The 69,861-nt window shown below is 36.6% G+C and overlaps 7 protein-coding genes, 2 long non-coding RNA genes and 1 pseudogene across 12 annotated transcripts in view; 6 read left to right on the forward strand and 4 right to left on the reverse strand.

Moving 5' to 3' along the window:
- The first annotated feature begins 1,467 nt into the window (after nucleotides 1–1,467).
- LOC106403100 lies at nucleotides 1,468–4,629 on the forward strand (annotated as a pseudogene).
- A 3,877-nt stretch (nucleotides 4,630–8,506) lies between these two features.
- On the forward strand, nucleotides 8,507–9,395 carry LOC106353917. The gene has a single exon (XM_013793744.3). It carries the CDS (start codon nucleotides 8,507–8,509, stop codon nucleotides 9,215–9,217), a length of 711 nt encoding a protein of 236 aa, XP_013649198.2. The 3' UTR covers nucleotides 9,218–9,395.
- Nucleotides 9,351–12,815, reverse strand: LOC106403194. 2 transcript variants are annotated; one of them, XM_048760797.1, is made up of 5 exons: nucleotides 12,039–12,815; nucleotides 11,886–11,947; nucleotides 10,360–11,787; nucleotides 10,158–10,281; nucleotides 9,351–10,067 (listed from the first exon to the last, which is right to left on the reverse strand). In XM_048760797.1, the coding sequence occupies exons 1-5, from the start codon at nucleotides 12,205–12,207 to the stop codon at nucleotides 9,439–9,441; spliced, it is 2,412 nt and encodes an 803-aa protein (XP_048616754.1). In that variant the 5' UTR covers nucleotides 12,208–12,815; the 3' UTR covers nucleotides 9,351–9,438. The 2 variants fall into 2 exon arrangements, with proteins under 2 accessions (XP_048616754.1, XP_048616755.1); XM_048760798.1 differs by having other exon boundaries at nucleotides 10,158–10,278; nucleotides 12,039–12,806.
- A 12,696-nt stretch (nucleotides 12,816–25,511) lies between these two features.
- On the forward strand, nucleotides 25,512–26,648 carry LOC106405167 (transcription elongation factor TFIIS-like). Its single transcript, XM_022703964.2, has one exon. The coding sequence runs from the start codon at nucleotides 25,738–25,740 to the stop codon at nucleotides 26,509–26,511; it is 774 nt and encodes a 257-aa protein (XP_022559685.2). The 5' UTR covers nucleotides 25,512–25,737; the 3' UTR covers nucleotides 26,512–26,648.
- Nucleotides 26,649–27,685: 1,037 nt separating this feature from the next.
- On the reverse strand, nucleotides 27,686–43,833 carry LOC106405690 (protein SWEETIE). 3 transcript variants are annotated; one of them, XM_013846221.3, is made up of 48 exons: nucleotides 43,580–43,833; nucleotides 43,106–43,313; nucleotides 42,708–42,814; nucleotides 42,035–42,271; nucleotides 41,839–41,928; nucleotides 41,671–41,758; nucleotides 41,257–41,321; nucleotides 40,847–40,951; nucleotides 40,527–40,616; nucleotides 40,317–40,397; nucleotides 40,135–40,203; nucleotides 39,504–39,629; nucleotides 39,051–39,154; nucleotides 38,521–38,653; nucleotides 38,339–38,445; nucleotides 37,956–38,057; nucleotides 37,644–37,811; nucleotides 37,424–37,510; nucleotides 37,190–37,283; nucleotides 37,000–37,068; nucleotides 36,784–36,906; nucleotides 36,328–36,396; nucleotides 36,067–36,171; nucleotides 35,760–35,848; nucleotides 35,387–35,543; nucleotides 34,874–35,023; nucleotides 34,630–34,679; nucleotides 34,436–34,535; nucleotides 34,293–34,349; nucleotides 34,130–34,197; nucleotides 33,929–34,022; nucleotides 33,564–33,748; nucleotides 33,074–33,218; nucleotides 32,912–32,980; nucleotides 32,633–32,689; nucleotides 32,461–32,547; nucleotides 32,252–32,380; nucleotides 31,981–32,184; nucleotides 31,444–31,878; nucleotides 31,119–31,184; nucleotides 30,629–30,726; nucleotides 30,410–30,509; nucleotides 30,139–30,301; nucleotides 29,654–29,958; nucleotides 29,447–29,581; nucleotides 29,174–29,338; nucleotides 28,942–29,067; nucleotides 27,686–28,748 (listed from the first exon to the last, which is right to left on the reverse strand). In XM_013846221.3, the coding sequence occupies exons 1-48, from the start codon at nucleotides 43,742–43,744 to the stop codon at nucleotides 27,981–27,983; spliced, it is 6,594 nt and encodes a 2,197-aa protein (XP_013701675.2). In that variant the 5' UTR covers nucleotides 43,745–43,833; the 3' UTR covers nucleotides 27,686–27,980. The 3 variants fall into 3 exon arrangements, with proteins under 3 accessions (XP_013701675.2, XP_013701674.2, XP_022559689.2); XM_013846220.3 differs by having other exon boundaries at nucleotides 31,444–31,881; XM_022703968.2 differs by lacking the exons at nucleotides 41,839–41,928; nucleotides 42,035–42,271; nucleotides 42,708–42,814; nucleotides 43,106–43,313; nucleotides 43,580–43,833 and having other exon boundaries at nucleotides 31,444–31,881; nucleotides 40,847–40,966.
- A 135-nt stretch (nucleotides 43,834–43,968) lies between these two features.
- On the forward strand, nucleotides 43,969–45,850 carry LOC106353923 (protein FLX-like 2). Its single transcript, XM_048761811.1, has 4 exons — nucleotides 43,969–44,692; nucleotides 44,783–44,913; nucleotides 45,007–45,098; nucleotides 45,327–45,850. The coding sequence occupies exons 1-4, from the start codon at nucleotides 44,142–44,144 to the stop codon at nucleotides 45,597–45,599; spliced, it is 1,047 nt and encodes a 348-aa protein (XP_048617768.1). The 5' UTR covers nucleotides 43,969–44,141; the 3' UTR covers nucleotides 45,600–45,850.
- Nucleotides 45,851–46,109: 259 nt separating this feature from the next.
- LOC106406089 (F-box/LRR-repeat protein At1g67190) lies at nucleotides 46,110–49,205 on the forward strand. Its single transcript, XM_048761810.1, has 3 exons — nucleotides 46,110–46,348; nucleotides 47,522–47,649; nucleotides 47,802–49,205. Exon 3 carries the CDS (start codon nucleotides 47,826–47,828, stop codon nucleotides 49,083–49,085), a length of 1,260 nt encoding a protein of 419 aa, XP_048617767.1. The 5' UTR covers nucleotides 46,110–46,348; nucleotides 47,522–47,649; nucleotides 47,802–47,825; the 3' UTR covers nucleotides 49,086–49,205.
- A 1,708-nt stretch (nucleotides 49,206–50,913) lies between these two features.
- On the forward strand, nucleotides 50,914–51,807 carry LOC125589034. The gene is made up of 2 exons (XR_007325226.1): nucleotides 50,914–51,256; nucleotides 51,416–51,807. It is a non-coding gene; the product is annotated as an uncharacterized LOC125589034 (long non-coding RNA).
- A 4,618-nt stretch (nucleotides 51,808–56,425) lies between these two features.
- LOC106402473 lies at nucleotides 56,426–57,665 on the reverse strand. Its single transcript, XR_001280697.3, has 2 exons — nucleotides 57,251–57,665; nucleotides 56,426–56,866 (listed from the first exon to the last, which is right to left on the reverse strand). It is a non-coding gene; the product is annotated as an uncharacterized LOC106402473 (long non-coding RNA).
- Nucleotides 57,666–67,002: 9,337 nt separating this feature from the next.
- The window catches only part of LOC106405611 (protein CROWDED NUCLEI 1), a 4,977-nt gene continuing 2,118 nt past the window's right edge, over nucleotides 67,003–69,861 (reverse strand). Inside the window, exons 6-8 of the mRNA XM_013846132.3 lie at nucleotides 67,839–69,805; nucleotides 67,606–67,756; nucleotides 67,003–67,521 (exon numbers count right to left, since the gene is read on the reverse strand). Of these exons, the coding sequence (XP_013701586.2) occupies nucleotides 67,321–67,521; nucleotides 67,606–67,756; nucleotides 67,839–69,805 (2,319 nt within the window). The 3' untranslated portion in view covers nucleotides 67,003–67,320. The remainder of the gene's footprint in view (nucleotides 67,522–67,605; nucleotides 67,757–67,838; nucleotides 69,806–69,861) is intronic.

The raw sequence follows: 69,861 nt of genomic DNA on the forward strand, positions 1-69,861 counted from the left end.
CCAGCCTCCAGGGCAGAACATGATTTGTCCGTCAATTCACATCTTGAAGTACTCCTTGAACATTAGGATCTGATATGATGAATATCAGTTTTTTATTGTGTTAAAGTTTTGGTTTTTAAATGAAATGAAAACACAATGAGATATAAAAAAAACTTGAAACTTTGATTGTTTGTTCTTCTTTTTCTTCTCACCTAGATCGCATAAGTTCATTTAAACTAAAGTGTTAAATCTAAACCGGAACAAAAACGAATTGAACCGACTCTAGTATGATCCTAGCCGAAATCAACCGACCCGAATCTGAAACAAAAGCAGTTGAAAACGATGATATAGAGATATAAAACATTTATAGAAATTGTAAGTAAATAAACAAATTCATGGAGTTATTTAATCTCTTTGTTTAACTCAATAAATAATTTATTTATGAATTCATGGAGTCAAGATTCGGTTCGAAAATTTCGGTTCGGGTATAAACTGGGAGGATTGTAGGTCAAAGCCCTAATCTCTCCCTAGACCCATGACATGGTCTAAAACATCCCTTCCAATAAGAATTGAACTAGGGGAATAATAAAACTAACTCCAAGCAATAAACCACTGCCCCGCCCCAACGCACCACTGGTGGAAAACACAGTTGGTTCTTTGTTTTTAGTTGATTCTTCACCTTAGATTCTCAAAGCTTCAGCTAGAAAGCCTATAACTACTAAAAAAGTTTCATTTAAAAAGGGTTATAGCCAGATGGATTTTATGTGGACTGTTTTGAAAGGTCGTGTGTACAACATATTACCTTATATGAATTTTCATCCCAGAGGTGTTGATATGTTGAAGAAAACTGTTATACTGCAAGTCTACAAAATACGATTCTCCCGCTAACAACTCATTTATATAACCTTTATAAACTGTAATTTATTGTTTTATAGCAGCAAAATATATATTTCTCACCTTACGTATGAGAAAAAGACATGACAGCGAATTAAAAATTCTTTGTTCTTTTTTGATAATTTGTATTTTTATTACATTACTTTAGTACTTTTTTTCTTTCACGTCCAAAGTAGATTTGCCGCCAACATATCACGAGACAGTTGTATTTTCAACTGAACAGAGTTGCTGAAAATGTCTGCTGATGTCAAATTATGAAAGCCACAAAACTGTCAAAATTTCAAAACAATACCCAAAATAGAAAATTTGATATGTCGATCTGGATGGATTAGTAAAAAAAGAAAGATAAAATTTAGATCACTAAGCATATCGACAACTCATAATTTCATCCTGAACTTCTATTTGATCTCATACTATTATTACCTGGAGAAGAAAAAAGCTGTAAATTCTTACAACAGCGAAACATAATATCCATGTACATTCCGGTCTTATAATGTTTCTAATCTGAATTTAGGAGAATCAGATTTATGATACATTTTAAAATAAAGTTTCTTTGTTAGCTTTTCTAACGAATAGCAGGCAATATAGTTATTATTCTCAGTAATCTTATCATTTGCATCTCCATCTTTAGTTTCTATCTAGAAAAAATGCCAGCACATATACGACTTTCTAAAATTCAAATCCTAAAATTGCAATCTTCTAGTAGTATATATATAGTGGTGTCAAACTGTTGATAAAAAAAACACACACAAACGAGAAACACAAACACAACACAAGAGACAAACACAAAGCAATGAGTTATCCTCAGCAAACAAGAGGAAACAGAGCACCCTCCTCTGTTTCCACACTTCTCCTAAGTATTCTCTGCCTCATCTCCAAGCCATCGAACGCCCAATCTTCTTCTCCAGAGTTTGCATGTGACATCACCAGAAACCCTTCCCTAGCCGGTTACGGATTCTGCAACACGGGTTTGAAGGCCGAAGCCCGAGTCACTGATCTTGTCGGAAGATTAACTTTGGAGGAGAAAATCGGGTTTCTTGTGAGCAAAGCTACCGGCGTGAGCCGTCTTGGGATTCCAGATTATAACTGGTGGTCGGAGGCACTTCACGGTGTCTCTGATGTCGGAGGTGGTTCTAATTTCACCGGTCCAGTCCCTGGTGCCACTAGCTTCCCTCAAGTCATACTCACCGCTGCTTCCTTCAACTTATCTCTCTTCCAAGCCATTGGCAAGGTGAAAAAACTATCCCACACATAATGGAAGATTTTGTTTCTTTGGGTACAGTAATAAGACAAAAGTCTTTTTCATGCTTCTAATAATACTTTCTATTTATGGCATGGTTTAAGGTTGTGTCAACGGAGGCGAGGGCAATGTACAACGTTGGAGCAGCTGGATTAACGTTTTGGTCTCCGAATGTAAACATATTCCGTGACCCGAGATGGGGAAGAGGTCAAGAGACCCCTGGCGAGGACCCGACGCTCACGAGCAAATACGCGGTGGCTTATGTTAAAGGTCTTCAAGGTACTGATGGTGGAGATCCTAACCGTCTAAAAGTTGCCGCTTGCTGTAAACACTACACCGCCTATGATGTTGATAACTGGAAAGGCGTCCATCGTTACACTTTCAACTCCGTGGTAAGAAAAAAGAGAACATTTGTATCCTGAATATTTGTTATTGGCTATACATTTATATCTTCTTAATTTGTGTTGGATTAGGTGAACCAACAAGATATGGATGATACGTTTCAACCACCGTTTAGGAGCTGTGTGGTTGATGGAAATGTGGCTAGTGTCATGTGTTCTTACAACCAAGTTAACGGCAAACCAACATGCGCTGATCCTGACCTACTTTCTGGTGTGATTCGCGGTCAATGACTTTTTACCTGGTTTAAAACTGCGTAGGGTTTTTGACAACCGGATGAAACATTTGTCTTGCCCCTAAATGTTAAAGAGATATTATACATAAGTGTCTATTACCCTAAATTGTTGAACTTTTTTAGTTAGATTAATCTATTTTTTTGGGGTTTATGTTATTAGGTACATTGTTTCAGATTGTGATTCAGTAGAAGTGATGTACGCAAGCCAGCACTATACCAAGACTCCAGAAGAAGCTGTGGCCAAATCTATGTTGGCAGGTTTGGATTTGAATTGTGATCATTTCACTGGTCAACACGCAATGGCTGCGGTCAAGGCCGGTTTGGTAAACGAATCAGATGTTGACACTGCAATTTCAAACAACTTCGCAACTCTGATGCGTTTAGGATTCTTCAATGGTGACCCCAAGAAGCAGCCCTACGGTAATCTTGGTCCTCAGGACGTTTGCACAGGTGAGAACCAAGAACTCGCTAGAGAAGCCGCAAGACAAGGCATTGTGCTGCTCAAGAACTCTAATGGTTCGCTTCCCTTCTTACCTTCTGCGATTAAAACGCTAGCAGTTATCGGACCAAACGCGAATGTCACTGATACAATGATCGGAAACTACCACGGTAAAAATTAAATTTAACTCAATTGATAATTTGTGTCGAAGATTCAGACTTAAGGCTTAAATCTGTAAAAACGGTATCGTTTTATATCTTCTTCAGGTGTACCATGCAAGTACACAACACCACTTCAAGGACTGGTGGAAACGGTGTCAGCGACGTACCAGCGGGGCTGTCCTAACGTGGCGTGCACAGAGGCGGATATAGATTCAGCTACTTCTTTAGCGGCTTCAGCTGATGCGGTTGTGCTAGTGATGGGAACAGATCTATCCATTGAAAGAGAGGACCATGACCGACTCGACTTGTTCCTTCCCGGAAAACAACAACAGCTTGTGACTGAGGTGGCTAAGGCTGCGAAAGGACCGGTGGTGCTAGTCATCATGTCCGGTGGAGGATTAGACGTTACTTTCGCCAAGAACGACAAGAAGATCACAAGCATCATGTGGGTCGGGTTTCCTGGTCAAGCCGGTGGTCTCGCCATTGCTGACGTCATCTTTGGTCGTCATAATCCGAGTAAGAAAGACACTGTTCTTCTCCATACTAAACCAACCGGTTTGGTTTACGATTATAATTCGCTAACTAACCGGTAATTTTTTTTTATTTTTTTCGGTTTAGGCGGAAAACTGCCGACGACATGGTATCCTCAATCGTACGTGGAGAAGCTTCCGATGTCAAACATGAACATGAGACCCGATAACTCAACCGGGTATCCAGGTCGAACTTACCGATTCTACACCGGAGAAACAGTGTACGCCTTCGGAGACGGCATCAGCTACACTCAATTCAACCACCGGCATATCAAAGCTCCACGGCTCGTCTCCCTCGGTCTCGACGCGAGCCACCCTTGCCGATCTTCAAAGTGCCAATCCCTGGACGCGGTCGGACCCTACTGCGGGAAGGCCTTCGAAGTCCAACTTAGAGTAAGGAACGCTGGAAACAGAGAAGGGAGCCACACGGTGTTTATGTTCATGTCGCCACCCGCCGTACACAGATCGCCGGTTAAGCATCTGCTAGCGTTCGAGAAGGTGCGTCCGGGGATGAAGGAAAAGACGGTGGTGAGATTTGAGGTGGATGTGTGTAAGGATCTGAGTGTGGTTGATGAAACAGGGAAGAGGAAGATTGCTTTGGGGAAACATGTTCTCCATGTCGGAAGCTTGAAGTACTCCTTGTACATTACGATCTGATGTGATTCAATTTGTTTAATATTTGTCTTCAATGTTTAGTTTCTACAAGAAATGAAAATTCATTGAAATAAAAAATTGAGAATGTTAGATTGTTCCTTCTTCTTCTTCTTCTTCATCTTTTCACTCAGATTGCACAAGTTCATTTAAACTAAAGTGTTATTTCTTAACTGAACCAATGGAACAAGGACGAACTAATTTTAATAGATTAGTTATGAATTTGGAGGCTAGACCTGTGTCCCAATTAAACAATGGGAAATACAGTTTTGTTTGCTTTCAGCATATTCCTAACAAGGCTGGAAGAAATAGAGGTTGATTGTTTTGGGTTTGTAGATTAGTTTTTGGTTTTTGTTTTTCCAAAAACTATTTTGCATCCGATCAAGATTTTGAAAATAGATTCCTTAAAATGTATGGAAACTAGTTTTTGGAAATAACTCATTTCTCAACATAAAAACCAAAAACCAATTTTTCATGGTTTTTTCTAAACTGACGTTGGTTTTTTAATTTTTTTTTTAAAATAATAACTATATTTATGCTTTTATATAAGAAAAGATTAAAGAAGATAATTACTATACACAAATAATGTTTACTAAGAATCATTTGCTAACTATTGGCACTTTCTACTAAAATTCGTGGTATATTCTTTTAGTAATCTTTTATTTTGTTTTAAAAAAATTAACTTATAAGTTATTTTTTTTAGAAAAAATAACAGACCAAAAAATTCATTAATTAAAATTTTAAAACCCAAAAAGATAAAAAAATTTAAATTCAGAATTCAAAATAGAATTATAATTTTATTCATTTTCCCAAAATTCTAAAAATATATTTAAATTGTATTTAGTATGTTTGAATAATAAACTAACTGTCAATTGTATACTGTTTAATATGTGTGAAATTATATAGTAATTTGAAAATCTAACTATTGATATTTTTATAATATTTGAATTATAGAAGATTTTAAAATATAACTATTTTAATTAAATTTTAATATTTTATTGTTTTTTGAACTGCATGAATTATATATATATATATATATATATATATATTGTGGTTCAACTATTTAGTTTGCATTATTTTCACTTTTAAATTGCACTATTTTCTTTTAAAATAATTTATTAAATAAATAAATGTGTTTTAAGTGGTAATATTTTGTGTTATTTGTTATTTTCACAGTAAGTAATATTTTAGTATTAACAAAATTAATTTTATTATTAATTTTTATTTCAACTTCAAAAAAATATAGGAAAACTAAAAATTAAAAAATCATCATCTGAAGCTTTTTAGAAACTAAAACTACAACAAAATCAAAATTTAAAATACATATTTTAATATTAAAACGAAAACCAAAAGCTAAAAACCAAAATCACCATTCATGTTTTTCCAAAAACTAAAATCTACTGTAAAATCAAAAGCCAATAACTAAAATTGATATATTGTGTTTTTGGCACATTATATGTAGGTCTTACTAATAGTTTTCACGGTTTTATCAAGTCTTATTAGTCCATTTGAGTCATTACAAGTCTGGAGTTGCATTGAATAAAAGATAGACCAGCTGAAGGGAAAGAAGAAAAAAATAGTGTGAAATGGAATCTTTCGCGCAGAACAGCCGACCGGAGCAGCCTGAATGCCTGCTCCAGCGGCAGAGATAAAAAAGAAAGTTTCCAAATATTTCGGGATTTGCCTTAGATTTCCTATCTCTTTCCTATAGCCGCATGTGGCTCCTATATATATAGTCTCCTATTTATTACTTTAGACCTACCTTAGTTTTTACGCAAGAAAGACCTAAGAGAGCTTTTATTTTCGGCGATTTGCTGCTTGTGAGGGAGACGACTCCATCTATCTCCTCGAGAAGATTATCTTGAACTCTCTGATTTCTATTATTTATTATATGCAGTCAGAAATCATACTTCTCTGTTCTTGTGTTATGTCTGAGTAGTCACCGAGTTAGTTTAGGGTTCTAGGGTTTGGATTCGTGAGCTGAAGCATAAATAAGTCATCTTAAGATTGTCTACATTCATATCTGTTCTTATTGCTTGCATTGAACCGATCACTTAGTGCATGAATTAGGGTTAATTAATTTAGCTAGCCGTTAATTGATAACTTGATATGATTTGAATGAGCTTTGCATCCCTAGTCAGCGAGAATAGATATTAGGATGTATTGTGAACATATCGGACTTGATTTCTAAAGCTTGCTAGCGCGTCTTGATCCAAACGAGAGTTTAGGCATCAAGACCGACTTGCAAAGGAATCAATACCACGAGAGTGGATTGATTCAACCTGAGTGATCCGAGTTTAGACTTGTTATAAACTGAACTTGAATAATTGATTGGTTTGCGATTTCCATACCTAAAGAAGAAACCCTAGACTAGCGCATTTAAATCAATTTAAAAACAACTTCATCTTGTTACTTGTTATTTACGTTATTGACTTTTTTAAAAACTCCCACTTTGTTTTAGCTTAATTTTAATCTCATAAAGATAAAGTGTGACCTGGTCTTCTGAAATTGAATCTAAAGATATTACAACTACACTGTTAACTTGACACTAGACAAAGATCCAATTTTATTGTATCAAAAATCTAAAAACTAAAAACTAAAAACCAAAAGCCAAAAACTAAAAACCAAAAACCAAAATCTGAAAACTATCCAAACAATCTATCACCATAAACATTTTTAAGAATTTTGTTTTCTTCTTATTTTTTTCTTTTTAAATTTTATCTTCATTAATAATTTAAAAGAAAAGAACAATTTAAACACCTAAAAATTAGGCGCCCACAACCGGGATTTATTGAAAAACAGAGTTACCTCTACCTTTACAAAATTCTGCTACTACTTCCAAAAAGCTGCTCCTATTTTTCAAAAAATCATGTCGCTAGAATCTTCTCAACCATGTCTCAAGCAGTGTTATATCTGTCCTACGAGAATTGTGAGCTCTTGACAGAGGATCTAGACACGCCTTAACTGTCTGCTTGATCTCAAGAATTAAGGCTCAGAGGAGTTTTTTTTTTCTTCTTAAAATCACAATTTTGTGAGTTAATACCTACGTATATAACCTCTAAAAAATTGAAGGGCAAGTCCAATGTTTCATAGGACTGTACACAGATCTGGCCTTGGCTCTGATTCCTAATCAAGTAATCAACCAGTTTGACAATTGATCAATCCTTCAAAATTGTTTAGACAACAAAGCCGTATTATAGTATTTCTGTAAAGAACAAAACCATTTTTATCCTCATGTTTAGGGGTGCAACGTGCACATTTCTTCAAATGCTAACCAATGAAAATTGCTGTTACATCCATTAGAACTCTAGCAGAATTATGGAGACAACCCCATTAGTTTTAATTTAACATATTGTTTTGGGTTTTATTTTTGATGTTTTCCTTAATAATTTGAAGAAATCATTTATGTGTTTCAGTGTTTGTTTCCAATCTATGCTTTATGAATTACACGACGTTATTCACTTTCAGAGAAAATTCTTACAAAGTGACATTTTAGGTGATCACAACCATGGAGTCCATTGTCATATATTTTTGCTCTTCTGTTTCACCTATATTTTATTCATGTCTTAGTAAAATAGACAACACCTCTTAACCCCGTTTCCACTAGCTCTTTATGGCTCTTTGTCTCTATTTATTTTTTGGTCAAATGCTCTTTGTCTTTATACTAATCTTAAACAATGTCTCTACTCCAGCCAACATAAGCCAAACCAGAACCAAAGGAGGCTCTCATCATAATTATATAATAACTCTTGCTTTATTTGATACAAGATCATTTGGGCCCCACACAAAAATAAGACCGTTACACAAGTAAAGAAAAAGGAAAGGGTAAAAGCGTCCATACATCAAAAATGTTCAAAGGAGGCTCTCTTCTCTCTCAATCAGACCGTTACGAACGAAACACAAAAGAAACAAAACAATCTTTGTGAGGAAGAAGACACCGTGCAAAAAAAAAAATCGAGATTTTGATCACGTCAGTAAATGGAGGATACGATTTCAAACCCAAGCATGATGGAACCTCTGTTATTTCCCGTTGACGATCCAATGTCTCTCCTACTTTCTCATTACTCCGATAACAACAACAATCTCTGCGGGTTCGTGAGAGGTCCCAGATACGGAGAATACGCGACGTTGCGAGAATCGAAGCTTCGATTGAAGCGAGAGTACGAGACGATACTTAAGGAAGAAGAAGAGAGGTTCTTCGGCGGAGAGAAGAACAAGAAGCCGAATCAAACGAGATCCGGATTTACAAGAGAAGACTACGAAATTAGGGTTTCTCCGGAGAAGAAGACGAGATTTGGGTTCAAATACAACCCTAGTCCGCGGAGAATGTCTTCGTCCTCGTCGTGCTCGTTGGCTCAGTCTGTTCTTGACTTCTCCGCCATGATCCGTAAGGAAAATCGCCGCCCGGCTAACTCGAATCTGCTCCCGCGGAGGACGGATCTCACTCCGCCGCCGTCTAAGGGCAGGAACGGCGCCGTTTTCGGATCGGTTTCTTCCGCTAGAGGAAGCATGAGTGCAGGAGGGGATAAGAAGAGGATGGGGATGTCGCGTAGGAGCTACGCCAATGTCGAAGATCTGATGAAAGTGTCAAGGGCTGCTGCTTCTGGCATTAATGGCGGCGGTGGAGGAGGGAGGAAATCAATCGGCGGTGGTGGTCGGAGTATTTTAGGTTATAGACAAATCTACTGATACATTATTTGTCACACAACTTGATTTGATTGTGTTTCTTCTACGTTGATTTGATTCTTTTTAGGTTTTTGGTTGAGAAAGTTTCTTTTTTCTTGATTTTGGTTTGATGATTGGTATGTGTGTGATTAGAACCTAGTAAACAGGATCCATCGATCATATGATTCATATTGTTGAATTACACAAATGCTTATTTTGACAAAACGTTACTTGGTTTGGTTGTTCTAAAAGAGATCAGTTGCTAACTCTCCGACCAAACACTTAAGGATCTCATAAGCTATCTCTGATCCAACTCCTAACGTATGGGTTTCAAGATCCATCCATTTCTCCATCTCAATTTCGATGACTTCATCCGTATCAATCCGAGCCAATGCTGCCCACTTCGGAACATCCTCAAGAACACCGCGAATCAGCACGGAAGCATCAGCATTTGATGAAGGCTTTTTTAATCCGCAGGAAGTGTTTCTTTCTTCCAAGTGTTCGATCATGGCATCGACAAGGAACCCTCCGGTTACTCCAGTGAGATTCACAAGGTTATCAGAACGAGCGGCGTATATCATGAGTTCGTCCAAGAGTTCTGGTCCGATGAGGTAGTTGTCTTGTGTAGTAGAAGTAGTACCAAGTGACAGCTCGGTGTGGAGTATGACTTCTCTTGCGTTGGTGAATCTCTGATGTGTTGATATGAGACCTGTGTTGCTTAAACACCTCAGGACGTTAGAGACATGGCTGATAAGACTGGAGATAGCTTGATAGTTACCACTACTTGTTGAGTTCTTGAACGAAGCTGCGGAGTTTTCAAGAACGTCCCAATCAGGTTCTACAGGCTCTAGAGGCAGCCTCATCTGTCCTGGAACTACAAAATATCATAACAGCAGGTTCAGATACAAGAAACTGATGCTTTTTCATAGAAATTAGGTAATGTCTGAATAATAATCTTATGGACCTGAGATAGTGTCAAAGCTATTTGAGAAACAACTCTCATTAGAGAAAGATGCATCCAGTACAGAACCAGGGCTTGTGTAATCACTGTTTGCATTTCCTATCATCTCTGTTTTTCCTTTCCTCTGCAAGAATCAAGAAATCAAGAATGAATAGAAAATGAGAAAAATACTAAAATGATGTTTCTGCGTAAACCTTAAGCATACCCGACAAGCTGTTTCTGCATAAGGCTGCTGGTGTGCTATTGAAGATAGCAACTCATGGAGAATCAAAGATGCTTGTTTATTGGGAAATGCACTTCCTATTATGGCTTCATCTTCTTCTTGTGAAGCAAACTCTTTAAGCTTTTGCTGAATCAAACCCACAGTACCAGCATCAAGTGTTGTTCTTGGGTTACTTTCACCCATCTGACTTGGAACACCTTTGTTTTCTCTACAGCGTTGGCTATAGTTTCTATGAGGGGAACCATTACTACAAGTGCTTTCACCATCTAATGGACTCATAGAGCTACTTCCTTGTACTTGACCACCTACACAAGCTAACCTTCTCTTCCTTCCTGGAGTGCTTAACCCTGATCTATTAGAAGATTCCTCAACTCTAGTGTAAGATTTTCTCTGTACATTCAAATCAGAGTTCTCAAATCTAGCCTTGGAGTGATGATGATTCCTGCTAATTGAAGCTCTACTCATGGCAACAAAGTCCTTCTCTTTACAGTTGATTGCATTTACAGGTGACGAAGAACAACCTCTTTTGCTCTGAAAGGTGTGAGATTGAGCTACCAAAGGAAACCTTGCAGGATGTGGAGCCTTCTTCTCCATTGGATCTGTGAAGTCTCTACCTTTACCAGAGGCTACAGACATAGATGGTTCTTGATTTCTCCAAAACACATTTCTTTTACTCCTTTCAAAAGGCGTTGATTCAGCAACACACGCCATGTTCTTTCCAAATTCTTCTTCAGCTACGGGACTAGAACCATGAACATCAACAAAGCTACCACAAGCTTTACAAGAAGCAACACTATTGCTATTATAACCATGTTGAAACTCTAAAGAATCAGGTGAAACAACAACTTCAACTGGCTCTTTCCCTACATTTTCGCGCCTTGTAACGCCTGAAGAGCCTGGATAAGCAATAGCGTATTTAGCATTTCTCTTTCCCGGTTCCAGAATCCTAGCAGCAGCATCGATCAACCTAGAGTTGCGTCTATTATGAAGCCTGGGGCTTCTAACAGGAGGAGAAGCCAGTTTCTGATGCTGATGATGGCTATTGTACTTTCGGGTCAAAACGTTCTTAATCTGCAATGCTTCTGATCCAAACTTCTTCACCATAACACCACGCCTATCACACACACCTGCTGTTGTTCTCTGCATCTTCTGTGGCCTTGACTTATCAATACCATTATCTTCTTCTTCTTCTTCTTCTTCTTCTTCCTCACCAAACAAACCACACTTGTTGTTGTCCTGAATCTGATGTGATGGTTTCTTCTTCTTCTTCTTCCCTTTGTCTCTGTGGTTAGATGGTATTGAGTCAAGCCCCATTAAACGTGCTACCAAACTAGGAGGTCTCATATCATGCTTCTTAAGCTCCATAACTTCACCTCGATTAGGGAAACCTCCTCTGTTCTCATCATCAATCTTCATAAAAGGGACACAAAGTAAACAACTTTAGATTGTGTTGCTACTCTATTCAAACTATATAAGCTTTATAAAAAAAAGGGTGGAAAAGTAATCACCAGATTAAGCTTAGATTTGAGCATTTTCTCATCCCTACCAAACCTCTTTGAACCTTGTTTCCCTGACAAAAAAATGCAATAAATAAATATTCTCTTTCATATTATTCAGACACAACCGTAGATAAACTGAGACAGAGAGAGGAGAACACTAACCAGGAAGAAGTGATTTGCGAGAAAAGAGCTTCCTTTTAGCAAAACGTCGGTTCCAATCAAAGAGCTGGAAGAAAACACCGACGCAACCGCCTAGTCTATTTGGCCGTTTCTCTGTTATGGCCGAGCACGTCGCCGTTTTATCCACCGTCTCCGTTAACTCTCCCGTCATTTCAAACGGAACCTTAACAACCGACAAAAGCTCAGAGAGATAGAAAACAGAGATAACAATGTCTTCTTTAGAGACAAATCGCTTCAGATTCCATAACTTGTAGTCACCAGAGAAGAAACAAAACTACTTTCTTTCAGTTCTGATTCTGTAAAAATAAAATAAAAAGAAAGAGTGTACGAGCTTTTGTGAAACTTTGGAGCTAGTGAAGAAGAATCTCAATCTCTTTTAAGAGAAGCAGAGAAGATGAGTGCGTACATACATTAGCATTAGTTTTGCGAGGATAGGGAAAGAAAGTAGACAGTTGGAACTGAGCAAAACGACAATTGTACAGTGGAACAAATAAAAAAAGTCACTCTGATTATTAGAGCTTAAGCAAAGAAGAAAGTGAGCTTAAAAGAAGATGATAGAGTGTGAGTGAGACTCAACAGGTAATATTCGCAGTTTGGAGTTTAAAAAAGCTGAAAGGGGACAAATAGCAAAACGATAGTGACCCACCAAGTGACTGGAAGAGAGATGAGAGAGCTTAAAAGTTTTTTTAAGTGTTTTTTCTTACTGTGAGATTCTTCCTGATCTGTCACTGGCGGTGAAAGGGGCTCGAGAGAGATTGTTTACAGCTTTTCTTTTTTATTTTACTCGCAGAAGAAGAAGAGAAGAGTGAGCATGCGTACAAAAGGGTAAGTAGCTGATACAAGTAGACTTGGTGAAAACTTAGACTACAGAACATAAAAAAGAGAGTAAATTTCATAAAAAATACTTCAACTAAATTTGTTAATTTTTTTAAATATTTAAAAATTTTACTATTATATTTAATATTTTAACCAACTATTTTGTTTATTTTAATACACAAATTTTTAAAATTATGTTCATTTTATTATTGGAACTCTATCTATTTTAATCAAAAAAAATATTTGTATATTAAAATAAATGCAGTTTGGTATTAAACATAAACAAAATAATTAGTTAATGTATTTGTGTAGATAGCAAAAAAATGAGTATTAAAAAGCTTAACAAGATTTTATTGTTTTTGTGAGAATCGAAGAAGGCCCTGTTCGTTTGTCAGTCGCTAGCGGCAGCGATCAGCGGCAGCGGCTAATCTCTTGTTCGTTTACCTATCGCTGTACGAGCGATCAAACGCGGCGGCTAATCGCTAGCGGCAGCGACAAAGATTTTCAATCGCTATTTTTTCCAGCGTTTGTTTTATTATTTTAATAATAAACCCATTAAATGACAATTTTACCCTTGGTTTTTTAATGAAACTACTAATGAACCTAAACCTAAACCTAATATTTTCTATATTTCTCTTGTTGCCGTTAAGCTGTAACGATTCTCAATCCTCCACTTTGATTCTCTCTCGTGGCCAAGCTTGTTGGGTTTCTCAGTACTCCACTTCGATTCTCTCTCGCGGCCAAGGAGCTTTGTGCCGCGGCCAAGCTTGTCGGTTTTGCTCTTATGTTTGTGCTAGTGTTGAGTTTCTGTGAATGAATACATAACGCACTGTTTTTGATGTTTATTGTTGCTCCTTCTTGTATCCTTTCTAGGTTTTAGGAGGAATCACTCTTAAACAAGGATGTCAAAATTGACTAATGACGTAAGTTTTTTTTTGTTAATTATCACTACAAGAAAACACAGTTTTAGCAAGGAAATTTAACGATGAAAACTAATCCTCGTGAAATTATGTTGACTTAACGATGAAATTGCGAGGAAATAAAGTTTCATCGTAACGGCCTTGTAAAATACCGAGTAATGTGTTTCCTCGTAAAATCGTCGTAAGTTGACGTGGTTTTTCCGAGAAAAATGTGTTTCGTCGCAAATTCGTCGTAAAATTAGCATGATTTTTACGAGGAAATAACTTACGAGAAAAGAACGAGAAATCCACCAACTTAACACGTTTTTTTTGCTACCAACCTAATATTTCGTCGTAAATTCGTAGCAAAATTCAACTACCAGATTCGAAAATTTTCTATAAATATGGAGGTTTGAACATAATTTTAAGCACACCAACAAGAAAAAAAACGTGAAAAAAATGTCGGGCTTGGGAAATATTTTCGAGTTGCGGAGGTGGATGTATATGCATAGAGATGCTAACGGGAGAGTGACGAAAGAATATCTTGCTGGGTTGGAGCGTTTTATGCATCAAGCAGATTCTACACCGCTCGCCCAAGAAAGCGGTAAAATATTCTGTCCTTGTAGAAAATGTAACAATTCAAAGTTGGCAAATCGTGAAAATGTTTGGAAGCATTTAATAAATAGAGGTTTCACGTCAAATTATTATATTTGGTTTCAACATGGAGAAGGTTATAGTTATGATCAGAATGAAGCTAGTAGTAGTAATAGCAACTTTCAAGAAGAACCGGTTGATCATCAATTGCATAATGCACATAGTTACCATCAGGAGGATCAGACAATGGTAGATTATGATAGGGTTCATGATATGGTAACTGATGCATTCGTAGCTCATGATGATGAAGATGAAGAACCTAACATAGATTCAAAAAAGTTTTATGAAATGTTAGATGCGGCAAATCAACTACTTTACAGTGGTTGTAGAGAAGGTCTCTCTAAATTGTCATTGGCTGCTAGAATGATGAATATTAAAACTGATCACAATCTACCTGAAAGTTGCATGAACGAATGGGCAGATTTATTTAAAGAGTATTTGCCGGAAGACAATGAGTCTGCTGATTCTTATTATGAGATTCAGAAACTGGTTTATAGTCTTGGGTTGCCTTTGGAGATGATAGATGTTTGCATCGACAACTGCATGATCTACTGGGGAGATGATGAGAAGTTGGAAGAATGTCGATTCTGCAAGAAACCACGATTCAAGCCGCAAGGAAGGGGACGTAATAGGGTACCGTACCAAAAGATGTGGTACCTACCAATTACAGATAGATTGAACAGATTGTACCAATCGGAGCAGACTGCTGGAAAGATGAGGTGGCATGCCGAGCATACTCAGACGGATGGTGAGATGACTCATCCATCAGATGCAAGAGCCTGGAAACATTTTAACAAAGTACATCCGAATTTCGCTAGCAATAGCCGGAATGTGTACCTCGGATTATGCACAGATGGATTTAGTCCATTTGGAATGTCAGGGAGACAATATTCATTGTGGTCAGTCTTTCTTACGCCATACAACCTGCCACCGGAGATGTGCATGCAACGGGAGTTTTTATTCTTGACCATATTAATACCCGGTCCGAAGCATCCAAAAAGGTCACTTGATGTTTTCCTACAACCACTGATAAAAGAGTTGAAGGATTTGTGGTCAACAGGGGTGAGGACGTATGACTGCTCAACGAAGAAGAATTTTACGATGCGAGCTATGCTTTTGTGGACCATAAGTGACTTTCCTGCCTATGGGATGTTGTCTGGATGGACTACACATGGGAGATTAGCTTGTCCATATTGTAATGGAACGACAGATGCATTTCAACTGAAGAATGGTAGAAAGACAAGTTGGTTCGATTGTCACCGTCGATTTCTTCCAGTTGGCCATCCGTACCGAAGAAACAAGAATTTGTTTAGGCACAAAAAGGTTGTGAGAGACACTCCTCCTCCATATCTAACTGGAGAACAAATTGAAGCGCAAATCGACTACTACGGAGCTAACGAAATAGTTCGCTGGGGTGGTAATTGGCATGTCCCTCGTAATATGCTTGATTCTTACGGTGTTCATCACAACTGGCACAAGAAGAGTATATTTTGGGAGTTACAATATTGGAAGGATCTTCTTCTGCGCCACAACCTTGATGTGATGCATATAGAGAAGAATTTCTTTGAGAACATCATGAATACAATATTGAATGTCCCAGGGAAGACAAAAGACAACATAAAATCGAGGTTGGACTTGCCGGATATTTGCTCAAGAAGTGAGTTACATATAAAAAGCAATGGCCAAGTTCCCGTTCCAATTTTTAGATTATCTTCAGAAAAAAGTCGGTTTTGTTCAATTGGGTGGCATCAGAAGTGAAGTTCCCTGATGGGTATGTTTCAAATCTTCAAGATGTGTTGAAAAGGGTCAAAAGTTCTTTGGGATGAAGAGTCATGATTGTCATGTCTTTATGCAACGACTTCTGCCATTTGCATTTGCGGAGCTACTTCCAACAAACGTACATGAAGCACTTGCAGGTAGTTTACAATAGGACAATAATATTAAATTGGTTTAGTTTACAATAATAATATTTGACTAACAATGTGTTTAATTGTTTTTGGAATAGGCATTGGAGCATTTTTCAGGGATTTGAGCACACGCACTCTTAAAGAAGAAGTCGTAGAACAGCTTCTGGAGAACATTCCTATCTTATTGTCCAACTTGGAGAAGCTATTTCCTCCAGGCTTTTTTGACGTGATGGAGCATCTAGCTATCCACCTCCCATATGAGGCATTGCTTCGTGGACCGGTACATTACGGATGGATGTATCAGTACGAGCGAGCCATGAAATATTTGAAGGGAAAAGCAAAGAACCTCGCCAAAGTTGAAGGTTCTATAATTGCTGGAAATTTGACAGAAGAAGTTTCTCACTTCACATCGTACTACTTTGCGTCAAAAGAACGTACCCGAAGAAGAGCTCCAAGAAGATATGATGATGGTGGCGTTGCGCCCACATATGCAGTTGTTGGTGTTCCAGAAATCTTTAGCCAGATTGGACGACTTGGTGGGAAATCAAAACAGGTTTGGTGGTCGAGTGAAGAAGACGCTCATAGTGCACACACCTATATTCTACTCAATTGCGAGGATCCATTGATGCGTTATTTTGAAAGGTAACTTAAATTGAGTATACATTATATAATTGAGAGAGATTAATTCATGTAAAATGTGATTTTACAGCATGTTTGTTTCACAAGTCGAAGAAACATTTCCTGGTATATCCACAAGTGACGTAGACAAAAGAAAAGATCAACACTTTGTTAAGTGGTTGAAGAATCAGGTATTAATCAAATACTTTTAAAATTTTCATACATGAATGATTTGTATTTCAACGTTCTTTTTATTTTTAAATAGGTTGATTATGACGACGATGCAGATTATCCTAAGTGGTTACACGAAGTAATTCAATCTCCACTTGTAAAGATCACCACATCACAGATGTATTTCACACGAGGTTATACTTTTCACACATATGAGTATGGTAAACAGCGGGCAACCAGTAACTATGGAATTTGTGTGAAAGGAGAAACAGATTTCTACGGAATCTTGACGGAGATTATTGAAGTCGAATTCCCAGGGATATTGAAGCTAAAATGCGTCCTCTTCAAGTGTGAATGGTTCGACCCCGTCGTCAATAGAGGTGTTCGGTTGAACAAATTCGGTGTTGTAGATGTCAACGGTGGCCGGAGGTACAACAAATTCGAACCCTTCATCTTAGCTTCACAAGCAGACTAAGTTAGCTTCCTTCCATACCCTCGGATGAGAGAGTCGAGTATAAATTGGTTAGCCGTGATCAAAGTTACACCTCGAGGACGAATCATCATAGGAGAAGAACCACCATTGCAAGAAGAACAAATAAATGAAGTTCATGAACCTGAACAAGAAATTGATGACATCCTTCTCATTGATCCTCATAATCACGAGTATGAAGATCTTACAGAAGATCCCACGGAGGAAGCTGTTGAAGACGAGTTTCATGAAAATGATGATGTTTCAAGTGATGACGAGAATGTCGATGAATCCGATTAATGTATTTGATATTTGTATGAGTTTGATTTATTATATATAATTAAAGATAATGGGAGTTTATTTATAAATAAGATATCGACATTAATTATAAGTAAAGGAATTGTGTTTTTATAATTTTCGGTTTGGATTAGAATGAATTGCTTGAGGTTAAAGGATAGAAGTGTTTGATATATGAAGTAGAAGATAAAGAAGATGTGGTTTGGGGTTTGGCGTTTCGTTTTAGGGGTTTAGAGACAGTCGTCGTACTTTCCACGTTACCTCACGGGAATTTTACGACGATTTATAATACATTACCTCGCATATTCCGCGGTAACAGTAAACGTCATAATAGCCTCGTTAACTTACGTGGAATAAGAGACGCTTTATAATTAAAAAAGCGGACCTCGCTTATTCCACGTAAGACCAAAACGTCATAAGAGCCTCGTGAACTTACGTGGAATGAGCGAGGTTCGCTTTTTTTATTTTACTTTTCGTCGTTAATTCGTCGGTAAATATAAACCCTAAACTAAAATGAAACCCAAATCCCTAAACTCCAAATGTGCAAACCCTAAAACTCCCCATCCTACTTCATATAAACTAAAAAAAAATTATTTTCTATTTTATATAAACTTAAAAAAAAAAAAAGATATTGGAAACACATATGACGAGATACGCCAAATTCAAAATTGTAGAGTGTGTTTGATTTGTTGTGTGATATGTCAAATTCAAAATTTGTAAAATTGTTTTCCAACGTATTAAACCTTTCAAATTCAAAAAAATATATATATTGAAATTAAAGGGTTAGAAATATATGAAGTATAAGATAAGAAATATAAGAAAGATAGGGTTTGAGGTTTGGAGATAAGAAAGATAGGGTTTGAGGTTTGGGGTTTAAGATTTTAGGGGTTAGCAAAAAAAGCCTCGTTATTTGCACGTAATGTCGATGATAAAAACAAAAATCGTCGTAACAGCCTCGTGAACTTACGTGGAATAAGAGACACTTTATAATAAAAGAAGCGGACCTCGCTTATTCCACGTAAGATGAAAACGTCGTAAGAGCCTCGTGAACTTACGTGGAATGAGCGAGGTTCGCTTTTTATTTTACTTTTCGTCGTTAATTCGTCGGTAAATATAAACCCTAAACTAAAATGAAACCCAAATCCCTAAACCCCAAATGTGCAAACCCTAAAAAAAATTATTTTCTATTTTATATAAACTTAAAAAAAAAAGAGAAAAAAGATATTGGAAACACATATGACGAGATACGTAAGATATTTGAAACACATATTAAACCTTTCATATTTGATACGTAAGATATTGTAAAATTGTTTTTCAACGTGTTAAACCTTTCAAATTCAAAAAAATATATATATTGAAGTTAAAGGGTTAGAAATATATGAAGTATAAGATAAGAAATATAAGAAAGATAGGGTTTGAGGTTTGGAGATAAGAAAGATAGGGTTTGAGGTTTGGGGTTTAAGATTTTAGGGGTTAGCAAAAAAAGCCTCGCCATTTGCACGTAAAATCGATGATAAAAACAAAAATCGTCGCAAGAACAACGTAAAATAAAAGACGGGTCTCTGTATTTCCTCGCAAAAAAAACACGGGCCTCTGTATTTCCTCGTTAATTTGCATGGGCCTTGCGACGAAATGAAAGACGGGCCTCTGTCTTTCCTCGTTATTTTGCGATTAATCTTCGACGAACCGTAATCCTATATATAGGCGAAACCGCAGGCCCTCTTCATTTCCTCTCAATTTCCTCTCTACAGCCTCTCTATTTCCTCTCAGCATGGTAAGTCTCTCATTCCTCTCTAAGTAGTTTAGGGAATTTAGATTAGGTGGTTAGTTTAGGGAATTTAGTTTACGAAATTAGTTTAGAAAATTTAGGTTTCGTAATTTTATTAATTACGTAGTTAATACTGTTCATAATTTTTTTTTTACTCTTTAATTTAGAAATTTAAATTTTGCAGACTATTCACAAGCACCAGCGTACTGCTCACTACTCGCAGATGTTCGGTCCACCGGGTAGTCGGTTAGACCCACCTTCACTTCCCGGTTCTTCTTCAGCTCCCGGTTCTTCGGGTCAGCAGGAGACCGTCCCCGAGACTCAATCTTCTCAGAGAGTCTCGCCTTCTTCTACGGCATCGCCATCAGTTCCTCATGTGCCTCCTCCGATAGCTCCTCATCCGATGCCAGCTCCTCATGTGCCTCCTCAGATGCCCGCCAATCAGGTTCATGCTGATTTGATGGTGCCACCGAGTTGTCCTTACTCTCAGTACACTGTTGAGGACATTCTCGGTTTGCCAGGCAGAGAAGGCTTACCGATCATAGACCCCGACCGACCTGACGGAACTCTCTGGTATGTATGTTACATTAATTTTTTTAAATTCATTTGTAACTTTAATAAATATTTAAAACTTTAAATTTGTTTTTTTTTTCAGGTTTGGGGTTGATAACTGCCTTGCAACAGAAGTAACCGAGACGATTAAAGGTTACTTTTCCATGGCACATCCCAACTGGAAATCCACTCCGATCTACATCAGAAGGACGTGGTTCAAGATTTACGCTGTAAGTTTTTACAATTTATTCCTGATTTATATTTTTTTTAAATTTTATTTTTCTAAACTAATTATTAATATATTTTTTTTTTGCAGCAAAAATTTAATTGGTCCATGGGGGTCACTGAGAAGGTGCGGAAAGAGTTTATCGACAAGGCGAAGAAACGTTTGTTGGACACGGTCTCCAACTGGAAGGGTGACTGGATCGTGAAGGGCTATGAGCGGGGCAAACCCTCAACCATCACCACGGACGTGTGGGATGGCCTCATCCGTTATTGGAGGGATCATGATGCCATGAGAGTCGCCCAATCTTGCTCCGCCTCCCGTAACTCGGTAGATGAGCACGGCCATAGGGCGATGCAACATAGTACGGGCCAAAAGCCACACGCCCGCGTCCGTTTGGAAATGGTACGTAATTTAAATATTTAACTTTTTGATTTTTAATATATATATATATATATATATATAATAAAAACTTTCTTAACTGTTTTTAGGCCAAGGAGTTGGGACGTTTACCGACTCTTATGGAACTTTTCGATCGGACCCACAAGAACAAGGCGGGCAGATTTGTAGATGAGAAGTCTGAGAAGATCTACAATGATGTGGCAGCTCGTATTGACGAGCGTGAGACCCAGCTGGCGCAGGAGTCCGCCGACGGATCACCCGTCGTCTTATCCACAATAGAAGTGGATAGAATTTACGAGGAGGTAAATTTTATATAACTTTTTTATTCATTCCATTTTACTTTAAAATTTAAATTTTAATATATATTTTATTGTTTTTTAAGGTCGCTCCTAGGAAAAAGGGACGTGTGTTGGGGATTGGTTCCGTCAACGATGTTCCGAGAGCGACTTCCTCTTATGGCCAGAGACGGGATGATGAAGTATCTCAGCTGCGCGACGTGTTGGAGACGACACAACATCAGCTGACGTCGACACAAAACGAGTTGGCCTCGACAAAAACGTCGTTCACAGCTCGTATGAGTGGTCTCGAGAACTTCTTGGACGTCATAGCGGCCACAAATCCTGAATGGGAGGCCATGTTCAGGACCATGAAACAACAAAACCCCATTCCAGGCGAGACATCCGTGAAAGTCAACGAGGCAGATCTCTCGAGAAGGAGCGAGGAATTCTACGACGCGGCAATGCAGCATTAGTTTTTTTTTTGTTATTGTATTTTAAAATTCAAAACTTATTTATATATTATATAATTTCATTTTGATTCGGCCAAAAAAAATTTTTCTATTCGATTTAATTTCAATTAAAAATTTATTAATAAATTAAATAAATATAATTTTTATTTTATTTTTATTTATAAATTCAGTAAATAGAAAACAAAGTAATTTCGTCGCTAATTCCCGATGTATTAACGAGGAAAATTAACGACAAAATCTCGAGGAACTATTAACGAGGATTTTACGTGGATTCTATTTCGTATACTTTACGATTCAATTACGACGAAATATTTTCGTGTTCTTTACGTTTTTATTACGACGAATATATTTAGAGGTTTTTGCGGGTCTTTTACTACGAATCCTTTTCGAGTTTATTACGAGGAAGCACAACGACCGCTTTATGTGGAAAGCCCACGTGGTTTTTACGAGGAAAACTTAATTCTTCTTTACGAGGAAAATATAACCTCGCTAATGGACGAAGAAATGGCGACGAATCTTCTCTTACGACAAACGTATAACGACGAAACTTCTTTTATCGCCATTTCCTCGTAACTCTTCTTTTACGAGGAAATAACGACGATTTTGGCCGTCGTTAAATTTGTGTTTTCTTGTAGTGTATTCTTTGGCTGAATTTGTGCTGCTTGGTTTGGTTGGTTTTTGATTTCATGGCTGAATTTGTCCTGCTTGGTTTGACTAAGTGGATGAAGCTTGTTGTTGCAACCATGGCACTACATAATTTCATACGTGATTCACATCGAGAGGATTTTGATTTTGTTCATTGGGAGAGAATATAAGAATATCATGCTCATGGTGATAATGTTGACGGTGATACTTCTCATGGTGATGGTGATGATGATGAAGATGAATCACCTGATGATAGTAGTGATGATAGTAGTGATGATCATGCTCATGATGGATATACTCCTTATGAACCAACAGGTAATAGAGCTATGGAAGGTGTACATGACTACATTACAAATGAGATGGGTAGAGGATGTCGTTTGCCATACTAAAAAAATCTTTTGTAATGCTTTATTTAAGTTTTATATTTACTTTAGACTTTGTCTTTATGAAACTATAATATTTTATTTGAGGTTGCATTTATATTTTTGTGTCATTTATAAGTTTAAAGTAATTTTATTTAACGTTCAGTCATAGAGATAGCATAACAAACAACTTAGCAGCAGATCAGTCGCTAGCGGCAGCGATTACTAGCCGAACAATCGAGCAACTATCGCTAGCGACTATCGCTATGTCAGCGATACTGAAACAAACAACAACAGCGATATTTAATCGCTGCAGCTAGTCGCTATCGCCAGCGACAGCCAAACGAACAGGGCCGAACATGAAATTGTGGTTAAGGGTTCGAGGGTTCTGTTTCTCGTTCTTGACGAATTCAGTTTCATCCCTAGTCGCGTCGTCCGTTTCTCAGTTCCAACTCCCAACTCAAGCTTTGGTTTCTGTTCCTAATGGTACAACAATGCCTTTTTTCTGTTATCAATATTGCAAAGCAAAAAAATATATATATTGCAAAGCGAAAATAGAAATCCAACACTTTTTTTTTTTGAAACTTTGATAATCAACACTAATTTTGGTATATAAATAAGAGTATCCCTCAATGTATTATATTTTAAAATGAATTTTAGTATTTTAGTGTAGTCTTTAAATAAAGAGATAATTTGAAAAATACCTTATTTGTGATTTGTAATTTGAAAAATACACTTGTTTTTTTTTCTTTTAGAAAACTAGACTTTGTTACATGTAATAAGATGTTTTTATCCTTGTTTTAATTTGTAATTTTTTATAATCATACTATTAATTTAGGAAGTATATAACTAAAAATTAAACTTGGAAAATATTATTATCTGTGTGTTTTGTTGTAAATAAACGTTTTGAAATTAAAAAAAAAACTGTGTGTTGTTCATTCTTGGTATCTTTACGGCATTGAAAGATGAATGAGTTGAACCACACACATTTGCTAAGAACAGTGAAAAAATATGTTAAGAAATTAAAACTGCTAGATTTATTACGTGCTCTAGATTTAGAAAGATCATAAAACATCATTTCTTCTCTAGAATCTAGTCAAAGAAGAAAAAAATTTGTAAATAACAAATTGTAGTAGAAAAAAAAAATATACATCAATGCACCATTTGCTTTTTATATTTTCTTCTATGGGTTCCATTTCTTTTGTTGTTGTATTTTATTTTTGAAAAAATGTTTTATTTTTCTAACCACATTTTTCTGCTTTAAATTAAAATAGTAAATTAAATGTTGTATAATATAAACATTAAATTTGGTCAATTTAATCATTTCACTTATGAATAAGTGTAGTTTTCAAAGAAATAAAAAGATAGTGTAGTTTTCAAAATATAATCTCATGTAAAGGTATTTCTCCAAATTTTCCCTTAAATATAACTTAGTTAGATAATTAAATTTAAATATTAAAAAGGAATTAAGGCAATTAAAAAACAAACGTTTTACAATTTCTCAAGAGTATAACTTCTCGGGATTCTCTTTTATATACAATTTTTCATTTTAAGTTTAAAATATTCTTTCAGAATATTCTACTACAGGTGTTCGTCTTTTTTTTTTGTAACACTATTCGAAGTGTACACTATAATCTGTATTTTGGGCTAAAGTATGGTCCAGTTTTTACTAACTTTTATCAACAACTATCCAAAGTTTCTGCCAGTTGGTGCTGCACTAATCAAGATTCAAGACTCAAGTGCTTCATAACTTTTATTTTTATATATACTAGTTTTCATTTTCTATGAAAAATGTAATGGAGTAATGTAATATATGAATCGATGTGCAAAAAGTTTGAAATTTTTACGTGTAGTACTAAGTCAGGATAATCAGAGTTGCGTCTTTTTCGGTGTCTGACGATTCTGAGATATGTCACGGACAAATAACCTATACACGCTAGCAATCTCTAGCACATCCCTACACTTCTATTCAAATACAGTACCAATTATTTTCTTCTAGTACACATACCTTCAATAAAAACAATTTTTTTTTAGTTATAAATTGATTTTTTTAGTAACAGAACCGTTGAAACTCCCAAGTCGAGACAATTTCTAAAGGAAAAAAAAACGGTTTAAAATTTAGTCGAAATGAGAAAATAGTGAAACCATTCTTACTGAGCATTAGCAAATTATTGACTTATTATATTTATACAAGACATTTTTTTTTATAGCTTAATTATTACTATGGTGAATTATCAAAATTAGATATACAAAACAAACAAAAATTAGATAAATTTGTGGATTATACTAATATTATTGTTTAATTTAACATATTTAGAATAATTTAAATTGATTTTAACTGATTTTAACCAACTAAAAACAATTTAAGCTGATATGAATTGTATAAATTAGATTTTTAAAAAATGTTTCAGATATGACCGAATTACCATCTAAACAGATTTTTGGAACCACGATCATAACTCAATAACCAATTGCATTAATAATTTGGAAATTTTATTTCAGAAGGCTATTTTATTTACTAAATCAAATTTGTGAGGACAAAAGAAATTTACATGGATTTGGTGAGTAGATTTAGAACAAAATAGAAAAAACAAAGGAAAAGGAAAGTCCGTGAGAGTTGCATACCAAGTAGATAAAAAGGGTAGATTAAAATATCCTATCAGGAGTTGATTTTAGATATCTCTCTTAATATAGAAGATCACACAGTCTTTAACGATTTTCCCAATTTCTCTTTATATAAACTGGTTTATTTAGTCATCTCTAAACGGCCGCGTTATGTGATTAAACCAGATAAAATAGATCATAACCAAAAATCAACATTGAATTTGAAAATTGTATCTCAGAAGATTATATTAATTTAATAAAATTTTGAAAAGATAAATGTTGAAGAAAATGGAAAATCCTATTAACGGTTAGAAACAGAAACAAAAGAAAAGGAAAGTTTGAAGAGGCTTGAGTTCCAAGTAAATAAACGTGTGTTAGAGAAACAAAAGCAAATCTATCAGAGGATTTGGTTTACGATACTCTCTCTCTCTCTCTTTATATATGTAAACACGTGAGATCACTTTCTAACAAACCAATCTTTTCTCTCTACATTCGTTGCTTACAAACCCTATTTTCTCACTCGCGCTGAGAAAGAGAGAGAGAAGGATGGAGAAGCATGAGTTCTTAGAACTGTTTGAAGCTGCGACTAAAGCTGCAAAATCTGCTTCGAGAGGAGACGCTAAGAACTCTCCTGCGGTCTCTAGGTGCGTCGAAGCCATAAAGCGTTTGGGAGGAGCTCCGGAGTCGCTTGCTTACGAGATGGTCATCGATCGCAAATACCCTCAAATTGGAAAGAGTCACGGCCTTTTCACGGAGCACAGAAACCCTAGAATCCAGTCCGAGGGAAAGATTCTTTACTCTCTTTGGCTCAGATATCTCTACGCAACGGGGAGGAAACAGGGTTCACGACCTCGTGATCGGACGGTTGTGAAGAAGGAGAAGAAGCTTGTGGAGGAGGAGATGATTTCGAGGACGACGGGGGATTCTAACCGAGACAAAGTGCGCGAGATGCTTCACAAGTCCTTGTCTAAAGTGGCTGTTGAGATGAAGGAAGGAGTGGTTTCTTGCGATTATTGGAGTGTGGCTGCGTCGGTTGAATCTGCTATGTTTGAGAGACTAGGTTCTTTCGGAGGGACTCAAAAAGCAAAGTACAGATCCATTCTTTTCAACATGGGAGACAGCAGCAATCCAGACCTGAGAAGGAAAGTTATATTCGGTGAGATCAGTGGAGAGAGGCTGGTGACGATGGAGAAAGAAGAGATGGCTAGCCACAAGATTCAGTTGCAAGTTCAAAACATCAAAGAGAAAGCCAGAGTTAGGGAAGAGAATCGAGTAAAGAGTATGACGATTTTTCAGTCAGACAGTATGATCATGACTTGAGCACAAAATATAGATTCTCAGTTTATTAAATTGTATATTAATTAGTCTCTTGTCTTAGTGTTGTCTCACTGTAAAAACACTTTAAAAGTTCTGCGTTGCCAAGTTTAATTTGCAACTCTTGTCTTGTTTCATTTGTTAAAAACAAAGTACATATATCTTCTCAGGTCTTATTACATGATTTGATTCAATGTTTTGTCTGCCAATCATATATACTAAGTTTCTGCTCTTATTTTCAGCCATTGCTGATGGATCTCGGATCCTCTCAGAACATAGAGTTAGGGTTTCTGTATTACGTGCTAAACAAGGAAAAGACAAGTTGATTAGTGGCTGAACTAATATATGACAATAAGGCAAGTCTCAGTTAATTAACTGCATATCAGAATATTTAACTGCGGCTGCTGCTATGCTAATGTGGCAACTCTTCGTTATGGCAATAAAGACAGTATTGGTCTCAGTTTCATCTCGTAGGCAACACCAAAATTTGGAGACCGAACGCAAGCTTCACCTCAAGAAGCTTTGACCCTGATCTCTTAGGCAAGTGAAGCTCAAAATTGGCAACAATGGCCGATTGAGAAAGCACAAACCCTAATCTTAGGATCAAATCATCAATTCACCAAAGATTATGTTACAGAGGAAGAGCTTCGTCCTCAAATCCTCTATCAGTATCAGAGGAAGGGTCGTAAGCTGCAGTAAAAGCTCACTAAGGAATAGTAGAGCCCAAATAAATAGACTACTTAGAGAATAAACAAGTCGAGAGCAGAGAGTCGACGTGTCAATAAAACAAAGGGGACTGACGCACATGGGATGTTGGATCAGGAACCTTTGTGTGACGAAAGGAATATCTCCTTATAAGTCACGAAAGTGTGTGCGTAGAGGGGATCAAAGGATTGATCATCATGTCATGTTCATGAGTGAGAGAGAGTGTTCATGATTTAGAGAGAAAGAATCCTTGTAACCGTTATCTTTTATTTTCAATACAAATCTCTTTTTCCATATCCTTGGCTAAACCGTAACAGATTAATGATCGATTTTCTTTTGCAAAGTTCCCATCTTTTTCTGCTTCTCGTAAACCAGTTGCCAGTTTCGGCCTAACCGGCTTTAATCTCTGGTTTCTTTAGACATCTCTAAACCATTGAGTTATCTCTTTAAACCAAATAAAATACATCACACCCAATAATCAACATATAAATTTCGAGAACAAATAAAATTCACAAGAATTACAAACAAAAAAGGAAAATCCTTTTAAGTTTTAACAGCCAGAAACAAAAACGAGGAGAAAGAAACTTCGGGGGAAACTTGGCAACCAAGTAAAAGTGTAGAGAAACACAATAAAAAGAACAATTTTGTGCCGAACGATTTTCCCATTGACGTGACACAAAAACACCAAGCAACTGAATCACAAGTGCTGCTCATAGTAAAAGAAGTTATAATCTCTGAAAACTCTCTTTTTTTGGGGCTGCCCTAGTGATTTAATCCTCCTCGCTCTTATTTTCAGCCACTGTCTTTTCCGATACATGTTCGTTGCTACACTCAACTTGGTCATCCTGGACTGACTTTTCAAAGTGTTGTGGATCCAGATCGTCTAAGGCTGGTGAATCTGCTTCTGTCGAAGGAAGTTTGGTATCAACTCCGATAATTTCAGGTTCAGAACTCTTACGACTCTCAACTGATTCTTCCTTCATTTCAACAAGATGATCATCCGATGAGATTTCGTCATTCTCACTTGTAAGAAGAGCTTCTTCGTTGAGAGATGACTCTACTGTTTCCTCTTCGTCCCCTTTGCTGTTGTCGACGGAATCTTCTTTAGTGGTGTCAGCGGTAGGTTCAGATGCAAGATGTTGATCATCAGCTTCTTCTACAAGTGGTGATTTCTTTGATTCATCATCCTTAATGGAAGAGCTCGCTGGAAGGTCTGTCTCCTCTTCAGTAACACTTTCTGTCTTTGATCCCGAACCTTCAGGATTTGTGGAAGCAGGAAAAGACTGGAAAGTGTCCCAATCATCATCATCATCATCTTCGTCATCATTTTCTTCCTCGGTTCCACTATCTACTGTGCTAACCTGATTTAATGATGTTGGCACAGTCGACAATGTTTCTGCTTTAACAACAACAGCAGAAGAGGTAACTTTCTCAGGTGTTGCTACCACAGGTGCTGGTAATTTGATATCCATTGGTGGAACCAATGATTTTGGCTTCAGAGAGGAATTATCTTGAGAGACGGAAGCACGGATGATATCCTAACATCAGATGGACAAGGAACCCAATTAGACAAATCTCTCAAATTTTGGCAGGCAAAATGCTTAACCCCACAAGAAAAATATTAACTGATTCGATCCTGATTTTAAGCTTCTATGCTATAGACAAGTTTGAATTATCGGGAATATGAAAAAAATTCTTATTACTCAAATCAGAATGAATGCAGCCACGAACCTGAAGCTGCTGCCGGTGAGTTGTTGGCAGCGACAGCAAAACATCCTTAAAGTGAACAGCTGAAGAAGGCAACTGAGCTAGATGGGAAACAAGGCGCACAGCTACATTTCTTAACTCGAGGACTTCCTGGTATTGATCCATAAAAACGCAAGACGTTGGAGTTTACGAACTGCCTTAATAGGGAGCAACATATTTTTAATGCAGAATTTACGGGCCGGGGTATGAATGGAACCTGAGAAACGCCATCTGAAGTCTTAGAGAAAACCACAAGTACGGATTCAAGAAAAAGGCTCATGAATCCCTTCTGAAGTTCATCAACATTTGAGTACATTTGAAGTAGCATTATGAACCGCAAGCATTCACCAGCTATAACCACCGATTCTTTATTCATAGGTTTCTATCCAAGAAAAAGGAATAAGAAACAAGTCAGTTACCATAGTGTTTTAACATAAAAGAAGAATTTCAGTTTTCTGTTGATAATTGAAGGAAGAAACGAGAAAACAACCAGAAGCGCCCTCTGCATCAGACTGACAATATCTCCAATAAGTTCCCCAACAAAGAAGATCACAAAACTTTTCTCCTCAGTGTTGTTGTAACGCTGTACCAAGCTTTTTAGCACTTGTAAGGCAGTAGCTTGAACCTGCATATTTTTGAACCCATACTGTTAAGAGCTTGACAACTGATATATGACAAGGAGGCCAGTCTCAGTTACCTGCATACTGGAATCTTTAACTACCGCTGCTATACTAATGTGGCAACTCTTCAACACCGCAGTACAGATAGAATTGGTCTCAGTTTCATCTCCTGGACAGTGAAGCTCGTAGGCAAACTTAGCCAGTGAAAATAGTTGTTCCAGACAGAATGCAAGCTTCAACTGAAGAAGCTTGCGTAACCCTGATCTCTTGGTGTCCACAAGATGGATACCGTCGATACAATCTTTAGTCAGATCACCAACCATGTGTACACAAGCACCAAACATTGCCCCTAGATGGACACTACTATCCGCAGCAACAGCATCTGCAATTAACGATTAGATTAAACAGTGATTACAAACTTTTCAAGGTGTCCCAGATAAGAATTGTATTTTGTATATGCCTTAATCTAAGAACAAGTTATTGTTTCGGCACCTGTAGCTAAAATGATAGTGTCCCTTATTTATCATACTTATCCCATTAACTGCGGATTAAATTTTCATACCAGTTGAAGGTTTCTGTGACGAGGTTCTGGTAAGCTTAAGCAATAACTCATTGGTGGACTTCACAATCTCAAGAGCTTTTGGTAAGTAGGCGTCAGTGGGGACTTGCCGGATGCACTTGTACCCACTTAACAGTAACGCCAGAGGTGCCGACATCAAACGATTCTGCATCATACCATCAATCATCAGTTAGATGAGAGGAGTGCACTAAATAAAGCAAATATCCAGAAATGCAACAGATAAAGCAGCAATCGTTCAAAGTCTAAACCTTACCTTCAACTCAAAACGTGTCACTAGTGTCTTTACGGAGATAAATACAGTAGACAGCAAATTATCCCAAATGTCATCATCACCTGGCGAAATTTCATTATGCCTGAAACGAAAAAGAAGAAGCCTTTGTTATACTTTCGTCCATATGCCACTTCCCTGACATGATTTTTCAGTTTTTTTTTGAAATAAACAGAACTGGACACAATTTTCAAAAATGCTCACCTATGAAGAATTTTGAACAGGTACCCCAGACAGAGTTCAATGGTCGAGTAGGCAAACTGCTCAGATTCAAGAAAATCTTTTGGACAGGTTTGGGAAATCTGTTAAAACGTGAAAACAAAACGGCATAAATAGTTGCATTTTCTCCTGGTGAACAAGGCATATATAGTCCTGAAAAGTTAATCCGAAATCATTTGGTACGAGGGAACTCATCTAACACTGGTATTATGACAATGAAATAGGTAATATATGTTGCTATGCCTATGACAGCGTAACAGAAAATGATGAATGATATACTGTTTTCTCCTACAAGGGAAACGTATGTTTTTGTTCAAACAAAATAAAGGAAAAAAGTACAAAGAAAGAATATCAATATACAAATGGCCTCGAACCTCATTTTCAATCTTAGAAGTGAATAATGCAAGCTAAAAATGCTCTAGAAACTAAATTTCCCATGAGGAGATGGTTTTAGTAACATCAACAAGTCATGTACCTGTTGTACTACGGATACTGCAAGAACATCCCATGAACTGTCCATATAAAAGGAATACGAGAAAACCTGGATAAGTCACAAAAGGAAATGGATCCAATCAGAGTAGTGAAAAACTAACCATAGCTAACAGACTACTGCACGTGGACATGGATAAAACAGAAGCCAATCAGGAAAAAGAAAAAAAATGCGGGGTGGAGTAGATCTGTGTTCCAAAGAGGGAGCATGTACTTGCTTCAACCACTATTAATTCCTTTCATTAGCTAATGACATAAGGAGTATGAGACAAATATTAAAGTAAATTAAATAATAATTGATGTGGACCTACCTGCAATAGTTCTTGGCAGAGATCTATGCTAAGAAAGCCACTGGTGAAAAATCTTTCAGCAGAAAGAGATAGGAAAACTGGTAAAGCAATTTCATGTAACTTTAGGCCCTGGAATGAAGATTCCTTAATGCTGGAGCCTCCACTATTTTTTATTTTAGTTGAGCCAAAAGGTATAACTTGTGTATTAGAGCCTGGATGCATCCCCTGAAATAAGACAAGTACAGCAAAGCCCCACAGAAACTGATAATCTTCAACCTCTAGGGTAACCATGCGATGTCTAGATATCAAGGACCTATCAGAAAATCCTTCCACGCTATGATTCACAGGAATTGCATCCAGAACCAAAGCTTGCAGGATCACAGGCCATGCCTCATCTAGACAAGGCTGCAGCCTTCTTGACACAGTATATGGCGGGATTTCATCTAAGATCGAGAGCTGCTGCAGCAAATCAAAATGTCTTATTATAAGACAGGGGAGCACAAGGATAGAAGTCTTCAGCTAAAAGAGAGAAAATAATACTATTAAGTGTTGACTCACACTTCTTTTGGGGTTCTGAAATAAGCAAACATAACTGTAGCCCCTTAGGACCTGAATCCAGTACCTTCCAAGCAGGTCTGAACTCTTGGAAAATAATGGCAATAGCGCTTCAAATTCTACTGGCACCTCACCATGGTGTTTTCTCAAGAATGTAAATATGTAACACTTAAGTGAGGCATGTGCAGCAAGAAGCCTGATCTTGATCTACATTGCAAGAATAAGTCTACTCAATTAACGGAAAATAAAATTAAACGTTTTGTGGCTAACTCACCTTGCTTGTGACCCATTCAGCAAATGAAGGATAATATAATTCGTTGAAGTCATTGAGCGGACGTGAAAGTAGAGAGAATATGCGTTTGACTGCAACTTGATCACTGCTTATTATTCCACTTGTCATTATCTGAAATGATTACAGACATTAATTTAGCAACTTAAGGGGAAACAATCTGAAGGAAAGCCCATTACGGATGTCATGCTCACCTTTGTGGCCAACTCTAACCCAGCTTCCAGAAGAACAGGGCCAGAATTTGCATCCAGGGCAGTACGAACAGCAGATACCAGTTGAGCCTATTATGTTCAACTGTGAGTAAGTTTTATGTTCATTAAAATCTTAAATCAGTCTTTGTTGGTTACAATTTTGCATGAGGAGCACCTGATATTGCTCAAGCAGAAGATGTCCAGGAAGTTCAGGGTCGGCTACTGATTTGAACTGCAAAAGTATCACACAGTTATAAATTATTTTTGCTGTAAACTACCACACCAGATCAACAAGGTGACTTCGAGGCTAGCAAAATGCTGGCCACAAAAACATGTTTTCAGGCAAAGAATCGGGTGGTGGGAAAGGATAATCGAACCGACAACTTCTGAAGAACAAAAATGAAACCTAGAAAAGTGAGGGGAATGAGAACCACACGTAACCAGAAAGTCTCACCTTCTCAAGAATTGTGCTAAGAAGTCCAACTCCAATCGGCCTCATGTTTTCAAACTGAATAGTGCTTATCTGAAGTATTTGGTACACCTTGTTAAAATTCCTTCTGACCAATTTTCAGAATGCTTCAAATGGTGCTTTGAAAATTTAATTATCTTTCTTTACCTGGTAAGCAAGAGATATCAGTTCTTGTAGTTGAAGAACTAACCAGTCACCTGAGCTTTGTGTATCCGAAGCAAGTTTCCTTGCCAATGAAAGATCAAAATGAGCAGCATCTTTTCCTACAGCCTCTGGCAAAAGACTCAAACACCTAGAGTTGAAAAAATAGTTGGGTATTTTAGCTAAAAGGACATAATTCAGAACATAAACATATATAAATTAGTATACACTTTGACTAAGAGCTTCAGTAATAAGTTATTAGCTCAGAGTTAACTGAAGGTTAAGATTTCATTTAATAAAGCTGAATGCTATAACCCTTCACGAACTTACTAAAACTTGGTTCAGCATCAGCACACACTTTCAAGACATCAGTTGAAATTTTATTTTCCATCAAATTTTAGTTATGGTGAAAAACTATTCTGGGGCATTAGTTCAAAATATTGATGTCAAAGGTATTGACAAGAGAGGGAGAGCAACAAAAGCATCCCCCACTTACTCGGCTGCAAAAACTCTGGTTCGATATCTCAAGGCTTTGTCTTTGTCAGGACTGGCATGTACGGATTTCCCACTAGAGCTAGAAACCATGTCTTCATCATCATCTCCAAGGTTATCTCTTGCGCTGGAAGGATCATTTTCCGTACTGTTCGTTTCCGCACTTCTTCCAGTGGATGTTGCAAGAGCCTGTCAGAAGAAAAATTAATTTATGTCGGGGAAAAGGAGGCAGACCTAGACATATAATAACGCATAAAAACTCAAAATAGACAGGAACATTTTGAACAAAATGGTGGCAATCGTGAGGAAACAGCAACGATAAGTTCAAAGAAAACCAATAAATTGGTACGAAAACCTCTTAGCTATTACCATGTTGCGGCATATTGAAATCCATCGAGATGGGCGTGATGGGCATGTCGCATAAAGAAGGCGTATCAAGGTACTAAGGATCAGGTTCCCAATCCTAGATGAACACAACAATTAGACTCAATCAATAAAGCAAGTTAATCAAAACTTTCAACACAACATTTCCATTAGACAAAAAAAATTACAGAGAGAACGATTGCTTACTCAGAATCTGTTTCTTCATCTAACATTTGAAATAAGTTACCTTCTATCTGCTCATCAATGACAGATACCTAAAAAACAAGAATACTATAAATTCCATGGTGCGGTAAATTTCAAGACTATAGGATTCTGGAAAGAAAAATCAAGATCAAAGCATGCTGTTTACCGGGTCTTTCTCAATCAGATGCCGAAGAGTTGATACAGAGAGGCGCCTAATTATTGGCTGTTTTACAAAAGATATAAACTAGTTTTAATCATGAACCCCTTGAAGGCTTGCCTAAGGAAAGAAGAGATAGCGAAGAAAAAAACCTGTCTTGATGTCAATGTCAGTAACAGATTCTTCACGTGTGAATGCACTGAAACGGCTTGTGGAGCAAAAAGAATAAGCTGCTGGGTAAAACGGACGCTCCTGAAAACATTTAGATGTACAAATAGTTAAGCTTTAATAATACAGTAGTAACAATAGGTTAAAATGATTGTGACAAGGAGAAGAATTCACATACTCGAGCAGGGTCGGAATTTCTTGCCAGGAACTAATCTCTGCAATAACAGACTGCAAAAAAATTATTTAGAACGAGAAAAATAGAATTCCTTGCAAACAAATGCATGTATCTTCCTTTGCTTATCCAACAAGGTCAACCATAGAATACATCATTTACTGAAATATGGAGTTGAAAATTTTGCGGTATTCTTGTAGAATGCATCTTCCTGTTCTGAAAGACAAGGTTCAAAGGTCCAGAATAGTACCTTGCAGCGTGAAAAGAGAATGCTGCCAGGAGCAAGCTCAGGACCAAGGACAGCGACAATAGCATTAATAAGGCGCCCAATGCCTTGGGAAAGATCGATCCATCCACTTTCTTCACCCAATAAAATGTCCAAGGCAAGTCCTAACGCTGCCTAGTAATGTATACAGAACAAGAATGATACATGAGACAGTGTATGGAATACCAAATCAAGCTCGGGAAATAAAGTTCTCTCAATAGTTAGAAAATCTAAGTAAGCACCTTATATGAGGATGGCAAAATTTAGTAAACATCTGAAAAGTGGTAATATGGACTGTACCAGATAATTTCTCTTTGCCAAGCATTATCAGATTCAAGATCAACTAAGCTAGCCAAAATTTTCTCTTAATTTCGGTTCAGATTGACAACTAATCAGACACCAACAGCCAGAACACCAAAATGAGATCATTTTAAACTGAACGGCAAAATTTGAAAAGTGTCCATAAAAAAGTCTCAGTGAGCTACGATATAGTTTTACCTGAACATGAGATACGAATGATAAACCAGCAGCTTCAATGGTCAAAAGAAGCCCATGCAAGGCCCAGATCTTAAGACCAAGAACGGGAGTTTTGGCCAAAGATGAGACTGAACTAACAGTAGCGGGTACTAAGGTCGACAATGCCATTCCTCCTGCACTGCAGGCCATGTGCACAACAAAATTTTAGAATATAACAGATCAACATAATTGAGTATTCAATGTGTAAAATAATATGTATCTGCAAAGATGGATAATATTTGAGCTTAACTGCTGTTAAAGCATCACAACCAAATACATAGCAAGCTACTTTCCAAATTTATTGATATTTCACCACATAAAAAACAGAATGTTTAAGTTAGAAGCCAAAGTCCACCTGTGATGGATGCAGCCAAGTGCAAGAGCAACGGATCCACCATAGTTTGGATCTGTTATCCCATTTAGTTCGACAAGAAGCACTCTGGTCTATTTATCACCATACAAAACATATGTGAGAAATAAATTTTTTTTTTTCTGATACTTCCCTATCACTAAAGATAAGACGAACATTTAAACCAAGAAAAAAAAAGTGAACAATCAAAAGCAGAGGCATATGCACTAAAGTACGGTCCCGTAAACATCCAATTTTAAGGAGCATAAAGATAGGGTCCCAAAAGATTGCTTTCTATAGATTGTGAACAGACCATTCTTGCTGTAAAGATGTCATTTCCAAGACGAGCTAGGAGACCAAGACCCTCACATGCTGCCCTGCGTTGCGATGCACAGATGTCTCCCTCTGTTAAAATATTCTGTTGCAACAGAAACATCAGATAATATATAAGAAAATAAGTGAATCAAGCTTCAGACTATGTTCATATTCCTGAACTAGTATAAGAAAATAAGTGAATCAAGCTTGAAACTAGGTTCACAATCCTGAACTAGCATCTTTACTTGGAATAAAATACCTGAAAAATGGCTTGCACTGTGCTTAATACCTCTGTCTCTAGTTGCTGAGAACGTAGAGCATGCAAAGCCTGTAAGAAATAAATTTCAGGCACATTATCCTCCTTTTAACAAGAAGTAAATGATTTGAACTCAGATACAGTTCATTTCTTCAAGACTGTAGTCGGCATCGTAGCACAACACCTCCATACTGAAAGAATATTGCTTAGTTTCATTCACTTATCAGCTTTATATATAGACCAAAATGTCTCTGATCCTCTATCGAATGTTCTGTTATATGTGTATTTTCTAGCATTCCAACATCACCGAGTTCAGTACTCAGTATCCTAAACGAGGTAGAGTAACAAACTCACCAGAATATGGTTGTTACTTGTACCTTTACCATACAACTTTCTTAACTAACGTTATACCAAGGTTCGCTAAAACACACAAAACTCGTATACAACTATTGGGAGCACCTTTAATCCGGCAAGAAGACCCGCACAGATGTTAGTCAAGCTGGCAGTACGCCATTGTTGCTTCTTTCTAGCTTTCATACACTGTTGTATGACCGAAAGAAGTGAAAGCATCCCACGGCTATCCTGAGAAGAAAAGGTTACGATTATTTCAGACAACCAAAATGACAAACATTATTGCAAAACAAGGACCTATCTGGACATACAATAATCACAAACCTGCGAAGCAAACATGATACCAAAGCAGAGAACCATCTGATTCACCAATGTCTTTTTCACAGTCTCTGGCTTCATAATTACGGAAGTTTTGAGTAAGAATTGAGAATAAATAACAACGGCAAGTCTGTAGCCAGATAAAAACCAGCGCCATCGCTACAAACAAATTACCATCAAAGTGCATTGCGCTTACCAGAGGAAAACTAGAAACTTTACTTTCCCATACACTTGGTGCTAGACCATCGTCCCCGCCTTGAAAATAGCGAAGCTCATCTTCAAACCAATCCCTGGATTAAGATTCATAAGAACTTACATTTCTTGGGGAATACTAGCTTTATATGGCGTGATCAAGAATGTGTGAGGAAACAAATGCAGCAAAATTCCTTAGGGAATGCAAACTAATAAATAAAGATGAAGACTAAGGCACCTGCCAGGAATCCAAGGACCAAGCCATGCATCTCTTTTGTCAAGGAGTGCCTTCAAGCACGAGTTTTCCTCAAATCCGGAAGGATCCCTTTCATTTAAACAGACATAAAGTAATGACTAGTTAAGCGACTAACACAAAGATTTACCAAACAATGTTGTTAGCATACATTTATAAAGGTATTTTAGAGAAAGCAGCAGTTAGGAATTGCATTAATCATTACCTATATGGTGCTGTGCATAGCTGAATAATTTGCTGATGCTCACTTTTATAGGCCAAGGGATCTGGGATGGACTGATAAGCTATCAATACTCTTATGATGAGCGTATCGACCAAAGTTTTGACATCAGGTAACCGTTTGTTGGCCATTGCCGATACATAAGACAAAGCGCTGTTTAAAAGAAGATTTTGTCAACTCAATCATCATACAGGTAATGGATAAGAGAACTTGCTATCAAATGAAAATAGCTAAATTATTATGATTGGCAATTACAGGCAGGCAAACAAAACTGTATGAAGCATCAGTATGTAATACCTACGGAGGTTTGCCAGTACTGGTTGAAGCAGAATACCATCCTCACAAGAGACAAAACGTCGCACAAAAGCTGTGAGTGCGTCAACTGCAGCCGACCACACCCTACAAAAAGGATAACACTGATCAGTTGCTTTTTATCAAGAACAAAAAGTAGAGTCGTCACTTTTGTTGCTCTTGGGCATGAAGCAATCAGGGAGATCAGCTCTCTCATACCAGCTATTAGTGTGTCAAAAATAAACTGACAGTGTTTGAAAACTAGTGTGAACAAAATTTATTATAAAGGCATGTGCGTTGCTTCCAGATGTCTCAAATGAAAGATAAACATGGTTCGCTAGTCGCTACCAGGAGCTAAAACAAGGCTTAATGCATCAGAGGCCACTTACCTTAATGTAGATTCCAATTCTGCATGTTGTTTGATCAACTGCTCTGGGTTTCCAGTAAAGACGTCAGTCCACAAGATAAGAATATCAAAATCTTGGTCCCCAAACTCCTGGACAATAAAGTAGAACTGCATAAGACAATGGAGGCTCCGGACACACCGTTCAAGACCAGGATAAAACATTACCTCCTTTGGCATAGAATTTAGTAGGGATGATAACAATAACCATCCAGCTTCCTTTTCACTTGAGGCGACTGTGATATTCCTCCTGGACTCTGTTAGCATCTTTTTTGAAACTTCAAGCACTGACCTTGGCAGTCTGTGAACAGGAAATACAAGAAAAGTTTTGCAATTAGATTAGTTGAAGTTCTGAATTGGCTTTTAAGGAAGTCATGGTAGCTTGAAAACTATTTTGACTATCTAACATAAAAATATCCTATGTATCTGTCATGCCACGCAACTATTTGATTAGGAATAGGAGGAAATGACAAACTCTCAGAAACTATCGGGTTGTCTACGGTAATAAGCACGGTGGCAATTTACAGGATTACTAGGAAGATTGCTTCATCAGCTCAGAGACATAAAAAATACGACGCCTACATGCAAGAATCCAATGCCCAACAGCGATAATTTGTTGGCACAAGCATTAACGTTGAGCATGAAGTGGTGAAACGGTGAATAAGATGTGACCATGAGGGAGCTGTGAAGACTCTTACCTAGCAGGATAACCAAGAGAGAGTCCAGGAGAAATGGAGACTAGAGCTGCTAAAGTTGCAGCTTGCCCATGCAAAGAAGCAAGATCAGTTTTCAATTTGCCTCCCTACAAAAAAAGCAGTGGCGAATTACAAGTCATTCCCCGTCATGAAATTGTTACAGTAGATAATGTCTATCTATAAAGACTTAAAAGGTGAAGATATTCAATTAGATGAAGGCCAAGGACGCCATAAGCATTCATGATTTGCATTCATCTTTTTTATTTCACCATATAGATTTTCACTGATAGACTTTCTTGTTTTGCATTCATGACATAACATTCCGTAGAAAACATGATAGAAATGCAGCAGGCCATGCATGCATGGTGATTAAATATGTGATTAAAAAACACATGTCAAACTCACTAGAGACTCAAAGAACCATATACTATTAAAAGAAAACCAAGTCAGTATTACCTTTTCAAAGGATAAACTTTCCCGTAAAGCATTAATAGTGGTTACAGCATAAGAAGTCAACCCACCAACGCAGGTGGGATCAACCTCAGCCAAAGTACGTAAAGTTAAAGCAGCCTCAACACGTACCTGGAAACACACAAGTTTAATTTTGTAATTTATGCATTTACAATTACAATTGGGTTGTCATTTGACCCAATGTACCCCAGATATTCATGTTTGTATGATAGGCAAAACAAATAAACGCTGCAAAAAGCTGAGTCTGAATATTCAGTATATCAAACAACTACATTCAGAAGAGCACCAATAAATTACTTTGATAACGGCTTCTTCCAACCCTCTATTTCTATGCATACAGGTTCTGTTTACCTACCTATTGATTACTTTGAAAACGGCCTATTTTACCCTCTATTTCTATCCGTAAGCGAACTATTGATGGTAGACTTTAATTGTAGAGACGAAACATGTCTTTCAGTGCAATTGGTACTTAAAAAAAGAAACGCGTAGATAAGGAAGATTGAATCTAGAAGATTGACAGGGTGAAGAATTTCAAGATGCACAAAGGATTTATAACTCTTTGATAAATGCTGCAACGAAAAGAATAAGAGATAAAACGGACTCTCAAAAATCTTACAAGGTCCAAGAAATGTGACGATGCCGCACCCACTGTGTCATCAAAAAACTCCCTGAATTCTTGGGGAACCTGCAAGCAGGCAGATAGAAATGAAGCTTATAAGTTTCATTATTAAATTAAACAAAAAAACAGAACTTTCAAGACAACAAATCAGAAGCGTTTGCGCCCGGTTGCAGCCTCACCTCTCCCAGTGTTTTCAATGTGTATGACAAAGCCCGCAAAGCAACAATTTTCATTGATGGACTAGCATCTGAAGACTGAAGCTGCATTTATTTCAGGAAAAGAAAAAAACATAACTTACTCTATCATGATGTAGAAATATAAATTAAACTCTTTAACATCTGTAGCTCTGACTTGCAAGGACAAAGAGCGGTTCAGATAAACAGTAAAACCTGCTTTCCGAGAAAAACTGAAAAGCTTCTCTGGCTTGACTCCATCATTTGATCAATTACGCCAACCCGTAGGATGTACAGAACACATGCCTTCAAAAGTGAGAATTTGAATTTAGAAAGTTGATTCAGCAGAATATCACTAATGTTTTCAAAAGAGTTAGCAATTTCTCCTATTTGTTTTCAAGCAATGCAGAGAGAAAGAAAAAAATGAATGATTCCCCGCATAGCTGAGAGTTGCACGGTGATGTTTTGGTAGATAGAAGTACGTACGAGAATTTATACAAGCAAAATGTCATGAAAATGAAACAAGTATCACGTACCAGGGCATGGGCATCAATTGAGGAGTCACCCCGCAGCATGTCCATGGCAAGCAAAAAATAGTCCTGAAGCTCACTATCTGGACCCAAATACCTTATCCTATTGGCCTACAAAACTCAACACTTTATAAGTTTATAAGGCCATGGTGATGAACTGAACATATGTATGTACAAAATATCGTAAATAACAAGCTCTAAGAATAGGTTCACTTAAAGAAGTAAAATGCAGGTTTTATGATATAGCAATATTGGCAGTGTTCAGACATAACCCGTGATAACAGTTAGTGTGATTTCTGAAAAGGCCAATGCCAAATTTTAAGAATAATATGTATATCATTGTCTCTGAAATGCAAACTATAATCAACGCACAAGAACCAGACAATTGTTTTTAATAGCTTCCAGCGTCTGTTTACCTGTAAAAAGAACACCCATGACAGTGCCAAACCAAACCGCTTGTTTCTTGCCCGTGGGCCAACCGCTGCGATTTAGGTTTATAACAGAAAAAAAAATCAGTGCCTTAGCAATTTGAAAATAAAGAAAACAAATGTACTATATTTCAAGAGGTCAAAACCATATGCTAGTTTGTAACTAATCAGGTACTTTTAATTATACTACGTGTGCCATTATGACTGTTTTCTCATAATTAAAGGCGCACGCCTCCACACAGTGGCTGTGTTATAAGGACTAAAGAAGTTCTGCCACAATTTTAAAGGGAAAAATAATAAAGGTTTAAAACGTGTCTGTGGCAAAATACGATTGCTACTAAAATATGCCATCATACTGTCAGAATGGCTTGCAATTCTGTCTTCATTGGCTCATAATACTACCTTTTGTGAAGGGTAAAATTAGATGCCTCTGCAGACCGCCTTCCAGTTTCTTTGCTGGTGGAAATGGACCTTTACCTCTAGGTTGGACCTTACAAACAAAAATCAAATTCCATAAACATAAAATTTTGAAGACGAGAAGGAAGCAAATAACTAGAGAAGTAAGTCTACATGCGCTTCAGGGTGCATTCCTAACGCAAGCAATGAACCCAAAGCCTCTGCAAATGCCTCGCGGACAGATGATTCCGAATCTTCAATGCCCTACATTAAAAGAGGCAATTATATATTCAGAGCTAAACATCAGCCTACCCAGAAAATGAAAGAAGACCGAGTTAAAAATATACAGGCCCTGGCACATCAAACTGACCTTGAGACAGTAAGACGCTAAAGTATCAAATTCGCTAGTACCAAGACCAGGTCCTCCAATGTTGGAAAAGGCCTTCAAACAACGTGCAGCGGCAATTCTCACTACGAATGATTTGTCCAAAGTGGAAAACCTTGTGATCAGACGGTATGCTTCAGAGTACGCAGTAGCAGCAGCTGTACCACCGCATCCATCCAAAGCATTGTGAAGCAAGATAAAGGCTTCTTGTCTCACAAAATCCTGCAAGGGGATCGACACAATTAAATGACACTAATAGCTGCACTATATAGGTCGATTCTGATTGATTTCGACAAGTTTCCTCGTGAAATTCTAGATAGTGATAGCTGAGGGAAAATAAACTAAATGGTTGAAAAACTGAAACAGCAGCTTCAGAGACTAAGAAAAGGGAAATTTTGGTTAATACATCAAACCATATCCAGCAGAGATATTAGGAGACATTAACAATGGTTTCAGAGCTTAAATCTCTACACTGCCACAAACCTATACTTATTTGAGAATGTTAAAGCGTAAACTCTTTCTAAATAATCCAACCGGGCCGATGATAAAAAAATATGATCCAGGGAGGTAGATTAGATATGGTTCTGCTAAAGCAATTAAATTTACTCTTCCAAATGACAGCAAAAACTTAGAGAATCGTAAAGTTGAACCATAATACCTCGTTAAACTTCACTAATTTTGTGACAATGACTGTTGTTTCAAACAAGCCAGAAGTAATTCTTCTCCCAAAATGACGGTACAGCTCCCCCAAGCATTGAGCAGCACCTAGAAACAAAAAAAAAGGTTGTCATCTATAAACTTAGGAACATAAGCCACATAACCATAAGGTAGTAACCAAACGCATGGATGAACTTCATGAAATGTATGGATGCTTGCTGTGGTCAATAGAATGCATACCAAACAGCAACATAGAAAAGCTAAAATATACTATATTCTACTTAGGAGGGTGACTAATATTAATCTTTTATTCCAGAACATCGCTATAAAGTAACCTACACTGTTTAATAATGAGCAATAGCTGTTCAATGAGTAATCCAGACAGATATTAAAACCCACCTGCAACTCGCTGAGGATCACTGCGCTTGCCATCGGAAAGAAACCCTTGTAGACTGCTAGCTCTAGAGTATATGGAAATACTATCACCATTAGATATAATTTTCGCCATAGCCACTGAAGCAAGATGCCGCACCGGTCTCCTAGCACCAAGAGTAACTAGAGAATACAAGGCATCTTCGCATTTCCTTTGACATACTAATATAGACTCCTGACACACATGATCGTTAAAGCAACAATCAGATAACACAATCAAGTTCAACCTAGAAATATTTTTCAAAATTGAAAGCAATCGCTTCGTGCTAAGATCAATGCTTATGAATTATGATAACGATCAATTAACAAAGCCTTCATCTTTCTAGATGATTCTAAATCTCAGAATGCGAAAATGACGATACTGAGCATTGTAACGCAAAATCTAAGAAGGATCAAAGGGAGAAAACCAAAATCTGGTTAAGAGAAAGTGGAAAAAAAGACCTTAGGCTCTTCATCGAGAGCGGAAATGAGATCAGAGAGGATCTCGAAACAGAGGAGAGGGTCTGGGTTTTTCTGTGACGCTGACGCCACAATCGACTCCAGCTGGGCGACGAGGACGCCGAATCGCGACAGAGGGACGTTCTCAATCGCATTATTCTTCGACATTTAGGACTGTAGAAGCATAAGACGAAGAAGGAAGAGAGTGGTGAGAGAGAAGAGTCGGAATATTTGTTTCAGATCTATGGAGGAGGTGGGTCGGAGAAGAAGAAGAAGAACCCGGTAGTTGTTTCCGGGTCGGGTTAAATATTAATTAATCAAAAGCCCACCCGATATTACACGGCCCAATATTCGCATAAATGGGCCAGGAAGTTGGATACATAAGACCATCATCATCATCACTGCTTCTAAGGTGCGACTCCTTGATCTCCAACTTGTTCCTCTTCAATCGCAGACTTTTCGAACCCTAATTTCTTCTGCTCTGTGAATTTCTAACTCAATCGATTGCCCAATCTGATAATTTTGACTTTGATCATCTTTATCTTTCTCAGTTTTTCAAATTTGCATGGATGGCCAAGGAAGACATCCTCCACCTCATCATCTAAGGCATCCGATTCCAATTCCAATTCCCGTTATGCCGCCGCCGCCTTCTGCTCAACCTCCCTTCCCTCCCTTCAACAACATGCTCCCTCCACCTCAACTCATGGAGCAGAAGCTCGTCACGCAGCACGGCGAAATGCAGCGGCTAGCGATAGAGAATCAGAGGCTCGCCGCTACGCACGGTAACCTAAGGCAAGAGCTAGCGGCGGCGCAGCACGAGCTGCAGATGCTGCATTCCCAGATCGGGTCGATCAAGTCCGAGGGGGAGCAAAGGATGAGCGGTTTGGCGGATAAAGTCGCGAAGATGGAGGCCGAGCTGAGGAAGTCCGAGGCTTTGAAGATGGAGATGCAGGAGGCGCGTGGAGAGGCGCGTGGGTTGGTGGTGGCGAGGGAGGAGCTTATGTCTAAAGTGCATCAGTTGACTCAGGAGATTCAGAAGTCTCGTGGAGAGGTGCAGCAAGTTCCGGCTCTCATGTCTGAGCTTGATGGTTTAAGACAGGAGTATCAGCAGTGCAGGTTCGTGTTATTACAAGCTTGTGTGACTCTTTAAGTTTGACACTCTTATGGAGGTTAGCTAAGGATGGTGTTTGTTATGTGAATCTTCAGGGCAACGTATGACTATGAGAAGAAGTTCTACAACGACCATATAGAGTCACTTCAGGCAATGGAGAAGAACTACATGAGTATGGCTATGGAAGTACAGAAACTTCAAGCACAGTTAATGAACGGAAGAGCTGGTATTGAAACTGTTCTATATAGCTTCATTTTTCCACTAATTTCTCTTTTTTTTTACAGTATTTTTATAAGCTTTACTTGTCAATCAAATGAAGGTGGCGCTTATGGTAACAACACCAATGCTGAAAATGACGCTTCTGGCCATCCGAATGGAACTGGTTACTACGACGATGCTTATGGTCACCAGGTTCGTGAGTTTCTCTTTGCAACCCCTTTTTTAGCTCGTCCTGTAATAGTCTAGAATATACCATATAGCCACAAATGCGCCCGCTATAGTTTTCCTCATCTATTCACCATCATGAAAGGCAAAAACTATACACTTCTAGACTGATAAGTAGAAGGGTTGCTCAATTTTGACCTGCTTGGAGTAAGAATTAAATGTGTTTGAGCTCTATATGTTTTGTTACTTTTGCAGGGCTATGTTCCTCAACCAGCAGCTTGTACCGCAACTGCACCAAATCCAGCCGTTCACACAGCTCAATACCCTTATCCAGGAGGATCTCAGCCAGGATACTTTCCTCCAAGACCCGGTTACTACTTCCCAAGAGGCCCTCCTCCTGGTTCATATGACCCAACTAGGTTACCCGCAGGACCACAGGGTGGTCAGTTTCCGCCTGGATCATCTAACAACACGCCTTATGGTTCTGCTGCAACAACTGGTCCACGCGGAAACCCGAGTCGTAGATGAAGCTACCTAAACAGAGTACATGAGTAATAAACAAGCCATCCTCATCCCTTGTTCAACTGTGGAATTGTTGGTGGTTTTGGATTTATCTAAGTATGGTCAAGAGAAGCTAGTGAACTTTGAATGCGCTTATCTGATTTTGTGAGAGCTTCTTGACTTGAATTTGTAATGAGGCAGTTTTGGACAAGTTTTAACTGTGATACTTGAGATAAACAACAAACAAGATAAAGTTTATATACTCATTTTAAAGGATCTCTTATATACTAAAGCATAAGTCAGATGACCAATAAAATTTTAACGCATGGCATAATTTTACAAAAAAAAATAAAAAATAAAAATAAACACAAAAAAAGGCAAAAGAAACCGACAAAAAAATCCCAATCCCCTATTTTCTGTAATTTAACTATCTAAAGTCCTAAATTTTCTCAAAAAATTTCATCCCACGTTTCATTATCCTGAAACTGTTTTCTTCTCAATATATATTTCCACACGCAGTTTGAAATATGGTGACTCCAGAACTTCTTAAAATGATCGAAATAGTAAAGAATTTCTCAAACTTATATTGCTCTTCCTTTTTGTCTATTTCTAACTGTTTTTTTCAAAGATTCAAATTTCACCGTATTTGCAAGATATAGTATGAACCCAAACAGTAAAATAATTCAGATTGGAAATAGCATTTGAGTATACTTATGTTTCAGAGCTTCTAGAAGGAAACAAAGGTAAATGGGAAATAAAAATCTATCTGCAACAAGGTAAAGTATTTATCTTCTTCTTTTACTTATAAATTGATTTTAATATCTGTTGTGTGACTTCTCTTTAGAAAAATTATGTTATTTATTTAGTATTTACTACAGATGGAGAAAATGTGAACACTTTGAAATTAGGAGTTCACCCGTGAGTTTGCAGAATTTTCAAAATAACAAAAATCAGAATTTTTTAAGTATTACCCCAATTCATCTAAAATACGTTAAATAGAATTTGCATTCCAAGATACATTTTTCTCTTCAAAGCTCCAAGTAAATGTTCGCTACTTTAATAATAAAAAAATAGAACAATGAAAGAAGAAAAAAATGTAGGCATTAAGAATATACATGGATTTTTTAAGGTTGGAGGATGATGAACCTGTTATTGCAGCATTTAAATATGGATATTCATTTTCATAATTGATTTTTCTATTGGGCCTCACATTTTATGTTAGGTCTCAAAATATCAAAAACAGTAAGTATTATATTTTCGATTATATTTTGTCATAATCTGTCATAACTTTATCTGTTGTATTTAAAATAAAAATGCATAACTTAATGGAAGATTTATTTACAAGAAAAATACAAAGAAAAATTAGTGAATCAAATATAATAAACTATAGTTTGTGTTGTATATATCTCAAATTTTAAACATAAAATACTTTAAACATATATCTATTTCAAACTAATTTTTGGTTTACAACCTTTTTATTTGAATGCAACTATTTTATGCAATTGTTATTTATTTATAGAATATTTAGTTAATATAATCATTTTATTTTGATTGCTGATTCTGAAATGATAGTTTTGGTTATTAAATAATTTTAACTACAGTTATTTAGATTCGTGCGTGTAGCACGAGGGTACCACTAGTTATAAATGATATTGAAAGTTATATTTACCTGAATACATAGTCTATCTAATCTTTCGTTTTCAAGTTCAATTCTTTTTTACAAATTCCAAGTTCAACGAAACCGAGCTAACTAACAAAAAACTTCATTTTACACAATAAATAGCCGAAAAACAAATCTCCTAGGAAATCATTTTAATAATTAAAAAATGGTTAGTCGGATGCCGTTGATTTCCACGTCCCGCCACCCAAATAATACAGTATTAATAATACTGATTAATTAATTAAAAAAAACAAGGAGTGTCGTTTATTATTTTTCCTTTATTTTTTAGTGAAAATTGGAAGAAAATCCTCGACTCGTCGTCGTCGTCGTCTCCTCTCTCGCCAGATCGCCTCCTCCTTCTTCCTCATCGCAGATCCACCGCCATCGCCCAATCATTCACCCCGGAAAACAAAATCGGTATTGCATTAATCAGATTTCTAGTAATCTCTGTCATTTGGATCGGTAGATTCCGATTTTTCCATGGAAGCTTCATGATATTTAGTCTGGATCTATGTTATGCTCAACGTAATTTTCTACAATTCAAGATCTCGTTGCTTTATATCCACCAGGGCTATCTTCTCTAGTGTATCACCATGGACCACCTCCCCGTTGAAGTCATCGGAAACATCCTCTCGCGCCTCCGCGGCGCCCGCGACGTCGTCATAGCCTCCGCAACCTGCAGAAAATGGCGCGAAGCCTACCGCAAACACCTCCACACGCTCTCATTCAACTCCGCCGACTCCCCGTTCTACAGAGACCTCTCGACCAACCGCCTCGAGATCCTCATAACCCAAACCATCTTCCAAACCACCGGACTCCAAGGCCTCTCCGTCATGATGGACGACGCCAGCAAATTCTCCGCCGCCACCGTCATCGCCTGGCTCATGTACACCAGAGACACCTTGCGCTGGCTGTCTTACAACGTCCGTACCACTCCGAATGTCAACGTTCTTGATATCTGTGGGAGGCAGAAGCTTGAAGCCTTGGTGTTGGCTCATAACTCGATCACTGGTGTTGAGCCGAGTTTCCAGAGGTTTCCTTGTTTGAAATCGCTTTCGTTGAGTTACGTGAGTATCTCGGCTTTGGATTTGAATCTTTTGCTTAGCGCGTGTCCTGTGATCGAGTCTTTGGAGCTTGTGAGTCTCGAGATAGCGATGTCTGATGCTCAAGTGACGATTGAGCTGAGTAGTCCGACGTTGAAGAGTGTTTACTTCGATGGGATTAGTTTGGATAAGTTTATCTTAGAGGCGGATTGTATCGAGTTCTTGCATATGAAAGACTGTGTCCTCGAGCTCTTTGAGCTTATTGGGAACGGGACGTTGAAGCATTTCAAGCTTGATGATGTGAGTGTTATTCATCTCGATATCATGGAGACTAGCGATAGCCTTGAGGTTGTTGATGTGAACCATTTCACTATGGTGTGGCCTAAGTTCTATCAGATGATTTCGCGATCGCAGAATTTGAGGAAGCTTCGTCTTTGGGATGTGGTGTTTGATGATGACGATGAGATTATCGATCTTGAGTCTATTGCTGCTGGCTTCACGCAGCTGACTCATCTTTCGTTGAGCTACGACTTAAAAGATGGAGCTGCTCATTATAGCTTGCAAGGGAACACTTTGCTGGAGAATGTGACTGTGTTGGAGCTCGGATGGACTGTGATAAACGATGTTTTCTCGATCTGGGTCGAGGAGTTGCTGAGAAGGTGTCCGAATCTGAGGAAGCTGATTATTTATGGGGTTGTTTCGGAGACGAAAACGCAGGGAGATTGTCAGATTCTGGCGACGTTCACGTGGTCTATTGTTCAGCTCATGAGGAAATACATTCATGTCGAGGTACAATTCGAGTATGAGTGATTGGGTTCTTGTTCTCGACGCTGTTGAATACAAGTTGAAAGTATGTAAAGATTGAGTTTTGAATTTTCTTGAACTCAGTTCTCAGATTACTTTAAATATTATTCTTCGTTACCTCGGTTCCTTTTAGGTTTCACAATGTTTGCTTGGCAGACCGGAACTGAACAGGACTGATAAATGCATTCTGTTTTACGAGAATCGGAAAACATTGTTGGCAACCTGAACTTATATTTTAGAAATAAAAAAATATTTTCACATTCTCATAAATATACTTTTGCAAAATACTAATGCATTTCCAACAACACAAACTTTGTATTTCATGTTAACAGTATCTTTCTGTTTCAAATTATTAGTTTTTCACAAACCATTAGTATTTGTTTATAGAAATATTAATATTATTATTGTGGTTAACAATTTTTAGTAACTTCAGATCAATAAAAATTTAATAAATTCAGTTTTTAAGATTAAAATTTATTTTTATTAACTAATAAAGTTGCATTAAAATTTTAAAAAGGTTATTTATAAAAAAAAAAAAACTTGAAGAATCTTTATTTATTAGAAACAGAAAATATAATTTTTGCTATATAAATATCAACGTAAACGCAAATAAATGACTTGGAAATCTCTTGATTTCACTTTAACTCGGATCTCCGAAAACGAGCTATTGTGTGTTTGAAAGTATAACCGAAGGATGGACCATCCTTTATTGTTTTTCTCGACCGACACTTAATATATAGCTCAAGTATGAAGAGTCTATGAATCAGGAAGAAAAATCCATCGGTCAATGAGTCAATCCTCAATTCGATCAGACTAAATCCAAATACATCAAACGTAAGGTTGAATAGTTTGGATTGGATGTGATCAAACCAAAATAATATTTGACTCAGAATAAGCTTAGATTGGGGAGGGACCGATTCAATTGACATAACTACCGCTCTCTCTCACACAACTTGTGGACTGTATTAAATAACATATCATGTGATCAATATCTAGCTAGCTGATATCATTGAGATTCATTTTCATCTGTCTAGCAGTTTCCTATTTCTTGTTAATTCTTATATATATATATATATATCTGTTGTCTTCTTCCTCAATTGTAGAGGTTATTTTGGTTTTGTTAGATGCATCTAAGGTATGCTTAATGGTAAGATATTGACCTCACATTGTATCTGTTTTTGTCACCGATAAAAACTTATTGTCCTCACACTATTGGATCTTAGTGTTGTGTAATATTATTCTCTATTTATTGTCCTTTCATACTGTCTGGCCCCAAAGCTCCATGCCTTCTTTAAATCCAAGACCTATATATACATACTCTGCATCTTTCATATATACATTTCTTTTTAAAATATATACAAACTATTTTGCTCAAAAAAAATAAATATATATATATATATATATAAAAATATATACAAACTACTATTGAAACTAGAATATATAGTTTTTTTTTTTTGCTAAAATTTGTAACTAGAATATATAGTTTTGAACCCTTTATGCCATAACTGAATTACAACTATTCGGACATAGATTCGTGAATCTCAGATAACTGTACGTACAAAAGATCATAGTATTTAGGGATAATTTGTAAATTACTCCATTAATAATTTGAAATTTGAAAAGTACACCATCTATTTTATTTTTTGAAAACTACACTTTCCTAAATGAGAATTGACATTTTTACCCAGATTGGAATTCATTAATTGAAATATAAATTCGAAATTAATAAAAATAATATTATTATAATTATTTATGATTAAGATAAATATGTGTGTTGAGATAAATATTTATTTTACCATTTAAAATTTTACAAAAATAAGGATATATGATATAATAACAGAACGTAGGAATTATATTGAAACTATAATCATGGGAAAAAAATCATTTAAATTTACATAGCAACATACGAAAGTAACATGTTGTAGTCGTTTATGTTGCTGTTATTAATTTGAATTGGGAGGAAATAAGCAGTGTCTTGTCGAGGGAGCAACATCATGTTTAAACAATGATGTTTTGGAAAGTTTCCTGCTTATACGCCCATATCTATGCATTTTCATGGTACCATTCTACAAACATTAGGCTGAGAAAAAAGGAAACCAACTCCTGCAATTCATAGTCCATCAAGCCGCATAAACGACACTTACGTCGAACTTGAACAAAAGCGGAGTTCTTCAAAGGTATAGAAGAACATCTATCTCTCCAGAACTTATTGATCTGTTCATCACCAGGCTTTCTTCTTGAAAAGCTGAGTCCATTCTGCCAATATCTGAAGCACCTTTCTTTTCTCTTATATCTTATGAAATTCTCATGTCTTGCTTTGAATTCTCTTTCGGAAGTTCATAGACAAAAAACACAGGTTTCCAGACAGTACTTGCCTCCACTCAGCCAAATCACACAGCAAAACCACAATTGTATTTGCTTCTACTCGCGCAGAGAAAAGCATCAAGTGAAATAGTCATAGTGTTGACTTATCGGGTGTAACCAACAAGAGTCGACCTAAGCCAACAGTTCGAGACGTTCTACACTTATACGATTTTGTATAGACTAGCGTTAGAATTGTATCACTAAAACTCATAGTTGAGACAGTTCTAAATCATCACCCAACCTATCTATACCCAAATCTTCATGAACCATCTGAACCATATCTTCAAACTACAAACCTTCTTTAATGGTAAATAATTTTCCTTCTTTTTTGTATTCACCATGAAATTCCATAATTCTTTATTCATCTTCCTCTCTCCTAAAAGAAAAACTATTTAAAATAAAATAGAAACTGAAATCTAATTCATGAATTAACAAACCTCTGAATGAGATCATATGAAGAAAAAAGTTCTTTCATACATGGAGGGGAGGATAAAGAGAAGAAGAAAACGAGACATTGACTTGTCTCGAAGGTTTTTTTTCAGAAAAGTAAAAAGTTTAAAATATATCAAAAAGAATATTGTCTGGATATTCTAAAGATTTTTTTTTGAAACATCTGTTTGTTAAAACCGTTACTTTGATGATAAAATAATTATGATGATAAATAATTAAGAAATATTGAAATTGGGCAGTTTAGGAAATTTTTATATATCAAAGTGTATTTTTCTAAAAACTTAAACAATGGTGTAGTTTTCAAATTAATATCATATTTAAGTGTATTTCTCCAAATTTTCCCTAGTGTTTTTTGGTTATCTAGATCATATGTAACTAAATTCAATATAAGACTTAATTGAAAATGAAAAATAAAATAAATGAAAACATGTTCGGGTTTTATAAAAGTAGAGCTATAAGATATCTTATAGGAGAATTAAAAATCATTTTGTTATAAGTTATGCCTAACAACATTATTACATTCAAGATTACTCAGACTCAGTTTGGACGGATTAATAATTCTTTTACTTCTTCAAATCCAAATATAAAGTTCCAATATATCCTAAGTTTTAAAATTGGTCAGAACGTATTATGGATATATACAAAATATTTAAGTTCATCCTAATTGAATCCCACTCATGGAGATATATGTAAAATAGAACTATAATATTGTAATTGGATCGATGATCACTCTTATCCACATTTAGTATTTTTGCAAAAAGAAGAAGAGGATTTGGTTTGTACAGATTGGTTTGTAGTAATATAGAGGCATGGACATGCATGGCTCTTCACCTACTTAAGAAACCTCTATTATGTCTCAACCTCGTTTTTAGGTTATGAAGAGACAATTAAATAGCGACACCACTTATGTCAAATTGTTTAAGAATATATCAACCTTTTAACGTTGCACAAAAAAAAATTTCAACCTTTAAACAAACGAAAAGAAACTTCTTGATTGTAAACTTTATTTCTCTTCAACCTAACGCACAGATCATACGTTAAATCAAAAATCTTGTTTACTTATATAGTTATATGATGTATTCTATGAACTTTAGCTTCTATATACATCTCTAATTATATTCGTACAGTATGGTAGATCAATGGACTTAATTACCTCAAGTTATGTTGGTGTTTTTACTCAAGGCGGGCTTAAGAGGCAGGGCAATGGGGCGCGGACCCAGAACTCCAATTTTTTTAGCATAAATAGTATTAAAAGAGAGCCTGTTTTTTTTTTTTAAATAGAAATAAGGGCTCAATTTTTTAAAAAAATTACTCATAATATATGTTTACCGACCTGTCACAAACATAAGTGTAGTATAAACATCGATCTTGCATCGAGAAAAACTATAGATTACCAAACCTCAAGAATATATTTATAAAATACTTGCGTTTGATGTCAAAAATTAAAAAAAAAATACTTGTGTTTTTTTGTCAATAAATTAATTAAAAATAAATTAATTATTTTAAAATATTATTTTGGAGTTAATTTTGTTAGGTGGGGATACACCAGATGTACTGACAATATAAAACAAAATCTCGATACACTATTTTCTAGATTGTGATATTTTACCTTACAAAATAATGGGAAGAATTGTGACAAGAACTTGGTAACTGTTTGTTGAACAACAAATAAAAATAAGGTCTGGTCTACATCCTTGAGAACTTACCAATCATTCTTTAGTGAATGATAATGAAACAAATAATTAAAAGATATAACGTGAATTAACATTTGCGGTTATGAAACTTTTTTCTTTTCTAAATGTCCTTTTTCCATTTGTTGAGCACTGTTTTCAGAAGTGGTTCAAAACCATCTTTTATATGGGTTCTGGACGGTTTTGAAACGAACTTATGATATGTATTTTTAATCTCTTTAGAGTGAGTAAATTTTAAAATATTTTGAAAGTTTTAAGGCCTGGAACTTATTATCCGAGATCCGGATTCGATCCGAGATCCGCTCCGGATCCGCTCCGAAAATAGGATATCTGGGGTGTCCGGATCCGAATCCGGATAATAAAATCTTGGATCCGTGCAAACCGAATCCGGATCCGGATATCTTAATTTTTAGGTCCGGATATCCGGATCCGGATCCGTATTTTTTAAATACATTAAATTTTTAAATTTTATTAATATTTATATTTGATATATTAATATTTATACATGAATTAATCTTATAATATTATATTTTAGTTTTTACAATATTATAAACATATATAAATATATTTATAAATATTTAATTTATGTATTATATTAAAAAATTAGTATTTTTGTTTAAAAAAATATTTTTAATTATTTTGACGGATCCGGATCCGGATATCTGCGGATAATAGAATATCGAGACGGATATCCGAAATCCGGATATCCGGAAACCACGAATCCGGATCCGGATATTAAATTCACGGATCCGACGGATCCGGATCCGGATCCGGATACCCTAAATTTCCCGGATATCCGGATCCGTCCCAGGGCTAGTTTCTAGGACTTCTTAAGATGCTGCAAGAAATCAAGGGAATTTATCTAGTTTCAAGAGGGAAGTACGGCTTAGAGAAAGGTTCTAAATAATATTCTTTTTGTCTCTCACATGGAAAAAACATAAGCTTGCATATCATCGTTGGTTATGCTCTTTGTATGAACATTTCAGTAGAATAATATTCGAACCCATATCATTCTTTTTCACAAAATTATATAAATGCGACAGATAAGTAGGCAGTTATAATGGACGACTAGGCATAGGAACAAGGGAGACAAAAACATAGCAAAGGAGTTATGAAATTGAAAATTGAGGCTTGATTTTATTTTTTCGTGTTCTTTTATGATTGAAATTTAAATTTTACAATTTTCATAAGGTTAATGTTAAAAAAAACATAAGGGGTCTGATTGTTTCACCATTTGTCATCTCCATCCAGATGATTCATTTAAATTTTTGTCAGTGTTTGTTTGTCCATCCAGATAGTTCATCTAGATGAATCATTTAAATGGATCTTATGTTTGTTTCTTTATTTTCATTTCCATCCAAATGAGTTTAGTAAACAAATTACCAAAATACTCTTGTGTTGATTTAATAATATATTTGATATTAATTTTAACTATATTACATTTAATTATTTAGTCTAATATATTTACATTATAATTATTTCAAAATAAACGAGTTTTTTGTGGTTTTGGCGGGAAAATAAGATTTTTTGGTTTTAGCGGGAAAACGCGTTTTGGGGTTTTGGCGGAAAAATAATTTTTTTTTGGTTATGGCGGGAAATCGCGTTTTTGCGGTTTTGGCGGGAAAATATGTTTTGCGGTTTTCGCAGGAAAATACGTTTTTGCGGTTTTCGCGGTTTTCGCGGGAAAATGAGATTTTCGGTTTTGGTGGGAAAATGAGATTTTCGATTTTGGCAGAAAAACGAAATTTTGCGATTTTAGTGGGAAAACGCGTTTTGGCGGGAAAATATTTTTTTTTTTGTTTTGGCGGGAAAATGAAAATTTTCGGTTTTGGCGGAAAAACGTGATTTTGCAATTTTGGCGGGAAAACATATTTTTGCGGTTTTTGCAGGAAAACGCGTTTTTGGGGTTTTGGACTGAAAACGCGTTTTTGCAATTTTGGCGGGAAAAATGAGATTTTGCAATTTTGGCGGGAAAGCATGTTTTGCGATTTTGGCGGGAAAACATGTTTTTGTGTTTTGGCTGAAATTTGTGTTTTGGGGTTTCGGCGTGAAAACATGTTTTTTGTGATTTTGGCCTGAAAACACGTTTTTGCGGTTTTTGCGGGAAAAAACGTTTTTGCAATTTTGGTGGAAAAACACGTTTTTACAATTTTGGCGGGAAAATAGTTTTTGGAGTTTTGTCGTGAAAAATTAGGTTTTAGATTTTTGTGGGAAAACACATTTTTGTGGTTTTGTCAGTTTTCGTGTGTGGCAAAATGATATTATGTTTAGATTTGTAATTTGTGAATTACATTAAGGGCATAATAGACATTATACTATTTTGAATAAATTATCTCCATTCAAATGATCCAAATTGGTTCAGCTGTATGAACTTTAAAATTAAGCCTAAATTTCTGAAAGTCATCCGAATGATTCATCTGAATGAGTTGCACTTTTAGTGTCTAAACAAATAAAACTCTCATATTCATCCTGATTGTTCATCCGGATGGAGAAACAAACGGGGCCAAGGTCAATGTGATGCCCACTTTAGTTGTTTTATCCAAATAAGTCTGATTCAAAATTTCATTTTTATCTACCACATAAAATGAGAATTTGCAACTTGGCTGATAAAATGAATTGTCTCATCAAATAAAAATAATATCTTATTTTTATTTATTTCCAAATTAATATTATTTTCTATAACATCGTTAGTAATTTAAAAACTGAATCTCAACCAAAATCTGTAATTTCGTATTAGAAAAAAGATCAGTAAACCCCAAAAATAATACCATAAAGCATTCATAAACTGTTTTTCAAAGCATAGATTGGTGTGTAGAAATACTAGTGACCATTAATGTTGAATTCACCTAATCATCATCCATTAGCCAAGATAATATATATCCATCACCCATGACATCATCCATATAACCTTTCACACATACATACACACACGTACAATAATTTAGATGGATATGTATAAACAGATGCGTACACGCAAGTCTATATGTATGTATGAATATGTTTTGGATGGTAAAACGATGAAATCATAAAGCATAAGTTCTTGAGGTTGGAGAGTCGGCAATCCGAAGAGTTTGTTGGATAATTTTGTGCGCCTTTCTGCTTCTTAACTCAAATCTCATACTGTCAGTCTTCTCTATCTTCTCATACGATGATGACGATGATGACGATGATGATGATGATGATGATAATGAGGATCTCTTCCTCATCCTTAGACTTGCCTTTATCTTGGACTTCAAGCCTTCTACAATCTTCCCAAATCTCATCCTCACCAGAACCTGACTTCTATAGAAAAGTAAATTGAAGATTATGTACCATCTGTGTATTGATTATATATACACACTTGGAGACAGTATGGAACATTAACTCAATAACGTAATTCAAGATACCCTATGTACACTTGATAGAGATGAATATATAAAAAAAACTAAGTGACTTTTTCATTTTGTGATTTATCAGTAAGATGAAAAATTGAACTAGCTAAGAGACTATATTGATCCTATTTTTTTTGGACAAACCATACTTCATTAATTCAAAGGTTTTACACTATCGAAGGAGAAAAAGACGAGGAGAATAGAGGAGAAATACATGTAAAAGAGAAGGATTTGGAGGAACAAGAGTCAAAAGAGAAGTGATAATAAGAGAAGAGAGAGTTGAGAGATATCGAACCTCTTGGAAGTGTGACTTGGAGATATTAGAGATGATGAAAATGGAGGAGAATATACATGTAAATATAAATATGGGTGTACATGTGGTGGGAGGCTTATAGTGCCGTCCCAAACATTTTTGAGGCTTAAAGCATGTCAAAAATAATGTGGTCCTTATAGTAAATTGCCAAAACAATTATAACAAAGATAGTTGTGGTGTAAATAGAACCAGAGAACCAAGTTGCTTTGGTCTAGTGGTATAGGAGCTCCAGCTGGAGTGTCCGTTCCTGGGTTCGAGCCTTGGCCACTGCGGAATTTACATGTGGGCTGCAGCACCCGAGACCGAAGACCGTTACACGGTGAGCCACATGGTGACGCCCTGGCAGCGTCCATACTCACTTCGGTCTCTAGTCTGGACCATTTCGGTGGGGCCAGGATACTCGGTTAGCAAAAAAAAAAAAAAAAAAAAAAAAAAAAAAAATCGAACCAGAGGAAAGAAGATCACTAACTTCTCCTATGAAACAATTTGACCTGCAACTAAAATTGGAAAATGTGGCATATATTTTATTTTTTTAATATGTGGCTTAAAGCCATTGTTTCACCAGCTTTAATGCAGGGACGGGCCTGGAGGCTGATGTCAAAGGTTGTGAAACTTGTGACTATGTGAGTCTCGTGTCTTTATTATTTAATCTTTAACTAATATTCTTTACAAAAACAGGAACATATATTTATGGTTAATGTATGGGTTTGATTAGTCAGAGATTAAAATATTAAAGAATCACCAAATCATGACTCTTTGTGAATTATGTTTTATTTTATCCCGTACATTATGCATCTTCTTATCAACTTACGTTTCGTAATATCCTGAATATTGAAAGGTGAATCCCAAAGAGAGAAAGCTGAAAATAGAAAAAGTGTCTAGCCGTTTCATCACGATGATTTTAGGAATTTGTTTTGTTTCTTTCTCCATATAAATATTATTTTTCCATTTTTACTTTCCATCACTTAATATTTTCTATATCTGTAATTATTTTTCTCATCAACATATTTTGATAACTTTGAATGTTAAGATTTTTATCTATTAATTTCTACGCAACTGGCTAGAAATATAAATTAAAAATGAAGAAAAATGACTTTGTAAGAACATATTCAATTAAGATCTTAATTTTCGGTATTAATTTATTCAATTCGTTAAGACGTGCTTAAAAAGGACTGTGTAAAAACATAGCCTTAGGTTTTTGTTTCCACCATTTGTGACTCATTGGACGTCAAATCTGACGGTGGCCGTTGAAGCTCATATATAGAGAAAAATGTCACTAAATTTTCAACTAAAATAAAAATATCAGTAATGGAAATTAATCTAACAAATTTAATTTTTTAATGATATCTATGTAACTAACCATTGCGAGAATTAACATAAATGCAAACATGGAGGATGATTGGTTGGAATTTATCTATCTACTTTAACTTTATTTATTTTTAAATCACTAAATTTTACTAATCATGTTGTACCTTTACTTTTAAAAATTTAAGTCTACATCAAGTTTTTATTTAGTTTTACCAATCATGTTTTACCTTTATTTTTAAAGCTACAACAAAAAAAATAAAACAAAACTTTTTTTTATGTATTTTAGGCAAAAACTATACATCTTCTTTTTATAGGCTGTAGAATCTGTAAATGAAAAAAAAATATCTATAATATCAAATCAATTATATAATCATAATAAAAACTTTTATAAATATTTTAATTTTGAATTTGAGTGTTTTTAAATTATTAAGATATTTAAATAATATAAATATTATTTACATATCACATTTTAAATTACAATAAATTTTGATAATTTATTAAAAAAATATTAATATAAATTATTTTAATTGATATAAAATAATAATTTTATATATACAACACATATTTCATATATTTTATTTTAAAATATCTACTGCCTACATCTTACATCTACAACAAATTTAACTACAACAAAAGTCTCTGCATAAAAAATCTACAGTAACAACTTTACAGCTACAACCGATTTATCTAGAGGTAATCATCTACTGCTAAATTTTTAAAGCCACAATCGAACCAATGATCACCGTGATTCTTGTGACTGTTTAAGCATATAATGTTTTGTTTTTATATAGGTTGGGGATTTATTTTAATATAATTGTCTGATTTTATGACGACTACAATCATCTTTTCTTTTATGTGTGCCTTAATGGGTTTCTCTATATTGCAGAACTCATCTGAACTATGTAACTGTTTACTTCAAATTTTATTTTGAGAAATAGTTGATGGTGGTTTTTGCATTTTTGAAATCATTATTTATTTATTTAAACGCAAAAATCAAAACTTATTTGGAAAATGTAATCTACATCTCTTGCTCAAATCATAAAAATAAACTTTATTTATTTATTTGTAGTAGTAGTAGTAGCGTCATATTTATTTTCGATGGTGCGGTAGCATGTAACCGTAGCTTTTGTATTTGCTATAAGTTGTCAAATAAGATGGTACTTCGTATATCATTCTTTAATGCATTTATAGCATTGGCTCGTTTTTTTTTGCCTTTTTTCCAGACTAGCATGTCCAAGTGTGCTTCACAAATCTCTAACTATCCATTACATAACATACTTTTTTGGTAAAATACATAACATACTTATGTGCTATAGGTAAATATCATTTTCATATAAACATTATGTTGTTGTGTGAAGATGTTATTGCCATATGTATGCGCTGTTGTTCTGAAAACACTCTTGTAGTTCTCGAATGTAATGAGCTTCTAAATTACCACTTTAGAAAAACCTTGTCATTAGGTAGATGCCCTATATGTGCAATGATGTAAATGGATATACCTTCAAAGGATGTATGTTGGTATTCTTGTACACTCAGTGATCTTGTGCGGCATTTGTTAGAAACGGTGTTGATTTCATGATATTGCAGAGACACTTGCTCGAGAAAATAGTGTCATGTATATTTTTAAAATATAGTGGTATATAATTTAATTTGAACGATATTTGTCTAATATCTTAAACGATATTTGGATATGGCACGCTTTCTTCGGTCCTCCAGGTACCTTAAACGATATTAATGTCCTCGATCGCTCTCCTGTTTTTGATGACATTTTACAAGGTAAAGCTCCGAGGGTAAAGTACATGGTCAACGGACACATGTATAAGTTGGCGTACTACCTCACAGACGGTATATATCCAAAATGGTCAACATTTATCCAATCTATCACCTTCCCTCAAAGTCCTCAGGAACAGTTATTTGCTAAATTTCAAGAAACTACCCGAAAAGATGTAGAGCGGGCTTTTGGAGTATTGCAAGCTCGATTTGCGATTGTGAGAAACCCGATAAAAACTTTGGATAAGGAAAAGATAGGAAAGATTATGAGAGCATGTATCATCCTACACAATATGATAGTCGAAAATGAACGGGACGGGACGGATACACTCGTATCGATGTATCTGAATTTGAAGAAGGAGACAGCACTAGAACTTCACAGGTGGAAACGGAGATACCTACAAATCTGAATAATATGTTTCCCAATCAGAATGATCTTCGTGATAGGAATATGCATGCCCAATTGAAACATGACTTAATTCAAAATATCTGGAACAAATTTGGTGATGAATATTAATAATTGTTGTATCTTTATTTTTAATTATTGTGATTTTAAATTTATTCATGCTATATTATTGAAACATTTAGTAATTCACTTTTTTTTTAAATAAAAAAATTTATTCTAAGGACTTCTTATTAGGACTCACCATTATAAACACTTATTTGGTTCGGATCCTTAACTATTTAACAAAAAAAAAATATTTTTAAATTCCTAAGGGTTCCACAATGGGGCCACCATTGTGGATGCTCTTAGCACAGGACAATGCATTCATTTACCCAATGTGAAGAAAAGCAGTAATTTGGTGAAGAGTTATCTTGGGTTTGATCCCATTCATAAGCAATTCAAAGTATTGTTAAACACCGCCACGCCAGGAGTTTCTGATGAGCATCAAGTTCTGACATTAGGGACTCCAAATCATTCATGGAGAAAAGTTAAATGTTGTTGCATTTCCTATTGCTATCCTCACTCTAATGATGGGATATGCATCAATGGTGGTGTATATTACGTAGCTGCGGTCAATATGGATCCATTTGTTAATGCCATAGTTTGTTTTGATGTTAAGTCTGAGAAGTTGAGAATTGTTTACAAAGCTAAGGAAGACATGCTACTGTGGAGTGATTCAACTCTTGTGAACTACAAGGGTAAATTAGGTGCTTTTGTAGGAGGCGGGCCCGGGGTTGGTGGAGTAGTTACGGGACAAAATTTTGAGTTGTGGGTTTTAGTTAGGGCTGGGCAAATAAACCGAACCCGAAAACCCGAACCGAATCCGATCCGATAAAAATGAATCCGAACCGATCCGAACCCGATGTAAATACCGAATGGATCTTGTTTTGTGGTATTTCGGGTTATGGGTATTATCCGAACCGAACCCGAATCTAAATGGATATCCGATAGAACCCGAAACATTTAAAACCTCTAAAAGATCTTGTACCAAACATGATCTCAATTCCTAATATATATCCAAAATACACTAAGAAATATTGAACATCTAAAATACTTATCTATTACACGAAGGTTGGTGGTTCTATTACATGAAGGTTGGTGGTTCTATTACATGAAGGTTGATGGTTGAAGATGGCCGTTGAATCTTGAAGTATTTAGATTTTGATTTTGTTTTCGTTAAACAATGTTTCTCATTTCATGAGAACTTGGTTTTCGTTTTATGCTTTTATTTATTGGGTTTTCTTTTTATCAGTAAATATGTTTACTTTTCATTTGATTTTGAATGATCACGGTTGATGTTCCTTATTTTTGAATCGATTTTACTTAAGTTTTGATTACAAAATAGGTACAGATCAGGTATTTTAAAACTGAAGAACCGGTTTTACTCATGTTTTGGTTATAAAATAAGTAAAAATCAGGTACTTTTAAACCGAAAAACCGATTGGGACCCGAACTCAAAAGTATATTGGGTTGTACCGGTTCTTTGAAGATTTACTAACCCCGACCCGAACCCGATAGAACCCGAACCGGTCCCGAACCGAACTTTCAAATAATCCGAATGGGGCTGATTTTGATAAACCCGAAAAACCGAAACCCGATTGGATAAAACCGAAACCCGATTGGGACCCCGAATGCCCAGGCCTAGTTTTAGTAGACGCTGAGAAACATGAATGGTCGAAACATTTATATGTATTGTCTCCTCTGTGGAAGAATGTAGTTGCCGAGTCGGATTTATGCTTTGTTGGGGTGACTGGTAAAGATGAAATTGTGTTGTCGGAGCTCTATATATCCGATCCTTTCTATGTCTACTACTACAACATCAAGAGCAACACTGTCACTAGAGTTGAAATTCAAGGAATGAGTGCTTTTAAAGATTTTATAGTTCACGCCTCTTTAGACCATGTAGAGGACGTGAAGCTTATGCAAAATGTGTAAGTATTTATTTATTCAGGTAAAGACCACACTGACATTACGTTAGGGCAAAAGAGAAGTGAAGGGTTCAAGCAAATCCATCGGAGCTGTTTAACCTCAGACAAATCAAATGTGCCGCTGCGGCCCTGGCATTTCCCGTTAATCTTTATGTCCCAATTGTTTTTTAATATTTGTTTATCTGCAACATTAGACGAGTGAAGTTAAATATATTTAGCGTGTTGCATCAAAGATCTTTCAAGTAATAGAAGTGAATTTACTTTGCAGTTTATGTGTTTCTTCTTTTTTATCATCTTGTGGGTTTGAAAAGCCAAACGCAGATTCATCGAGAGGCTGATAGAAACGTTTGTTATTGTCAACTCGCCAAATACTAATCCAAAACAGAAGTCTAACGCGAGATCTTTTTATGCTAAATCTGAGAGGGGAGTTTTAGTCTATTCGATCCAATAAATAGTTATAATATTTAAGTCCTTACTACTACTCACTCCGTCTCAAAATATTTAAAATTTTAGGATAGTACACAACAATTAAAAAAATTGTTTTTTTTATTAAAAATATGATCAAAATATAAATTAAAAACCATTTTAACCATAAATTACGATTGGCAAACAAGTGTGGTGATACATTAGCTAGAAAAGCAGTCTCGTGACAACATCAATGGAACTCTTTGTATATAATATTTGTCCAAATGATCTCAAAACCTTTTGTAAACAGTGATCATGCATGCACATGGTCACTGCCATGCATATTCTCTGTTAAATTAATTAAATATTCGTGTGGGAGAACAAGGAAGGGGACTTTATCAAGTTCGTTATGGAGGATGATCGAATGTAGCAAACCACTTCGTGGTGGCCTAGTGGTTTCCACTAGAGGAGGAGCTGCCCTGTTGGTCCAGGCCAGGGATCGACTCACCTCTAGTGCGAAATTATTAGCTCCACATGTGGCCACGCGGATATGGGCCCATGCTTACGGCCCATTTGAATACCCGGGAGAGGATCCATCCGTGGGTTGCACCTTCCACCCGGATGTTAGGTCTGTGTCTTTAATAGACCCGGGTTTAACCCTTTTTGTTTACAAAAAAAAAAATGATCGAATGTAGCATATCGGTTCGTTATGCCCAGCCTAATGGGATATGCATGGATGGTGTTTTATATTACATAGGTGCCCTTAATGGGCCTCCGAGGGATCATGGTGTAATTTGCTTTGATGTTAAGTCTGAGAAGTTCGAAGTTGTTAATAGATCTGACGACATGGCACTATGGGGTGATTCAACTCTAGTAAACTATAAAGGGTAAACTAGGTGTTCTTTTGTCATTTGGGTATATTAGTCAAGACAGTGAATATTTTGAGTTAACTACAAGAAAACTTCATGAAACATGAATGGTCCAAGCATGTATGTGTACTGCCCCTTTGTGGAAGAGTATAGTTTCGGATGCCTATCTAGATTTTGTTGGAATGACTAGTAGAGGTGAAATCGTCATGTCGACGGGCTATCTATCCAATCCTTTCTATGTCTACTACAACAACATCGAGGATAATACTATCACAAGAGTTGAAGTTCAAGGAATGGAGGCGTTTATGAAGGCTAATACTGCCACAAGCATTGAAATTGGAGGAATGGATGCGTTTGTGGGTTGTAGAGTTCACATCTCTCTAAGCCATGTAAAGGACGTGAAGCTTATGTAAATATGTTTATGACTTTATTACTCAAGATTTTTAATAGATTATCAGATCTTTCTTCTCCTTATGCTAATATTTGATGACTATTTTCTCTGTTTTTTGTGTGTGAAGGTGTTCATTTTCCCGTAGAGAGACTGTTGTAGTACATGTAAACACATGAGGAATAACTAGCTGCTCTGAGGTATGTTTTATCTTTTCTATCTTCATTAGTAGGTCACTTGTTTGGTTGTGTTTATGAGCTCTTTGTTAATCATCCACAGGTAAAGACCATACTCACACAAAGATATGAGAAGTGTCACCTTTAACAAGAGAAGTGAATTTTCTATCAGCCCCTCGTTAATCTTTATGTACTGAGTACTTTTTGTTGTTGTTGTTTATCTGCCACTTTTAACAATAGAAGTGAAGTAACCTGGTATTCTTCTTTAGTGTGTTTACATCAACAAATTCAAGAGAAGTGAAGTTACTTTTAGTTTGTGTTCAGTGTATATGTTTCTTTTTTCTTACATCTTATGAGTTTAAAAAGCCATCTTGTGTGGCAAGTTCAACAAAGGGCTAGTAGAAACTCTTGTTATTGCAATTTTCACATCAAGATCCAAATGTCTCAAGAGCTTTGGAGCGACTAATGCTTCTATTAGTTGACTGAATGCACTCAAAGTTGAGCGAGGGGGTGACTGTTCAATTCTTGAGATGTGTGTACAACTTTCTGAAGAAAAAAACAACTAAATTTTCATGAAACTAAAAAAACATCCAAAATCTCAGCAGCCTCAACATACACCCTTGGAAATCAATTTCATTCAAATCTTACATGATGTCATGTTCTCTATATTAACATAGATGTTAGGGATGTGGTTAGGGATGTTGAAACCGTAAAACTTTGATGTTAGTTGTATCCTTTTTTGGGTTCTTTTTATGATTTAAGAACACTATAGGATTGACATGGAAATGGAATTTGAACATGTTTCTATTGTCATTTTTTCTCTTAGACTTGAATGCATGTGATTACGTTTTTTTCTTCCATAGTTCCATGTGTCTGCTAAAACTGGTGTTAAAAGAGCCAGAATAACCTCTGACGAACATCAACCTTCATTCCATGTTACTTACAAATTCTTAACAAGGAAAGGTTAGTTGAAAAAACAAACTCTTAGCTTGACCACTAGCAACTCTTAGCATTCATATGCTTAAGCATGACTCTCTTGATATAATTGTTGATGTTGTTCATCATCTTTAAGAGCTAGTAAGCAGAAGCTGGAAAGTTTATTACACAGCAAGGATCAGAATGGGAAGCAGAACAAAATTATCTACTATGGCAACCTGATCAGGATCAAGAACCCCTACTAAAATCTGGTGAGGAGACATATTTTCCTGCTTCTGTGGGTATTGTTATTACTCTTCATATGATCAAGATTCGAGGTAGAAAAGAACTAATGAGTGAATGTTGGATTATGTATTTTATTGAGGGAAGCTAACTATTTTTTCGATTTTGATATAACTAGTTTTAGAACCGAAACTACCATACAAGTTTTTTTTTATTCAGGGAAGGTTTCATGTTGTAACATTTACATCAATGTGCAGTGTGGACGTTTATTAATAGATTAGCAAAAAAAATGCTATTGCCAGCTGATCGAATCCGTGAAGATGACAGAAAGAAACTTCAAATCAGAAGAAGGGAGATGAGAAGAGAGAAGAATGACTAGGTTTGATTGATAGAGAAGGTGAAGTCTCACCTAGGAAATATGGGATAGGAATGAAGGAGAGAAAATCAAGACTCATTCGATTTTGTCACTGTTCTTGTGATGGGATTGGATTTAACATTACCAACATTATGTGTCATTGCTGGGATAAGGCAGCCGAGCAGAGGGTAGTGACGAATGTTTACAAATTTTTATAATCGCTTCTTCTTTCCGACAGAGGACTTTACATGCAATGTGATAGCTGTGCGGCTGCCTTGACACGCTCCGCAGCTCCGAGCATTCTTGTATGATGATTCTTCATCATATTCACACTTCAAACAAGCATCATCGGTCTAAGAACTCCAGTAGCCTCTTTCAAGTGACCTGCACGGCCTGTTAAAAGGATGTTTTGACAACTATTTACTACTCCTTTTTGATGTGTTCGGCGTACACAATCCTTTCTTGCGCTTCATCTCTTCCCCATAACTCCTTCACGCGCGCTTAGAACCGTAGGGGTGAGTATATGATGAAAACAAACGGACTAAAACCTCTGTTTGCATCTTTTTCTGCGGTTTTGTATTTTTGTCCCGTTTTCTGAATTACACAACTTACTTAGGCTCTTGGGATACACGAAATGCAATGATGATAAAAAACATTTTGCTCAATCAGATCCTAGTGTAAGATTTGCATCAATTTCCGAATATGATACAGATCCAGGCATATCCTAGTTGCCACATACCACGCTGCTGGGAACTTTTATCGGTGTAGTTGTTATAAATCCTTCACACACTAACAACTGTGAGTGATGATTATAGAAACAGATAGGCCATAAGGTGTAGTTGTTATATATCCTTCACACACTAAACTGATGAGTCCTAACCGTTTTAACATGCCAGAGAAAATAACTTTGACAAAATAAATAAAAGATCAAATGCAAACACTCGTTGGAGACCACTATCATAAAATCAAATAATCATCTTAAACAGACCAAAAGAATTGTGTAGAATTATCCTCTTAACCATGATAGCAACTAAAGTGGTAGAAAGCTAGAAAGAAAACACTACAATCTGGTGAAATAAATCCACACAAAGTTGACACCAAGCCAAAAAAAAAGAAAGAAAAGATACAAAGTCTCCTAAGATAAGCTAGAGATGTGGAAAGCACACACACTAATATCGTCAACAGAAGAAGATTGGTTCTTCATCAACATCAAAGGCCACCAAACTACACCCTCTGATCAAAGATGGCGGCTACGTCGTCAAGAAAGTCCAGAGCTTCTTACCAATAGAGACATTCCCGGGATGTTCCGTATCCGATTCATCTTCTTCTTCACCATCGTACTCCCTTTCAGGTGTTCTGTTCACTACATCATCTTCACTAGCTGCTGCACTCTCGCCTGTTCTTTTGGGCGAACCAGCATCTGTCTCCTCAGAGTCTGCCATTCCTTCAATCTATATTGTAACATAAAAAAAAAAAGATTGGTCAAGAAAGAAAATACAAAAGGAAACTGCAGCTAAGTTGTGAGAGCAATCTACCTCCACCACATTCGCAGTTACTCCATTGTCGCTAACAGCAACACCTACTGATGCTGTTGCAGTGGTTTGAGCACAGTTGATACCATCCTCCTCTTGTTGCATTCCACCAGTTTCTTCATTCTTCTTACCAATTGCAGTTTTTCCAGCTACCCTAATAACCCCACATGTGAAAACATATATTAACAGCCTGAACTAATTATAATTAAGGATAAGCAGCTCTAGTGTAAGTTAACCTTCTGGATCGACGGAGATTGTATCTTTGTCCCACCACTTCTTCTTGTTCCTCTGATGCAATTTTTTGCCGCCTCTTCCCACGCTGATGCTCTCCTCCGGTGACACTATCTGATTTTCCATCACTCTCGTTACCATCCTGCTCACTAGTACAGGCTCTCAACGAACCTACACGTCCACGTTTCCGTCCGTTCTTTGAAGCACCACCTTTATCAGAACGACCAGGCTCACCCGTGCTTCCATCGTCTGCCTCATTGAATTCTATAGATTTCCCATAGATAGCTTTAGCATCTTCCACAACAGCTTTGACAGAGCGTGTCCTTCTGGTCCTGGCTTTCCCTCTCAACCGTGATTGACCATCCGCATTAAGATTAGACAAAGAATCTGCTGCTACTTCCTCAGCCTTGCTGTCGATGTTGCTTTGATCACCGTCCGAGACGTCGACATCTCTTGTGTCGTTTTCGGATTGGGCCGGAAGCATAGCTGATGGCCCACTGTTCACGTTAGCTTGCTCAGTAGACTGAGGCTCTTGGTCAGCAAAAGCAGAAGTGTCTGCCATTTTTATTGGGGACAACTTAAGAATCTTTGAAGTACATTTCCTGAGCCATGACACCGTCCCACCTTGAACTGGCACTCCCAAGTCCGTAGCAGTTGGCGATACATCCCTCATCTCCTGCCGCGGTGCTTCTTCCTGAAGAACATTTGCCAGTTTTGACAAATTAGGCATTTCGAGATTGTCAATCTCAGGAAGCGCTGCAAGCAGTTCACCACAAGGATTGCTGCAGTTCCTGTTACTCTCCATGGAAGAGAGAAAACGGTTTCTCTCGCTGATAAACTGTTCACGCTGTTCCTTGAGTTTCTTGGTTAAAGCAACAAGGTCATCAACATCTTTCCGAATCTCTGTCTGTTGCTCCTCAAGAATTTTCTTACTAGCGTCAATTTCTATCTTCTCTTTCTCTATTCTCTGTCTATCGCTCTGCACTTCCATCATTTCTCTTCTTGCTACGTCTCTTAGGTAATTGATATTGCTCAGTTCCTTCTCCCTCTCTTCCTCAAACAGCTTCTCTTTGGCTTGCAGCTCCCTTTCTCTTTCTTCCAATTTACTCTGCATATCAGACTCGAGCTTCCTTTTGAGCATTTCAACATCATGAAGCAGTTGGCTTCTTTCGCTCTCAGCTTTCTTCGAGATCACTGAACGCTCGTGCTCCATAGTATCTGCAAACGCAGCTTTGGCCACTTCAAGAGTTTCTACCTCCCTCTTCATGTTGTCGATAGCTTCTTGCTTCTCCTTTCTCAGTCTTTCTTCTTCCAAGTGTGTGTTTCTCTCTAGCTTCTCTTTCTGATCAGCCAAATTCTTTAGCTCGGTCTCGATCTCAGCTTTCTTCTCGTCAAGCTCTTCCCACTCTTTCTCAAAGCATTCCCTTTGGGCCTTCAGATCCTCAACCTCTTTCGAAAGCAGCTCCTGCTGAGACCTGCACTTTTCTATTTGCTCCTTTAGTTCGGTTTGCAGACGAAGATACTCGGACCTTTCCTCCTCAGTAACTCTAAGCTCTTCCTTCTCTTTGCGAATCTCTGCTAGATGCACTTCGTTTTCAGCCTTTATCTTCTCGACTTCAGCTATAAGACTGAGAATATTCTCTTTATCCTCGGCTAGTTTTCTCTTCTCAGTTTCCAATGCCTTCTCCTCGCTTTTCAAGGCTTTCTCCCTGCCAGTTACGCCTTTCAGTCTTGATTCAAAATCTTTTTCCTTTTCTTTGTGCTTCTCCAGTTTCTTATCTAATGCCTGCTCACGTTTAGCGACTTTCTCTTCCATGTGCTTCCACTCAGCCTCCCTCTTTTCCACCTCAGCAACCTTGCTCCTCAAGCTGTCATCAACAGATTTCCTTTTCTGCTCCATTTCCATTTCAAACTCACGCTGTGCTGCCTCCAACTTAGCTTGGTGTTCATCAATTAGTTGCTGAACTGCAACCTATCAATTAGCCAACATTAAACAAGGAACACAGTCATCCACAAAGAGAGGGTGAC

This window comes from Brassica napus, chromosome C6, assembly GCF_020379485.1.
Source record: "Brassica napus cultivar Da-Ae chromosome C6, Da-Ae, whole genome shotgun sequence".
Lineage (NCBI taxonomy): Eukaryota > Viridiplantae > Streptophyta > Magnoliopsida > Brassicales > Brassicaceae > Brassica > Brassica napus.

Excerpts from the sequence above, each read along its gene's own strand:
- LOC106353917 (XM_013793744.3), top strand. The coding sequence starts at position 8,507 with ATGGAGGATACGATTTCAAACCCAAGCATGATGGAACCTCTGTTATTT.
- LOC106403194 (XM_048760797.1), bottom strand. The coding sequence starts at position 12,207 with ATGACGGGAGAGTTAACGGAGACGGTGGATAAAACGGCGACGTGCTCG. Across the intron at positions 10,282-10,359 it reads ATGCAGAAACAGCTTGTCGG|CAGAGGAAAGGAAAAACAGA; the intron begins GTATGCTTAAGG and ends TCTTGATTCTTG. Across the intron at positions 10,068-10,157 it reads TAGCTTTGACACTATCTCAG|TTCCAGGACAGATGAGGCTG; the intron begins GTCCATAAGATT and ends GATATTTTGTAG.
- LOC106405167 (XM_022703964.2), top strand. The coding sequence starts at position 25,738 with ATGGAGAAGCATGAGTTCTTAGAACTGTTTGAAGCTGCGACTAAAGCT.
- LOC106405690 (XM_013846220.3), bottom strand. The coding sequence starts at position 43,744 with ATGTCGAAGAATAATGCGATTGAGAACGTCCCTCTGTCGCGATTCGGC. Across the intron at positions 39,630-40,134 it reads CGTCACATTTCTTGGACCTT|GTACGTGTTGAGGCTGCTTT; the intron begins GTAAGATTTTTG and ends GTGTGTTTCCAG. Across the intron at positions 37,812-37,955 it reads GTACTGGCAAACCTCCGTAG|CGCTTTGTCTTATGTATCGG; the intron begins GTATTACATACT and ends TCTTTTAAACAG.
- LOC106353923 (XM_048761811.1), top strand. The coding sequence starts at position 44,142 with ATGGATGGCCAAGGAAGACATCCTCCACCTCATCATCTAAGGCATCCG. Across the intron at positions 44,693-44,782 it reads CAGGAGTATCAGCAGTGCAG|GGCAACGTATGACTATGAGA; the intron begins GTTCGTGTTATT and ends GTGAATCTTCAG. Across the intron at positions 44,914-45,006 it reads GTTAATGAACGGAAGAGCTG|GTGGCGCTTATGGTAACAAC; the intron begins GTATTGAAACTG and ends AATCAAATGAAG.
- LOC106406089 (XM_048761810.1), top strand. The coding sequence starts at position 47,826 with ATGGACCACCTCCCCGTTGAAGTCATCGGAAACATCCTCTCGCGCCTC.